The sequence below is a fragment of the Eumetopias jubatus genome, unplaced genomic scaffold (genome assembly GCF_037043125.1).
Source record: "Eumetopias jubatus isolate StellerSeaLion01/CBP00866 unplaced genomic scaffold, mEumJub1_p1.0 scaffold_2, whole genome shotgun sequence".
Classification (NCBI taxonomy): Eukaryota; Metazoa; Chordata; class Mammalia; order Carnivora; family Otariidae; genus Eumetopias; species Eumetopias jubatus.
Genome location: NW_028274808.1, coordinates 199,279,261 through 199,348,513, shown reverse-complemented (window position 1 = coordinate 199,348,513; position 69,253 = coordinate 199,279,261). Strand labels below are relative to the sequence as shown.

Genomic DNA, 69,253 nt, shown 5'->3' with positions numbered 1-69,253 from the left:
TGGGGAAAAATAACTATTACTTTTAGGTAGCCCGTTATCATGATCATTGTTGATTGCATCTAATAATAAAAGCTACCCATTCTCGTTGTGGATAATTCAGAAAGTAGCAAAGAGCACGCAGAAATTTTTTAACGTCATCCCCTCAATGTAGGTTGAGTGGTTTGTGCATTTGTGCACCTCCTAACTACCAGAACTTGTGAACGTGAATGTATTTATAAAATATTTCTTTGCAGATGTGATTAAGTGAAGGACCTCAATGTGTGCTCATCCTGGATTCCCCGGGTGGGCCCTAAATCCAACGACAATTGTCCTTATCAAAGACACACAGAGAAGGAGGTGGAGGCCACGTGACCACAGAGGCCAGATGGAGGGGTGCAGCCAGGAGCCTGGGAGCGCCTGGAGCCCCAGGAGCTGGAAGAGGTGGGAAGGAGCCCCCCTGCAGCTCCGGAGGGAGCACCACCCACACCTTGATTTGGATATCCCGACATTCAGACATTCGTAGTGACATTCGCAGACATTCGCAGCCCCCTGGAACCGAATACGGACCTTGACCCCAGCAGTCAGGGGCGCCCCACGGACGACCCAGTTACTGTCCTCCAGTCGTGAGTCCTGGGGTATGTGGGTATGCGTGCGTGCTCACGCATGTGCCTGAGGATGTGTGTGTTCACGGTACATACCGAAGATTGTGCCGATACACCCTATAGTACCTTCACTTTAAAAAGCATGATTTCGGGGGCACCTGGGTGGCTCAGTCAGTTAGGCATCCGACTCTTGGTTTCGGCTCAGGTTATGATCTCAGGGTCAGGGGATCGAGCCCCGTGTCAGGCTCCACGCTCAGCACAGAGTCTGCTGGAGATTCTCTCTCTCCCTCCGCCTCTCCTCCTGCTCACATGCCCGTGCCCTTCTCTCTAAATGAATAAAGTCTTTTTAAAAGAATTTAAAAAATAAAAACATGATTTCATGAGAATTTTCTCATTTTATCAAATAATCCTTGCAGAACTTACTTTTTCTCTGATCACAAACTATGTCTTACAAAGTTCCGTAAAGTCAGGAAGATACGGACATGTGCCTGGAAGGAAGAGCAATCACGGTTGACCCTGCTGACCCAGGCTAGCGATCACCTGTGTCCGTCTTCTAGACATGTCTGTCCGTCAGGACGCTGTCAGGACACAATTTGGCACAACCGTAAGCACGGCACCCAACTGTGGAGGTCCTGGGCATGCCTCCCAGGGCAGCGAAGACTCATGTCCGCACAACAGCCTGTACGTTAATTGTTCCTAGCAGCTTTTTCCCTAACAGCCCCGGCCTGGGAGCAACCAAGTGCACGAGGCAAGTGGTTAGAACCACCGCCATGCACCTGTGTCGCCCAGTCCAAAGCGAGGAGAAACCAGTGATAACGCACAGTGGCCTGGATCCCAGGGCAGGCGGTGGAGGGAGGAAGCTCGGCCTCGGCACGTCCTGCACGATGCCATTTATGGAACCTTCCGGGGGTGGCGGCATCGTGGGGACCGAGCACCGGTTCGTGGCTGTGGTGGTCGGGGCGGCGAGTGGGTGTGACTCACGTCAGGGAGCTGTCTTCACTGAGGCCATGCCTCCGTGAATCCACACACGGTTGAAAGGATGGGACCGTGCACACTCGCTGAGCTGGGGGCAGATGCCCGCTGCAGCGTCGGGCTGCCATTAGACGAGACACAGTCCCTGGGGGAACCCGGGGAAGGGTTCACAGGACCTCCCTGCTGCCCCTGCTTCTTTCAAAATCAATGAAAACCAGTCCCGCTGAGAAACAGAAACTGCTCTAGGCGTTTCAGACCGGTCACCGAAGCCGGCACCTGTCCCACCGGTGGGTGAGGGAGACGCAGAAATGCCACAGCAGCGGGGAGCCACGGCCACCCCAGGGGCCGGGGGGTGGGATGTGGGGATTTCCGGGGCGCTGGGGTCCCCTGGCCAGAGCGGAGCTCGCCAGTGGAGAAACACTGGCGCCCTGCTGCCTCCCGCCTGCCGCTTGTCCCCCGGCTGAGCCCGGATGGAAGCCGGCTGCCCTGGGAGAGCTGCTCTCCCCGAGGCTCAAGGCACGGCAGAGCAGGGAAGCCACGGCACGGTTCGAGAACCTGGGCCAACGCCGCAGGGCATGCATCGCGGGGGCTCACATCAGCGTTGTGCCCTCAGCTTGTCTGACTCGGCCCCCAGAGTCACCGCCTGCATCCACCGTTTTCCAGAACCATGCTTTCAGGGCCGCGGAGCACCTGCTCAGCGCGGGCGCCGAAATCCTCGGTCAGTGCGTTTATTGGTCGTTGGGGGGCAAGGGGTTGTGGGCACCCGGGGCGGCTTCTTGGGGATGTAGTCCTACGGGAGTGGTCACGGGGTCAAAGGATACCCACCCACCTTGCTTTCTAGAAAGGTCCGTGGGGCTCCTTCCTCCCGCAGAAGGAGGGCCTGTCTTGGTGCGCCTCGCCATCATGGAGTATGAGCTTTGAAATACGGCTGGCCACCCATGCGGCCTGGCCCCTGCTGCTAGACAGGTGTCCTCTGAGGGGCACACACAGAGGCCACAGGGGGGACATCAGGACGGAAGGCCCCGTACGCCGTCTGGGCTCCGGGGGACGCCTGGGTCTGGCCTGCAGCTGCTCATGCTCCAACCACCCCACCCGGCAGCCCACTGGGGCCCACACCTGCCCGCTCCGGGCCTCACCTGCTAGCCACTCGGCCTGGAATCCCCGTCCCCCCCACTCCCCTGCCGCCTCCTTTGCCTCTCACCCAACCACACACGGCCCCGAGCTCCTGCGTCAAGCCCAGGTCCCGGGAAGCATGAACGACCCCCAGAGAGCGGAGTGTGGTTGGGGAGAGGGTGCTGACTGTCACAAGAGGTGGCCCCACGAACAGCCTCCCTTGGCCCCTGCCCTGCTTGGTCCCCGGGCGGCATTTCTGCCCCTTCTCTGTGTCTACTCTCTATCTTCTGTGTGCTCATGGGACGGCAGGAGGGCAGGGAGCCTCGGCCTCTGCTCCGCACCTCGGAGTGCGCCCAAGAACCGGGGTCTGGGTGAAGATCTCACGGGGGTGCTGTTTGGAGCCCCCTCGCTTCCCGTGTGCTCTGAAACATGATCCAACACCCCCTCCCAGACCTCGCAGGTGTCCCGTCAGCCCAGAGTTAGGCCAGAGTGCCCTCCCGCGTCCCGCCGCTGCAGGAGACTGTGACCCTGTGCGGGGCGCTGGGCTAGGTGCCCTTGGGAGTGGGCGAGGCTGGGCTTTGAGCCAGAGGGCGTCAGAATTTGGAGGGCAGGCAACAAGTATGCGCACCTCTGAGTTCCACCCATGACCAGACGCACCTCGACTCAGACTCTTGGCCTCCTCCAAACCGGAATGTGAGCGGCGGTTCAGAGCAGGGATTCGATGGCATGCATCTGTCGAACACACAGCTGACAAAAGCATCCGGGCAAAATTCTCTGCGGCAGAAATTCAACAGATGCTTGCTTGGCCTATCCTCAGTGGAAAAAGTATATGACAATAACTCATCGCAAATAATAGGGCCCTGGAAAGAGGCGCTAAGAGATTTTTGAGAAAAGGAAAGATCATTTGGTTCAGTGCAGAAATTCCCTTCTTCCTCCGCATGGTTTCAGAGCTCTTTCCCAATCTAGCAGGACACACCTGCCCCACCATGTCCCAGGGAGGCTGGGACCCTCCCCAATGCCAGCCCCTGGTGGGGGGGACTTCTGGCTGCATCTGCATCTCCAGGGAGGGCTCCCCACTCCTCCAGAGCCACCTTCGTTCACGACGTCTCACACGCACGCTCTCGCCTCAGGTGTTCATTCGCTCGACAGACAGCTGCTGAGCTTCCGAGCCCAGCGCTGATCGTGGCAAAATGGTGCATGAGACCCACCGCAGGCCTTTGGGGCTCACAGTGAGCGGGGGGCAGCAGGTGAACAGGCGGCAACAACCCAGTGTGATGCAAGATGCACAGGGAGGTACAGAGGGAAGGCTTTACAGAAGGGGCCTTTCACAATGGGTCCTGCCGGCTGAGTAGGAGCCCACCAGGCGGAGGAGGGAGCATGAGCAAGGGGGGGTGTGGTAGGTAGATTTTTGCCCAGGGCATGTGGTCATCCCTGTGAAGACCTTTCCCAGTAAAAAGAGAACAGTAATGGCACCATTTGCTGAGGGCATGTGCTTTAAACACACACTCTCACAAAGCAACATCATCATCCCCATTTTACAGAGGCGGAAACCAAGACTCCAAGGGGAAAGGACACCCAGGTCTCAGGATCCAGAGGCCCCAGACCCAGAACAAAGGCGCCGTAAAGGACAGAGGGAGTCACACACACCGTGGAGGCCCTGAGCCTCCAGCTTTCCCAGAGGAAACCGCCAGCTCCCGTCTGGGATCCTGCCTCCTGCAGGGCCCCGGAGCTCACACGGACCAGCCTTCCCAGGATCTAGGCCACCCCTTGTCCCTCTCTCCCGGAGACCCAGGCTGCTGATGGGGAGGGGACCGCCCCCTGCCCACCTCTGGTGGGGGAGGCACACAGGCACGGGTCCTCCTAAAATTGCATCTGCAGCCCCATCTCCCTCACGATGTTCTCTATAGGGCAATGGATGGGGTTTGATTTGCCCTTGACAGGGGTGAGCAGCAGGATGATGATCCCCCAAAGGTCCACACCCTAACCTTGGATCCTGTGAATGTGACCTTACATGGCAGAGAAAGGATTTTGGAGATGAGGTTGCATTAAGATACTGAGATGGAGGGTTATCCCGGGCTACCTGGGGGTGGGGGGGCGACCTGAGTTCACAAGTTCACAAGCGTCCACACAGGCAGGGGTGTGAGACGGGGAGGTTTCCAGGACTCCGCCTTGAAGGTCGCAGCCCCCGAAGCTGGAAAAGGCAGGAGGCCATTCTCCCCTGAGCCCCGGAGGGAGGAGAGCCCGCCGGCACCTTGACTTCAGACTGTGAGGGGATGATTTCTGTGCTTTTACGCCCCCGCCCCGCCCCCACCCCCACCCCCACTGCTGTGTGTGTTACATTTGTTGCAGCAGCTGCAGGACGGGAGTACAGTCTTGTACTTGAATAAACGAATAACAAGCCAAAAAATACCCTGAAATACTGACTTGCACACGGTCCGGACCCCCTGCATCCACCTGATGTGTTTCTCTGGCCCCTGCCCTTTTCCAGAAGGATCCACACAGAGCCTGGAGGCCTGCGGGGGAGGGGGCCATGCCGGGACCAAGCCCTGAGGAGCCCGCCAGCACTGGAAAAGCCGTGTGGCCGAAAGGGTCGGACAAGGGTCCTCCCGTTTCTGCGTCTCCACCATGTGGGGGGCATTGCCCCAGATGGTCCACGAGATTGGGGTTCTCGGTGGCTGCTCAGAGTCATCTCGATCCGCCTGGGACCACTTAACAAGACACTCGGGGTTCCGGTGATCAGAGAAACCTTGTGCTTCCCACTCATAGTGACTCGGTCACTTTGGTTTTAAACGTGGCCACCTGAGGATTTGAACTCGGCCAACGCGAGATGCTCCTCCCCCTTTTCTTCAGTTCTCAGGGGCTAACAATGGGTTCTGGTGTCCGGGGGGGGGGGTGCACTCAGCTGCCGAGGAGATACCCCCAGTCCTGGACGTCACTGAGTGAGGCACCCACGGCTGGTGGCCACGGGGCCTCGGGGTCACTGTGCCTCCGTGCTGGTGGCGGGGGTCTCCTACCATGATGGCCATCTGCTCGCACTGTCCTCAAGGGGACTCCATGCCTTGTGCCTCCCGGAGGCCTCCCAATACTTCCTTGGCCCCCAAACTGGGGGCGGGAGCTCTCTGGCCATCGCCCGCAGCCGCGGCGGCTCTAGCACTGGAACCGTGTCGGATGACATTCTTCTCTCCCCCTGACCCAATTCCCAGAGCAGAAGAGTCCCTTTTCTAGGCAAAGCCCTCCCTCTTCATGCAGAGCCTCCCCCATTACCAACATCCTGCACCAGAGGGTACATTCGATGAACTTGTGTGGCTAAATAGCAGCCCTTTGATGAAGCTTGCCAGTCCCTGGGCCAGTGTGGCCGGTGGCCACCGAGCTGTCTTGTGTGCGGGTGCCTGGCTGGTGCCCGAGTGACCACGTGACCCGGGATGGCTGCGCTCACGTGGCTAGCAGCCATCGGGGACACCTGGCTTCTCCTGCCGCGGCCTCATGTTCTCCAGGAGGTGGAGCTGGCTCTCGCAGAGGCTCAGGGCTCCCAGCACCCGGGAGGCAGCCGAGCCCCATGCGGCCACAGTTTCCAGGCTTCCGCCCATGTCCCCTGCATTAATGTTCATCAGCCAGAGCCACGCATGAGAGGAGGGGACGCCACCTCTCCAGGGAAGAACTGTGTCCATCAACCTTCTGCCACGCTTGCCATCCCAAAGGGGGCTTCCATGCCATCCCGCACATCTCTGGGGCTCGTGCGTGAGGCTCGCTGTGAACGGAGGTGTGCACATGCGGACGCCTGCGCACAGGAAGGGGAATTCACTTCTGGGTTTTCTAGGTGACACCAGATAATGCTGGGTGACTGCATAGGATCAGAGCCTGCTTTGTTTCCCTGGGAAACCCTCCTGTTCCTCCCAGAGGCTGGCAGAGACTGGGGTTTTCTGTGCAAGCAATCGCACCGTCTCTGGATAACGTCCACTCCTTTCTTCTTTATCAGCCCTTTGAACCTGTCTCTTTTTCTTTTCCTTGGTTTGCTGGTTTTCTGGGACCTTCAGTATCATGTGGACGGGAAGTGGGGGGCACCACCCGGCCCCCTCCTCAGACTCACTCAGAACCTGCTCCGGCTCCATGGTGGGCAGAAAGCCCTCGCCCACTGAGGCAGGTCTGTTCCTCACTTGCTGAGGGTATTTATCCCAGGTGGGGTCGGAGGGCGCGGAATTCCTCCCTGCATCTACTCAGTGGGCCCTGGGGCTCTCTTCGGTCTGCCCCACGGTGTTGGCTGAGATCGGTGTGCGGGTAGGTGAGCCACTGAGCTCACAGCAGTCTGGCCTCCCAACAGGTCCGTTCCTGCACAGGGAGGGCTGTGCCCCAGGACCAGGCAGAGGTGGGAGAGGACCCTCTGGGCCGTGTCCTGGAAAGCAGATGTCCCTTCGGTCAGGGCCCGTCCAACCTCGCACTCGGCTCCAAGATCCAGGCCGGGTCGGGAACGGGTGCGTCTGCCGTGCTGGACAGAGAAGCCTGGGGTACACCAGTCGTGATCATAGCCTGTGGGGCCCTCCGTGCTGGCCCGCGGGCCTCGAGCGCGGGTAGGAGCCGGCTCAGAGCAGATGCACACGGGAGCTGCCCCACGGGGCAGGGCAGGGCAGAATGTGAGGAGAGGGGCCTGCTCCCGGCCTGGCCCGTCCTGGTAAGGGATCTGCCGCCCCTGCCGTCCTCTGCCAGGGGTGGGGCCCGTTCCCGAGCCTGACACAGCTGCATGTCCCTCCCTTGGATTTCTCTGGAAACCCAGCCCTGCCCTCCCCTAGCCTCACCACCTTCCCAAATTGATAGGTCCCCAGAGAGGTTCCCCCCACCCTGCAGACAGGAAAGCCTGAGCCGTCACAGACGCGGAGCCCACCCTGCGAGTTCTGGAAGAGACGCCCCTGTTTCCCGGAGACACCCCTAGCCCCACGTTCCCTCTTCCCGGGATGCTGTGTGGACGCCACCCAAAGCCGAAGAGGTTGTGAAATGTTTTTGGTTCTGGCTGGCGGTGAGGGCCAGCCTGGTGAGCCCAGCAGTGGCCGGACGAGGGCCGTGCCTACAGTTAGAGACGGCTGCCCCGGGGAGGGAGCAAGGCTCTGCGGAGCTCCGTGCCCAGCGATGCGCGGGCCCGACCAGGAGACTGCCCTCTGCCGGGGGAAGGGAGACCCGCAGCTGTGCGGGGGGCTGGCTGAGAGCCTGGGCTCCGACGCCCCGGCCTTCCCTCTCTACCTCCTCCCTTACTTCCTGGTGCAAGGCCTCACAGGACTAGTGGAGCCTGGAGGGCGTGGCCAGGTGGGCAGGGGCACAGGTGTCCGTCTTCCTTCTCATTCTCACGTCAACCTGGTGACCTTCGTGAACCCCCGTTTGTTAAAATGCTAGTGTTTGATGTGCCGCGGTGAGTCTCCCTAACAGGCCAACACGGGACACCTCCTGACGGCCTCCACACACCAGGACACCGAGCACACGGGGGACAAGGCTCAGTGGCACGGGCAGGGGGTCTTTGCGGGGCGCTCCAAGTCACACAGGGACACAGAGAGGCAGAGCCTAGACTTGCACAGACCCCAGCCTGTGGCCAGCAGCCCCTTGCCCAGGCCAGGCCCTGGGGGCCCCAGGAAGCACAGGCCGACTCCCCCAAAACACAGGATGGATGAGGCAGACCAGAGTCCGAGGGGCACCTTCTTGGCCCTGACAGGCCTTTCCCTTCACGAGGGAGGCAGGCCCTCTGGCGACGGGCGTCTAGCTCTCGCTGAGGTGGGCCGAGAGGCCGGCCCGGGAGAGTCTAGCTTCGCGCCAGGCACACCCACCTCCTGCGGCCCCTGCCCGCCCCTTGTTCGGAGGCCATGGGGCTGCTGTCTGTCACTCCATGTGGTGATGAGGACGACAGATGCTGTGCGTCCTTGGGGTGGTCACCATCCCTCGCTCAGCACTTCCTCAACCAAAGCTGGAGGCCAACCTGGACTTGCGTGGACTTTGTCACTCGGATGAAGTGGTGCAGGGAAAGATGTGGTCTGCAAGGAGGCTGGAGACAAGCCATGCTGGGGAGGAACTCCAGCACCTTGCAGTCAGGAAGTGGGGCTGTGTGACCCTGGCAGGTCGCTTTCCTTCTCTGTTTGGGGAGGTGGGTGGGAGAGTCTCCAGGGACACCTGGCAAAGAGTGACCGTATCCCCAGCCCAGGGGCTCGTGCTGGAGGGGCCATTTCTACCCCCATCATGCCCACACGGCTCAGCCCTCAGCAGGGTCTACAGTAGTTAGCAGAGCCTGCGCACAGGAGGGACCCCGGGAACCTGCGTGGCCGGGTCACCCGACGGACCCAGTGGGGGACGCCTTCTGCTGTGGCGGGGGCAGTGGGGCTCTTGGGCTGGGCGCCCGTTCGGGGCATCGGTGCCGGGCACAGGCCCATCCTGCACTCGCTCTGCTGTCTGGGGCTCGGCCCACCCCCTCCTGGCCTCGGCCGAAACGGAGGGACCGGCTGCCCAATTCTGCGAGCCCCTCTGTGCCCGGCGTGTTTTCGCTCCTCCTCCTTGGGACCCTGAGGTAGGGTTTGTTTCTGGCTATGGATGAGGGAGAGGAGGGTCTGAGGAGCTGAGAGGCTTGACCGGATGACTCAGCCTTTGGTTCAGAGTTCCGTAGCCTGTGGTTGCTGGCGCTCTTCCTGCGGTGTTAAGTATCATCGAAAGCAAACAGGAGGCTCTCAGCCCTGGATCTGGCGCCGAACCCTCTGCTTCACGAATCCTCACTCGACTCCCCACACCGGGGTCATCAGCCTCATTTTAGCTTTGACCAAACTGGGGCTCAGAGAAATGAACTCACCCCAAATCCCCAGCCTCTCAGTGGGAGGCTGGGATGGGAACCCAGGGGTTGGATGACCGAAGCTCCCCTTGGAACTGTCAGTCGGCTGCCCCGGGGACCCGGGGGCCCGACGGGTGGGGTGGGGGGCTGGGACCCTGGGTGGGAGGGGAGGGATGGGGGCGACAGGCGAGGAAGGTCAGGGAAGGCGCGGATTCCCAGGCAGATGGTGGGCCCCCGAGTGACCCAGTCTGCGGGTCCCAACCGTCACAGGGTGGCTGCAGGCCCAGGCCCAGGCGCTGCCCAGCGGTCAGTGACCTCAGAGATCCGGGCTGGGGTCACTGTGCCGGCCGTGGCCTGCCGCACCAGTGCGGGTCATCAGGTCGTCCTGTTTTCAATTTCGTTGCGGCCTCCTCCCACTCTCCACGCCCAGCCCGGAGAAGGCAGTTTGGGGTCAAGGTTGGAAAGTTCGGCAGTCTCTCTGCTGCCCCCTGGTGGGAGCGGCCAGGACGAGGCCTGCAGGCCACCTCTGAGCCGGGCAGGGGCTGGGGGCTCCCCCGGACCTCAGGGGCAGGAAGGACGGTGGAGCTCCCCTGCCTCCCTTCCTCGGGGCCTTCCGGGCTCTGCCGCCTCTGCTGGGCGCAGAGCCTCTGCCCCACCGGCCAGTCCCTCTGCCGGCCTCAGTTTCCCCTTCTGCTAAAGGAGGGTCTCAGAGGAGGGGGAACGAGAAGTGATGTTTTCGGGGCACAGGTGTCCACGAGGAGATGAAGATGTTCTCCGACTGGGTGGAGGTGGTGCTTGCACATCACCGTACATACACAAAATGCCACTGAATTGTCCACTTTAAATGGTTAATTTTATGTAAATTTCACCATATTTAACAAAATAAATTAAAGAAAAAGAGATTCAAATAACGCCGTATGGGTGAGAGCCAGCCAGGAGACCCACGGCCTTTCTGGACCTCAGTGTCCCTGCCTGTAAATCGAGGGTCCGGCACCTGGCGGCCCAGATGCGCCTTTAAACACGCTCAGCAGCAGGCTCCACACACACAGGCCCGGTGGGGCTGGACCAGAGGACACTCAGGTCGGGGAGCACTGGGGCCACCTTCCCCTTGCCCTGTCTCTGTTGCCTTCGGGACACTGACGTGCTAACACCCTCTTCTCGGACCCGCCCTTGGGTCCTACCGCACACGTGTCCCTTGGGCAGGCGGGCAGGTGGTGTACTCGGCCCCACCTACCTGCTGTGTGACGGTGGGCCGGGCACCTACCCTCTCCGTGCCTCCATCTCCTCCACTGGAAATGGAGACTGTAACAGCCCCAACCGTGCAGGCCCCGTGAGGGCAGTTTGAGGACTACAGTCAGAGCCAGAGCCGGACACACAGCAAGGGCACGGGCAAGGAAGAAAGATGCCCAGGGAACCCCACAGCCATCTTCACTTTGACATGGGGGAACTGGGTGTCGGGGGCCAGCCGGGGGGCCTGGCCTGGGTCAGTCCTTCCAGCTTATTGCCGCGGACGAGGTGCAGCCGCAGGGTGGTCCCTGGGGACGGGGCCTGGGCCCTGGACACTCCCCTGGAGGCAGAGCAGGGGACGGGGCCTTGCAGGCTCGAGCAGACTCCTGCAAAATCACATATTGCTATGTGACCCCCACCTCCGTGCCTCCGTTTCCCAGAAAATGAGCCTCGCAGAGACACTAGGAGAGGTGGGGACAGCAGTCCTCAGGGCAGGGCGCTGGGGGCCAGCCAGGGCGCCCGCCCCCAGCACCGCTCTGGGGCCAGGTTGACCCTGCGGATGTTGAGCTCGGTGGCAAAGGTCCTGGCTTTCTGGTAGAAGAAGAGGGACTTCTCACGGTCCAGGAGGAAGTTATGGTAGATGGTGGCCAGGCGCGTGTAGATCTTCATCTGGGCCTTCTTGTTGCCCAGGTCCACTGCCGCGGCCAGCGCCAGCTGGTAGTACCCGGCCGCGTCGAAGGGGTCCTGAAGGGGAGATGGCGTTTTGCCAGACTCGGCGCTAATGCGCCTGGGTGCAGGCAGGGGCTTGCCCGTGCCCGGCCTCCCCGAACTGCCCACCCCGGCCCCTCCTGAGGGAGCGCTAAACTCAGACCCCGCCCTTCCCTACACCGCTCAGAATGGGAGGGCTTCCTGGAGGAGGGGACATCCCAACTAAGGAACTGGCCACAGTGGGTGCTTGCTTGGGGGGTGGTGTGTATCTGTGTGTGTGCATGCCTGTCCTGTACGGGGGCCACAAGGAGCCTCTCTGCCTCCTGGGCATGTGCCGGAGGGGATGAAGTAGGCCCGCGGCCCCTGATGGAATTCCAAGATCTCCTCGTGGTGAAGACAGATGTGGTGCTGATGGCAGTCATGGCAGGGAGGCCCCTTGACCCCAGCCTCCCGGGCCCAGGGACCTTTCTTTCCAGCACCCTGAGACTGTGGAGAGATAAGGTCTTGTCCCCAGAGCCTGGGCATCAGGTCAGTTACCCTGGGCCTGCTCCCTGACTCCTGTCTTAGACCAGTGTGTTCGCCTCTCCAGCCTCAGTTTCCCCTTCTTGTGCAGAGCTGCTTAGTCATCAATCTCATAGAACCTGGGGTTCTAAGCTCTATGTGGCCCCATCCTCAGATGACCCAGGGATCAGGAGCATTATGTCACAGCCAACCGAGGGCTCTGGGTATAAGGAGCACAGCTGAGGTGGGCCACAGGCCTGCCCGACCCCAGCCCCCACGGCCCCTACATGGGGAGGGCCCAGTGCAGAGCCTAGCCTGGGACAGCAGGCACAGACATGGAACATGCAGGGTCACTGGGTCAAAGGGTGTGGGTTCCGAGGTCCCGGGCCCTGGATCCCCACCATGCGGCTCCCAATCCCTACTCTGATTAATGGACCATGCCCGGCCTCAGTCTCTGCCCTGTCCTGTGGGGGCACCTCTCCTCTAGAACTGTAAAGCATGTGAAGAGCCACCCACACAGAGCTGGGATCACACAGGAGCCTGGGTCACATACAGCCTGGATCACAGAGCCTGGATCACACAGAGCTTGGATCACACAGAACCTGGTTGTCACAGAGCCTGGATCACACAGAGCCTAGATCACACAGAGTCTGGATGGCACATGGCCTGGAAAACACACAGCCTGGGTCACACAGAGTCTCGAGGGCACAGAGCTAGGACCATAAGAGCCTGGATGGCACATGGCACATGATCTAGACAGAGTCTACATCACACAGAGCCCGGGTGGCACAGAGCCTGGATCATATAGAACCTAGGTCGTGCAGAGCTTGGATGACACAGAGCCTGGATCACAAGGAGATTGGATGGCACAGAGCCTAGATCACACAGAGCTTGGATCACACAGAGCTTGGATCACACAGAGCCTGGATATCACCGAGCCTGGGTATCACCGAGCCTGGGTCACATAGAGCCTAGATCACACACAGTCTGGAGGACACATGGCCTGGATCACACAGAGCCTAGATCACCCAGAGCCTGGCTGTCAAAGAGCCTGGACCACACAGACTGGAATGCAGTGAGGCTAAGCTGCAGTACCCACCCACCACTGCCCACAGGTTCCCCAAGAACTACGGGACTCTTGACATAGCAGGAGGCCGCAGTGACCACCTCTGACCACCAGGTGTCACTAGTGCACAGCCAAAGCTGTCCCAGGCAGGGAGTTGGGGGCCACCAACTGGGTGGGGGTCCTCCAGTGTCCTCCCCAGCTCCTAGGTGAAGGGGGAGAAGTCAGCCCTGGGCTGGGGCGCACCCCCTTCAGCCAACACGGCGCAGGGACGCGGTGCAGTGCAATGCTATCCCCAGGTTGGGGCGATGGGCATCGGGGGGGTGCAGGGGAGCGAGGGAGACCTCTCCAGGCTCCGGTCTGTGTCCACTGCGGGGCTGGGAGCAGATGGGAGAGAGGCCCCGGCTCCAGGGCCTGGGACGGTGTCTGCTGACCACGCCTGCTCCTCACGGCCTGGCCTGGAGCTCCACAGGGCAGACACCTGGGCCAATGCTGGAGGAGGGCAGGACCCCGACCTGGGGGTCTGCGTGCGATCCCACGCCAAGAGGGCCCCAAGTGCTCCGAGCCCTTGCCCCCCACCCCCACCCACCTTCAGATCGTAGAAGATGATGTCACCGAGCACCAGATACACTTTCACGTAGTACAGGGTCTCCTCATCAAACTGCAGGGGCGAGCTGCAGAGCGACAGAGCCTTGAGGTAGAAGTGCTCCGCCAGCTCACCGTGGCCCAGCCGCTGGTGCAGGGCCGCCAGCCGGTGGTAGGCCACTCGCTCGTTCAGTCGGTCCCCTAGGGATGGAGGGGAGGGGGCGCACGTGAGGTTACAGGGGTGGGGGGCACAGACCAGTTCCAGCCCCCACGCCCACACTGTCTCAAAGCTCCAGCCAGTCACTTCCCGTCCCAAGACTCAGTTTTCCCATCTGCACAGTGGGCCTAATATTGCCTGTGCCCTGTCCACGTCAGGAAGGTGGACGTCCCAGCTCTGTGTCTGCACACGGCTGCCTGGAGGGGGTGACAGCAGGCCCCAGAGTCAGGCAGTCTGTGCATCACCAAGCACCGGGACTCTGGCCAACCTGCAGACACGACAGGCCCCCTTCCTGCTGTATTAGCAGGAGCCCCCTCCCCCCACCCTTGGGGCGTGGCCAGACCCGGCTGTCTCCAGATCCCTCCCCGTTCCCCGTGGGGCCTGCACACCCACCCTGCTGCACACCCACTGCGTGTCTCTCTCTGGGGTGCTGGGACAGAGGGTGCCCGGCATTGAGGGGACCAGGGTGTGGCCAGCCAGGGAACAGTGGGGCCGGCAGAGTGTGGTGTCGGACACCAGTAAGGCATGTGTGCAGGGACGGGAGAGAAGCCTGGGGTGACCACAATGCAGGGCCACCAGCCGGCCTCCTGGTCAGCCGGGAGAGAGGCGGAGGAAGCCACAGAGCGGACAGGCAGAGGGACCCCGACCCATCCCCCGGGCAGATTTGGGGCCGCTCAGCCCAGCCCCCCCGCGGAGAGAGGGCAGCTGTAGCCCCGAGCAGCCCCACAGGCGTCCTGGGCTTTGGCCTTCTGTGCCCACCCAGCAGGTGCCGGAGGCGGAGGCCCCGAGGGCTCACCCCGGGTGATGCTCAGCGCCAGGGCCACGTGGGCGAACTCCAGGCCCTCGTGTGGCGACTCCAGCTCGGCCAGCAGCGCCACCAGCTTGTTGCACAACCGCAGCTCCACCTCCTGGTTCCCTGTGGTCACGGCCAGTGGCAGTGCCTGATCCTGCCACACAGGCAGCGGTCAGGCTTCACCCGCGGCCGGCCCGGCCCAGGACCGCCCCAGGGCCCTGAACACATGCAGGGAGCTTCCATCCCACCATCCCTGTGTCTGTATTCAGCTCCGGCCCCCGAGGGCAAGGTCAGCCTGGAGAGGCCCTGACAGTCCCAGGGCCACTGGGCCATGAGCAAGCTGGGGTGTGACCTGCAGCCCATCTCAATAACCTCAGACCGCCCCCCACCCCCCGGGTGATGAGAGCCTGACCAGGAGTGTCCAACACCCCTCCGCACTCTAAAAATGCATGTCTCTCTGTACCCCAGGGCGGAGCTGCACCCCGTGAGCTGGGCGGGCAGGGAGAAGCCCGCCTCCTTGGGAGGCTCCTACAGCCCTGGGCCCCGGTGCTGGTCCCCCCACTGACATGCTGTCCTCTGTCTCTCTGAGCCTCAGCTTCCTCATCTGCGAGATGGAGCAGGACTTGCCTCCCAGCTGTTTGAGGACCTGTAAGCCTGAAGCTGCCTCTGTCCCTCAAACAGTGCCTGCTTTCTCCTTCTCTCCCAGGTTGGGGGTGGAGGTCCAGATCACCCCAGGTGATACCACCCAGAAACGAAGCAAGTGCATGGGGCAGCCCTCCAGTCCAGGTGGGAGGCCTCTGCCAGCCCACTCCTGTGCCTCGGCCCGTGGATGGCCACCCTCATCGCCCAGCTCACCCGGTAGAAGGACACTGCTTTCTCTCGCTCCCAGGTCCCGTTGAAGAAGATGTCCCCAGCCGCCTCAAACAGCTCCAGCCCCAGGTTGGGGTCCCCCGTGTACAGGGCCGCATTCTGTGCCACCTGTGGGCATGAAGGAACTCTCATGAGACCCACGGTGCTCTGGAGGGAGCTCACAGCTTCCCCAGCCGCCCCCAGGCCCTTGAGGCGGCCCTGAGGACACACGACACTTGCGCTGGGTGTCTCTTTCCTCTCCCACACCTCTGTCCCTCAGCAGGGACTGGCCTGGTTCCAGTCCCTGTGCAGCTGGGGACATCAGCTCCCACTACATCACAGGGGGACCACCATCCAGCTGGGGCCTCGGGAGTTGGCAGGTGTGGGCTGCTGAGGACTCTGGGACGGAGCTCAGAGAGGCCTCTGAGTCCCGCTGGCCGCTCCCGGACCCTGGCGTTCTCTCCTCCAGCTTCCCCTCTACTATTTATTTTCCTCCGCGGCCCTTGGCAACACCTGCTCGTCTCTCCCACCGATGCTAAGGCTGTTGGTTCTCCCATGCATCCGGGGCCCAGCAAGGTGCCTGGCGCGTTAACAGGTGCTCAACAAGCACCACGAGTGGGCAGGAGTGGTCTAGCCCCGCGGGCAATCCAGAACCCACCGCACTCCCATGCACCTCTGGCCTTCGCCCCTGTGCATCCTCCTGGTGGCTCCTGCGTGCACCACCACACCCCTACCCACAGCCCCGAGGTGGCCCCGAGTCAGAGCTGTCAGAACTGCCCCCCCCCCCCCCGCCACCCAGCCATCAGCTCCCGCTCTGGGATCCTCAGCCCCTGGACCAGGGAAGTACACAGCAGGTGCTCAAAAATGAAAATACTCATGAGTCTCACGAGCCTCTCAATTTACTCAAAATCATGTCACGTTTGGGAACTCAACTGGAAATGGAGCTCCTGTGATGAATGCGTTTTTTAAGGAGACAGGCCATATGCTGCCGAAGCAAGTTCTTCTGTGTGTCAGTTGAATGAACACATCATCTGCATGTTTATTGAGCACTTGCTCTGTACCAACACAGTGGTGGGCGTGGTGAGGGGCACAGGCATCTGGGTCCCGGGGGCTGGGATTGTTGTGGGAGATGCTGGGCGGCGGGGGGTCCAGGGTGGGGGTGGCAGGGGCGGCTGGCAAGCAGCAGGTGCCCGCAGCGGGTTGGGGATGAAAGAGAGAGCGAGCCGGGGAGCGGAGTGTGCACGCATGCACCCCACACCCTTGCACCTGGATGTACAGATCCACCAGTTCGTTCTGCTGGAGGATGTAGTAGATCTTCCCTGCCTGCAGCCAGGCATGTGCCTCCTTCTCCTTCTTCTGGAGGTCGATGAAGATCCCCAGACTGCGCTTGGTGTAGTCCAGCGCGGACTTGTAGGCCCTGGAATTAGAGCCGGCTGGTCAGAGCGGGCGCTCCCAGGCCGGTGGCCTGCAAGCGAGCACACCAGGCTCTTCCCAGTGCCTGTCGGGTGACTTCTGCACATCTGGCAACAGTAAAGGAGGCTCTCTGGAGGGAATGGGGAGGAGGGGCAGGCCACCCTGTCTCTGCACCCCACCCCGACTCCCCAGACACAGGCCCACGACCCCTCCAGCCACAGCCTGGAACATCAGCGCTGGGCAGAGATTTACAGATAATGTAGGCCAGTGGTTCCCAAACTTGGGTATGATTGTAGGGCCCTGCTCCCAGAGCTTTGGACTCAGCGGGTCTGGGGTGGGGTCTGACTGTGCATTCCCAGGAGGCTCCCAGGTGACGTGGAAGCTGCTGATCCAGGGACCCTGCTTTGAAAAGCATCGATCAAGGTCACTGTCCATTAGTCCTGCTGTGAAACTGAGGCCCAAGGGTGTGGGGTGGAGGCGGAGAGGGGCCCGTGGCGCCTTCCCTGCCTCTCAGTGAGTCCCCAGCTGGATGGGGAGGTGATCAGTGATCTTCCCGGGCCGTCCGTTACCCCATCTGATCAGGATACTCAGTGTGGGCATCACCCTGGACATGTGACCCTGAAACTCTGCCCACAAGAAGCAGGTGGGACAGCCAGCTACCTCTCCGTGGATGAGAATCCTTCAGGTCCGTGTGGCCACTGTGTGTGTCATCCGAGGGGACAGTTGGGGACAGGCTGCCCGGCCCAGGGCTGGACTGGCCGGAGGAGACTCAGAGCAGGCAGAGGTCAGCTTACTAAAGCCACCAGGACAGGAAGAATGGCCCAGAAACGCACACGCTGCCTCCACCGGGAGGTCGGGAGGTGTGTGGGCAGAGGACAGCTGTCCTGGGACCCACGAGCCCTGGTCGGGACGACCCCCAGGCCCGCCAGCTCAGAGCCTGGCACTAGGAATGAAACGGTCCTCGAGGAGAGGTTGCCCCAGGATCGGGGCCGGTGTCCTTACCGCTCGGTGCCCAGCGACAGGTAGAGCTGGCTGATGGTCTCCAGGAGCTGGCCCTCCAGCACCTTGTCGGCCACCCTGCGGGCCAGCGAGAGCTGAAACTCGTGGTAGACGACGCACTGGGCCTCGCTGGGCATGACTCTGCTATAGAAGTGACAGAGCCGCTGGACGGCTCGCAGCTGGCCTGGGCGGGGAGACAGGAGGAGCACGTCACCATCGTGCATTGCAGTGACATGGGACATCTGCAGGGCTCAAAGGCCCCTGCTGTGTGCCTGCATCTTCCGTGCCTCCAGCTAGGGTCGTGGCAGATGGGGAAACTGAGCTCAGACAGGCTAGGCCACCTACTCAAGGTTGCACAGCCAATGCACACACTGTGGTGAGCCCAGACAGAGCAAGTCACAGACACGCTGCTGACCACTTCCACGATTCCCAGGCCTGGGGGTCCTGGCCAGTCCCTCCCAGCACGCTGGGCAGCCTGCCTCTGCTTCCCAAGACCCCTCTCGGCCAGACAGGGGCTGCCTTCACACCACACCGACCGGCAGACAGCGCCAGCCTCCCCACGCTGCAGGCGGGCACGCTGAGTCCGAAGCAGAGTACCGGGTCTGGAGCGCACAGCGCACGGTGGGGCTGGGATTCAGACCCAGCTTCCAGCTCCTTTATGGAGCCAGGCTCCGAGCCCACAGCCTTACTTGCCTTGCCTGAACCAGGGGGCTGAGGGTGGTCGAGCGCTTTCCCCACCAAACCGATCCAGACATCAAGGAGGACACAGATGATGAGAACAAGCCCGTGACGCATGCGACCTCACACGTCCCGTTCTCCGGGACAGATCATGTGCCGAGTCCCAGAGCAATTCTCAGTACGTGTGAGGGGATGGGTGTCTTACAAAGCATGGAGCGAGACCAGAAATCAGCAGGAAGTAAGTTTGGGAAATTCACGGACATGTGGGCGCAAAGAATGCGCTCCTCAACAGCCCGCGGCTCGTGGAAGACATCACAACGGGACCTCGACGGTATTTGCAGATGAGTGGAGATAAAGGCACAACGTACCCAAACCCACAGGATGCAGGACTGCAGCGTTTAGAGGGACTTTCTAGCTCTAAATGCCTACATTAAGAAAGAAAAATTTCAGATAAAAAATTTAAACTTCCACCAAAAAGAGGAGGTAACTAGACCCAGAGCAAGCAAAAGGAAGAACAACAAAGGTTCAAGAACAAAGGTAAAATGGTAACATTGAGAAGAGAAAAACCGAGAATATGAATGAAACTGAGTGATGGGTCTTTGGGAAGATGACCAAATGGACCAAGAAAAGCTGTAGAATTGTTAGAATCTGACAGAAACAAAAGGCACAAAAGAGGAAGAACGATTTATGCCGACAAAGGTCCACCTCGATAAAACGGACAAACCTAGGGAGACACAAGCTACCAAAACCAGCTCAGAGAGGATAGAGTGGCCCTCAGTGTCCTTGAGGTTTAGCACGGGGGGAGGGGGACAGCGGGCCTTGTGAGCGCAGCCAGGACGTGCCCAAGGCTGCAGGGCACGTCTAGGGACCTGGCTCTTGGTTCCTCCTAGGGGTCCAGAGGGTCCCCTTCCGGGCTCAGTGAGTGTCCTATATCCCTCAGTGGCTCCCCAGTGCTCTCGGGGAAAATGCCAGGCCACCGTCTGGATTCCCCGGCCCCTGCTTGGGTTCTCACCACCCACCGCCCAACACAAACTATCCCAAACTCTGCATCTCCCTGCATGGCCCAGCCTACTCACCCCAGAGGCTTTGCAAGGGCTGCATCTTCTGCCTGCCCTCCATCCCATGCTTGGCTAAACCCTCCTCAACCCTCAGGTCCCATGAGTCGGGGCCAGGAGCCTCCCATCATCACGAGGAGTACCCCCTTTTGTGCCTCCTGTGACCTGGGCATCAGTTTCCCACACTTGGCCACCAGTGGAGCCCGCACAGAGCCTGGCGTGCTCCAAGAGCCGCCACCCAGCCAGCCTCAAAGGCACCTGCAGGTATCTGCAGGTTTCCACCACTCAACACTCTGGATGCCGGGAAAACCACCGCTTGCCTCCAGGTCGCAAACCCCGGGCGTGCTCTGGGCAGAAATGGAAAGAAAACACGTTGTCTCCCAGGAAGCCAGCGCGCGGACCCCCACCCGGAGAAGAGTGGGGCCGGGAACCGGGCGCTGCTGATGCTTACCCTCCAAGTGGTCCGTCTCCACAGCAACCAGAAAGGCCCATTCATAGTAGCACTTGCCCTGTCGGGCAAGGGCCCTGCGGGTGTACAGGCGGCCCAGCCGCAGGAGCACCCAGGTGAAGTCCTGGCCGCACTCTCTGCCAGGCAGCCGCGAGAAGAGCTTCACGGCCTCCAGGTGGTAGTGCTGGGCCAGGCCCCCCGCTCCGGCCTGCAGGCACAGGGCCCCGAAATTGGCCAGGACCACCGCTTGGTTCCGCAGCTGGCCCCGGGTCCTGGCCACTCGCAGGGCGCGGTAGTAGCCCTCGGCCGCCTGCCGGGTCCTGCCCGTCCTCCTCAGGGCCACGGCTGCCATGTTGGCGATCACGCCCTCCTGGTCCACACTGGCCACCGCCATGTCCAGGACGGACTCGAGGATGTCCAGGGCCACCGCGCTCTGGCCGCAAAGCACGTACAACCAGGCCAGCGCCACCACGTAGTCCACGGCCAGGCGGCCGCCGGTGCCCGCGGCCGCTTCCATGGCCTGCATCATGAAGGAGATGGCCCTGGCCTGCTGCCCGTGGCGGCTATGCAGCTGGGCCAGGCTGGCACAGAGGGGGCCGCGCAGGGGGCCCGAGGCCACGGAGGCCAGCGCCTGCCTGAGGTAGTACGCCGTCTGGGAGGGCGGCCGGTGGAGCCGGGGTGAGTTCCGGAGGACCAGGTCCGCGCTCCGGAGTGAGCTGCCCGGCGAGCCGCGGGCCCGCAGCGAGGCCACCCTGACGCAGCTGAGCACCAGGTGCGGCAGGCACTGGCGGCTGTAGATGTCCGCCAGGAGCAGGTAGCCGTCCGCGGGCCACGAGGCCTCCGGGGAGCCCAAGGCCCCGTGCAGAAGCAGCATCCTCTCCAGGAAGGGCAGCGCCTCCTCGGGCTGCTTGAGGCGAGCGTGGTGCTTGGCCAGCAGGAAGCAGGCCCGGGCCTCGGCCTGGGGGCTCCGGCAGAGGATGGCCCGGCGCAGGGCGTGCCTCAGGAGCTCCGACTCGGCCTCGGTGCTGCAGATGTGGCTGGGCGTCCCCAGGAGCAGGGCCAAGGCCTTGGGCACCACCTGCGCACACTTGTCCCTGTTCTTCTGCTTCAGGTGAACGGTGGCCAGGTTGGCGTACACAGCTACCACCAGGAAGAGGTCGCCAAAGAGGCCCCCCAGCGCCCCCAGAGCCTCCTCGAAGTACACGCGGGCCTGGGACAGCTTGAGCCTGCGCACACACAGCCTCCCCAGGAGGAAGCAGAGCCTGGCGAGCGCCATGGGGAAGCCGGCCTTCTTGGCTGCCCCCCGGGCCTGTGCCAGGTGCCCGGCCAGCTCCTTCTCATTGCTGAAGCCACAGAACAGGGTGCTCAGCCCCGGCAGGGAGAGGTCATACAGGCCACGGAAGCAGGCCTTGTACCCAGGCGCATCCAGGAACAGCAGCAGCGAGCCCAGGGCCTCCGGGTGGGCCCAGTCAGCCCCCGCGTCCAAGCTGAAGGAGGGCTCCTCGCTGTCCCGTGAGCTTGCACCACTGGACGTCGTGCACAGACCCCAGGACACTGGCTCCTCGGGGCAGCCCTGGCTGGACTTGCATTGTTCTAGAACGTTCTTCACCTTCTGGAGGGTCTCACGTGGCTCTGGGTGCAGGCAAGGCTGAGGCACTTCTGCAAAGCACCAAACCCCCCGGATGGATTAGAGTCTGATCTGGGTCCAGACTGGGGTAGGGACATCCCTCTGAGCCTCAGTGTCCCTGTCAGGTACTGCCTGAGCCTCCCCTACCTGAGCATCAAAATTTACGTGAAACGCCGAGCCCAGAGCCCAGCACCCGGCACTCAGGGAGATCTCAAACATGGTTACAAGAATAGGGATTGGTTTGGCCAAGCTTTTCACCCAGTAACCCCTTCCTATGCTTCCCGTTTGAAAGCACCACTCTGCAATCACTCAGAGTCCTTTCCCCTCCAGAAACAATTAAAGCCACTTAACGGACAGACATGTCCACGTTCCTGGCTACACCCGCCTCCGTGGGATTTCCCAGTGCTTGGGGGTCTCATGTCAGATGCAGGACCCCCGAGAAAAATCATTATGAGCCAAGCAGAGCTATGGGTCAGCAGGTGCTCACAAGCCACCCACAGAATGGACGAAACCAGCACCGCTGGAGGACAGCGATGTCTGTGTACCTCTGTCCAGCTCCGACCTGGGAGCATGTCTGGTAGGAAAGATGAGGAATGGCTCCCAGACCCCCAAGTCTCCACCTTCCCCCCGGCTGGTTTGAGAATCCGAGGTCCACAGCTACTGAAGGGACAAGGTGCTGGAGAATCTGGGGGCGCCCACTGCCCAAAGCCGCCCGCCCACCGGACTGTTGGCTTTGGACGGAGCCAGTGCCTGAAGGCACATCCAGGGCTGAGCTTCCTGTTGGGAAAACATGAGCTTAACGGGGAATGTGTTTGGAAGGAAAGAACCAGCATCTAAAGACTCTTGTGTTTCGAGTTCACGTGCAAAAAATATGTTCAGAACTAACTCTCTTTATTAAAGGCTAGGAATAAAAAAGAATTCAGTGTGGTTCAGGGGCAAATGTCTGACCTGACTACCTAATGTGTGGGTGTGAATGCACCCCCTCCAATGCTGGCAGGTCCTGCCTCCCCTCACTCAGCAAGCCCCGGGCTGCAGGGAGGGCCTGGGAGCAGCCCTGGTATATCCAGAACTTTCCTTGTCCAATACCCAAAGTGTCCCTTCCCTGTTTGTGTCTAGGTGGACCCCATTCCCAGGGAATCCCAACGGGACCTCAGGCATTCAAGTCCCCAGGATCTCCCCGACGCAGACCCTCTGTGGGGGGGATGAGATGGTGGTGTGGGAGGAGGAGGGGGTCTCCCTTAACCAGCTCCGTGGGGAAGAAGAGGCAGATCCCAGAGGATTTCTGCAGCACGAAGCTCCACATACAGGCCCTACACCTGCTTCACCCTCTCAAAGCAGAGAAAGTCAGCTGGTCTTGGTTTCAAGAAAGGAGCCCCTGGTCAGGCATGGGCTCAGGTCAGGCAATGGAGAGGGTGCCCCCACCTTAGCTGGAGGGCTGGCGTGTTCACAGGGGACCGACTACCACAGCAGGGGGGGCTTCACCTTTACCTCATCCACCTCCCCTGCAGGGCCGGACGCCCCACCTGCCCGCCCTCCCCATGAAGGTGTGAGGCCCCGCCCAGCACCCCATCTGTACTCAGCTCTGCAGCCTCCACCTGGCATCATCCCCCGAGGCCCCACCCGTCCCCATAGGAACTCTGCCCTGTGGAAAGAACCTACCTTGCTCTTCCAGCTGGCCAAACTCGGCTTCTTCTAATCTGTCTGAAATGGGAGAGAAGCAAAGCATCACCCTCGGCCAGCACCTCTGGGAGGGGCCATGTCAGGAAGGGGTGGTGACACCAGGACAAGAACACTCGGGCAGCCTGAGGGGCTGTGGAGCTGGGGGATCCCCCGGTCGGTCGAGGGGCTGAGAACCCCCATCTTGCAGGCTCTGCCCCACCCCACCCTCTCCAGAGGCCGCGTGCTTCTGCGGCCACCGCTCTGGGAACGGGGGTGCGCTGCCCACCATGGGCAGCCCTCGGCCTCACCGGCTCTCCCCGGGAACAGAGGGGAGCTCCACTGCGCCCCCACCCTTCTCTCACCAGGGCCAGCCCTCCCTAAGCCTCGCTTTCCATCTCCTGAAAATAGGCCGACGCTAGCAGCTGGCTGCGAAGTCGTATGAGGTGTGAAGTCACCTACGACAAACGTGCAGGCTCGTGGGAAGCTCTGCGGCCCCCGGAGGAAGAGGACCCCCAGAACACACCCCCTGCACTGAGGGGTGCCGACAGCCTTCCTAAAACAGACGACATCGCATGCCAGGCTGGCTTAAGCCTTATACGCTCAGCTGAAATCTAAGTTTGCCTGTTTAGAGAAACCAATCTGTGGGAACCTAGAAAGTTTAACTCTGCTGTTGGTGGAGAAGCTCCCGCAGTGTGCGTCAGCATGTAGACCGCGAGCAATGTGTGTATGTGTGTGTGCGCGCACGTGTGATTGTCAGTGTGTGCATGCATGACGTGTAGGCATGTGCACGTGTGATGTGTAGGTGTGTGCATGTGTGGTATATAGGTGTGTGCATGTGTGATGTGTAAGTATGTGAATGCATGATGTGTTGGTGTGTGCACATGATGTGTGTGCGTTATGTGTGGTATGTGTGTGCATGCATGACGTGTAGGTGTGTGCATGTGTGATATGTAGGTGTGTGCACGTTTTATGTGTAGGTGTGTGCACGTGTGATGTGTAGGCGTGTGCATGTGTGATGTGTAGGTGTGCACGTGTAATGTGTAGGTGTGTGCATGTGTGATGTACAGCTGTGTACATGTAATGTGTCAGTGTGTGCATGTGTGTGCATGTGTGATGTGTAGGTGTGTGCACATGTGATGTGTCGGCATGTGCACGTGTGATGTGTAGGTGTGTGCATGTGTGTGCATGCATGTGTAGGTGTGTGCACGTGATGTATAGGTGTGTGCCTGTGTGTGCATGCATGATGTGTAGGCGTGTGCACGTGTGATGTGTAGGCATGTGCACGTGTGATGTGTGTGCATGCGTGATGTGTCGGTGTGTGCACGTGTGATGTGTAGGCGTGTGTACGTGTGATGTGTAGGCGTGTGCATGCGTGACGTGTAGGTGTGTGCATGCGTGACGTGTAGGTGTGTGCACGTGTGATGTGTAGGTGTGTGCACGTGTGATGTGTAGGTATGTGCATGCATGATGTGTAAGTATGTGCATGCATGATGTGTCAGTGTATGCACATGACGTGTGTGTGTGGTGTGTGTGCATGTGTGTGCACGTATGTACGTGTGTGTGTGTGTGCATACACTTGTATTCCCCCCCACCCGCGGGTTGAAGGAACCGGCTATCACGTTGCACCCACAGCCGTTGACCAGCAAGTTTGCTCGGTGCCATTCCCTCTGTTGCTGCTCACACACTCCCCACCTCAGCTGTGGCCCTGCCTTCCGAGGACAGGGCGGTGGGGCGAAAGCAGCATTGTCTTTAGAGGGTGGCAGCCCCAGGGTCCAGCCCTGGCCCTCCAGTGGTCAGGCAACCCGGCCAGACCACAGTCGCACGAGCCCAGGCCCCTCACGTAGTGACGGGAGAGCAGTCACTCCCACACACACTGTGGGAGAGGCGGCACGTGGGCAGAGCCAACCCCAGGTCTGTGTGCCACCCTGCCCCCCTCCCCAGGGACTGTGACTCTTAGGCCAGCGCTCCCCGGGCAGCAGGGAGCCTCGGGGCCACTCGGAGGCATCTCCCTGCCCCTTTCTCTGTGCCCCCCTCTGCATCTGGCCCGCTGCCCCTAGACGTCCCAGAGGAGTAGCACCATCTGCTGGTCACTTTTAAGTGCCCGGGGGTTGGCGCATGAAGCTGGGCCTCCTGGAAGGGGGATTGGGGGCAGGGGTTGCTGTGAACAGTGCACGGAAGCCGAACAGTCATGCTCCACCAAGGGGACAGTAGCACGTCCTGGCCCGGGGCTGGCGGCCAGCAGCTGGTGCGGCCCTGTGGGAAAGCGGTCTGCCTCCAAACCCTCCCGTCCCTCTGCGAATCTGCCTGCAGAAACCGTCCTGAGCACCCGGCGGGAGGGGGCGGCCGGCTGTAGGTCCTGTGACGCCCCTGCAGCCAGGGGGAGGCGCGGGAGGAGGAGTGCCCCACCACCCACACCCCACACCTACCCAAGCTGTACACCGTGCAGACGTCTGTGCCGGATGCCCTCCCCAGTAGCTGCCTGGCGTCCTCCTCCGAAAAGCGTCCTTCATTGCTGAAGAATGACCTTTCTTCCTCATTGAGAAAAATCACGTTTTCCAGCCTGGAAGCAAAAAAAAAGGTGCTTTATTTAAGACAGCACGTTTCCTAAGTAAGACCCATTTCCACTCTCTCATTTGAGCAACAGGACCCTCACCCCTGCTCTGTGCCCAATGATGAAGACAGAAACAAAACAGATCTGTCCTCAAGGCTGCCTCATCCCTCTGGAGGCAGACGTCCAGGAGCAGAACAGGTGGCTATGGACCCAGTAGGTCGTGGCAGCCAGGGAAGGTGAGCTCCTAGGCAGCCTGCAAAGCCCCACTTCAAATGCCCCTTCCCCTGCAAAGCAGGTGGTGACAACTGCAGGCAGACATTAGTCCCTTCGGTCCTGAGCTCCCATGGCTCCACATACGGCCTCTGTGGGTGCTCCCTGCAGCGCCCCACACAAACACCGAGCATGAGTCTGTGCCAGGTCAGGGAGATGGAAAACAGGAAGCAGAGCAGGGAGAGAAAGAACAGGCGAGTTGCGCCTGTAGGACTAAATTAGCAGCATTAATAGGAAACTTTGAAAAGCACTTGGAAACTGGAAGGAGCTATTTGGAGACGTTGAAGAAAATCTCAGAGCGACGTCTGGAACATCCGACAAAACAACAGGCCTGTGTTCCTCAGGGACGCAGCATCCCGAAGGTCAAGGAGTTGAAGGAACTGTCTGGGACTCAGGTGGCGAGGCTGGTGCCACGGCGTCTGGAACTTTCTCTGGGTTTGGAAGGCATGCCTGGGACACTGGCAAGATCTCCTCCAACAGCCGTCCCAGCTCAGGCAAGCCACGCAAACCCAGCCGTCTGCGCGGAGATGCGGCCTCCCCTGGACGAGACAGGAATTGTCTAGACCGACGGTCCCCAGACAGTGTTCCACGGAACACCAGCCGCTGGGGCTGTGAGAGAGGGTCCTGAAGGTGAAGTCAGTGCAGAAACACATTCCAACAGGGAAAGGTCAGATTTCGCAGTGCCTTCCTAGTGCGGACCGTCAGGCGGGCACGCGGGGGCGTCCCCACCTCGCGGGAGCTCTGCCGAGTTGGCGACGGAATGCTGGGAGGAATGCACTTCGGGAAACGTCAGTCTAGCCGCAGCTCTCGGCTCCAGGCCAGCAAGCTTTGAGCCGCTCCTGACGAGCAGGTGCAACACTTTTAAGTTCACCAAGCCAAAGCGGCCTTCGAGATTTTGTCTGGGAGGCGCTGGTCTGTGAATGACCCCGGATGTCGAGGCCAGAGGATCCCCTGCAGACGTGTGCGGGAGGCCAGGCCCAGGGCCGGGGACAGACCCAGTGAAGGCCTTTCCATACACCCACCTTCTCTGGGCTCCCCAACTGAGGTCTTCATGACGGAAGCTCAGGGCCAGGGGAACAGAAAGGCCCCAAATGATGGGCAGAGCTTGTGGACCGCTCTCCCACGACGCCCGTGCTGCTGCCCGGGGCCACACAGTGGGGATGCTCAGAATTCCCCAGATGGGGCGGGCAGGTCATCAGCAGGTGTGTGGGGGGGTCCATAGGGAGAGGAGCACATCCCCAGGGAAGAGCCGCTGGAGAGGGGACTTGGAAAATGGGAGGGCCGGGTTGGAGGGGATGTCTCACTCAGGGGCGCACATGTTCAACGGTCGATCTTGAAGGCGGACAGACCCGCACAGCTGGACTCAAAGTGCTCTGATGGCAAGTGTCAGCCTTTGACACGGGTGGTCACCAGGGTCTGGGTCACGGGGGGCCTTGAAGAACAGGCCCAGGGTCCGTGAAGGGCTTTGTGAAAGGGAGTGGCGTGGTGTGCAAGGGTGAATAGTGTCCCTCAAAATTCATTCATGTCCACCTAGAACCTCAGAAGGTGACCTTATTCAATAAAGGGTCTTTGCAGGTGTAATTAGTTAAGACGAGCTCACACTGGAGTAGGTGGGCGCTGATCCAAAAGCGGGTGTCCTTCTAGTAAGAGGGATGCACAGACCCATGGGGGCGGAGGGGGGGCACGTGAGGACAGAGCAGAGATTGGGGTGATGCGGCCCCAAGCCCAGGAACGCTGCAGCCGCCAGGAGCTGGACGAAACTAGGAATAATCCTCCCCTGGCACCTCCAGGGTAAGCGTGGCTCCATGAACCCTGATTTGGGACTTGTGGCCTCGAGAACTGGCACAGAGTTGCCCTCTGCCGTTCTCAGCCCCTGGCAGGTGGTGCTTTGTCACGGCAGCCCCCGGACCACGCTGGAGTTCAGGGAACAGCTCCTGCCCAGCTGCACATGGTGAAGGACACGGGGGTCTGGACAGGAAGCTGAGCCAGACCCAGGGACAAGGGAACCGGGCCTGGACAGTGGCCAGGGGGAGGGACAGGGAAGGGAGCGCCGTCCAAGACCATGTCCAAGTTTGTCACCTGGGCGTCAGCCAAGGGCGAGGGCGGCAGGCTCCCCACAGGGCTGGAAGGGCGGGCTCGGGAGGGGGCAGGGCCCCGGCCACTCACTCAGACACTTGGCCCTGCACACTGACGAGACTCGTCCGCACAAACCCGACCTGGCCCGAGGCCGTGTGCCGGCCCAGGCACCAGGGCAGGCCAGGCACCTGGGCGCCCAGGACCTCGATGACGTCGCCGCCTCGGAAGGTCATCTCTTCAGGCCCGGAGCCCTGGTAGTCTGCCACCGCCGTGGCCAGGCCCGTGGCTGCAGGACGGGGGGTCACAGAGTCAGCGCTAGGGGCAGACTCAGGGTGGCCCTCTGCCGGGAACTGGTGGTCGGGGTTGCAATGAGGCATGGCCACTTCACCCAAGGGGCTGGGCCTCTAGTGGTGCCTGGAGGGGGCACTTGATCCCCACACTGAGGAGGAAAAACTGAGTCCCAGGCCCGTCCACCTCCGAGGCCAGGGACTTCTCCTCTGTCCCACCCCGGCAAGGCCAGGCTGGGGCCCATCCGGGGCAGATGCAGCTGTAAACATAGGTTCCTCTCCCGTGGGGCCTTATATTCACTGAGCAGGTACACAAGGCCTTCCCTGCACCAGCGGCTTGGAGCCAGGAGCCCAAGCCGAAGGCCCATGCTGTCTTTTCAAGAGAAGCCCGAAGAGCTAAGCTTCAAGAGCCTCCATTAGTGCAAATTCAGCCGGAGCCTAGCCCACCCGTGCAAGGGCCCTCCGGCACGTTGATTGTGCAAGCCAGAGAGAAAGCCATGCTTGACGGCTGGCCTGTTGAGGGCGACACTCGGGCTTCCTGGAGGCAGTGACAGGGACCCGACCCAGCCTCGCCGTACCGTGTAAAATGAAATCTGGATCAGCCTGTGGGACCTCTCTGAGCCTGAGTTGTCGCAACATGAACTGGAGAGGATTCTAGCTACCACCTCCGGCTTGGGGAGGATTCAGGGTGAGCACAGAAGCTTCCAGAATGCTGGTGCCCGCCCCACTTTGCCAACCCCTTTCCCAGGGGAGGAAGGCCAGTGGAAGCATTTACCCATCAGTGGGATGTCCGATGTCACAGGTCCATTTACGGAGTCATCGATGGGGTCCCAGGGGACCCTAAGAGCCCATCTGGAGTGGGACGAGAGAGGATTTCAGGTGTGTGGCAAGTTCAAGCTGAGTCAACTGGACAGGTCAGCAGCCCCCAGGGACCCAAGAGAATTCCACCACCTGCCTGACTACACACACACACACACACACACACACACACACACACACGTGTGTGTGTGTGGCCTTCAGGCCCAGGTGTATGGCACAGCCTGCAGGGAGCCCCGTGCTGCCCAGCCCAGGTGCCTCCTGCCCTGCCTCAGGCTGGCATTCTGGGGGACCTCCCTCCATTCGTCCAGGACAGAAGCTGAGCCACTGCCTGTTAGTTCACAGCTTCTGAACATCAGGTCATTGAGTTTCTCTCTTTGCTTTGGCTGCCAGGAAGCTCCAAGCCCAGTTAATGCCCCACATCCAGCACGTGAGCAGCAACTTAACGTGCGACCCATCCTCGTCTACCCCAGCCTTTTTCTGCCTCGTGCCTCCTTACTATGGCTACACATTTGGCAGCTCGTTCCCTCAAAAGCTTTCCAGAACAAGCCAGAGTAGGGGCGCCTGGGGGGGCTCAGAAGGGTTAAGCGGTGGACTCTTGATCTCAGCTCAGGGCTTGATCTCAGGGTTGGGAGTTCAAGCCGCGTGTGTGGCTCCACGCTGGGCATGGAGCCGACTACTTAAAACGAGCCAGAACATGAAGCAGGAGCTCTGGCTGCACCCATGGCCACACACTGGAAGCCGCAGAAGAGGGACCCGCGCGGATCTGTCGGGGGCCCCTGTCCACCTCCTCTGCCCTGCGGATGGGCCACGGCCTGGGGGCGGGGGTCTCCGTGAGGCCCGACAACGCGCGGGACGGGCAGGAAGCACAGGAACAAGGTTCGGTACCTACTGATGAAATGGAATCAAAGTTTCTGGAGTGGCCGCCGCCGCCACCTCCTCAGAGAACGTGCCGGGGCTGGGAGCGGAGGAGTCCACTGCCGAGGCTGCCTCTCCCTGGGGAACCCCCGAGGCTCGCCTGCGGGCCCAGGGGCCGCTCCCTGCACCCCGGGGGCTGGTCTTCACTCGCACATGGTGGTCAGGACACAGGACGAAGACAGGACCTTCAAAGTGACAGACGGTAACCTTCAGGGTGGCTGGGCGCTCTGCCAGGTGGGACCCACCTGTCCGGCCAGGTGACACGTGTGAAGGCAGCCCTGCAGGGTCTCCCCAGCCCCAGGCTCTGCTCAGACCTCACCCAGCCTCAGACCCTCAGGGCCTCAGTATCCCTGAGGGGCCTGACCCATGATGCCAGGGTTCCTGTCTGCTGGGACCACCCCTGGGAGCCCGGCCCCCTCTCTTCTTCTCTGAGGCTAGGGTAAGACAGGCAGCTTTGGGTTACGTTTGCTGCTGACTTGAACCCCATGATGAGGCCACCACGGCACACAAAGCAATATCGGGTCAGGACCTTGGGGTGGGGGTGCCGCTTGCTTTGAAACACTTTCACTATTATTTCTTGGGGGCCTGACCAGGTCTTTACAGCAAAGTGACAGGGCCCGGGCATTTCACGGCCAGGGTCCCCCCATGTACCCCTGCGTGAGGCCCCGTCAGTGTCCCCGCACACGCCAGAGCCTCCAGGCCCTCGTCCCCTGGGCATCCCGAGCACAGCGTGGGGCCGGCCCACGTCACCGTCACCATGCGGTGCACACCTTCCTGGGCGAGGAGGCTCTCGTGCGTCAGCCTCAAGGCCTCCTGGTCCACGTGGACTTGGACGGCTGTCTCCTCGTCCTCGTTGGGTGAGAGCAGCCAGAAGGCCTGGTCCACGAGTAGATTTTCCAGGCAGTGATGAGTGAAGCCTGGGGGCCAGACAGGCTGGGTCACCAGCAGGCTCCAAAGGGAGGCAGGGAAGCTTTCAGGGCCCCGGTGCTGGGGGATCCCTGTCCTGCTTCAGGGACTCGCAGCACCATCTACGACTCAGGCCCCAGGTCTGAATGTCTGGGGTGTGAGTGGACTGACCGTGACCGTGGGCGACACCCTGGACTTCCCTGTGCCCTGGCGAGTTTGGACAAGGACAAGTCGCTTGAATGACCCTAAGTCTCCTCATCCATGAGATGGGACAAGAGCATTCAAGGAGAGCCAAGTGCACTCGGGAGTTGGCACAGGCCCCGCGCAAGATGCTCAAGACACTGTCACTCTTATTTTCCACTCTCTCAGGCTCAGACCGAGGTGGCGGAGCACGGTTCCCCAGAGGATGCAGCCGGACCCCACAGACGCCTCCCAACGGGTGAGAGTGCTGTAGAAAGCAAGCTCTTTGTCCGGGCTGGAAATAACCCAGTCTGTCCTCAGCGGGTCTGAGCTCAGCCTCCCTCGGGGTCGGGCTGCGCAAAATTCCGCACACAGCGCAGCGCGGGAAGGGACGCGGAAGGCGGCCCGGGTCTCCGCACAGACCCTGTGCCTCTGCGCCCCTCCTGTCAGGCCATCTCTCCCCGAGAGCGGGTGAGCACTAACTCCCGCGGCCCACTGCCCCGGCCCTTGTGAGCGGCGCTGTGCTGAAGCCTGATTTATGACATCAAGTGCTCGTCCGTGTGTGACAAGTGTCCTCTAAGGGGAGTCCCCACAACCAGCTCTGGGAAGGACCCCACTTTACCAAGAGCATGGTAGGTGGAGAACTTCCAGATTTCCTCGAAAGTCTTAAAGGTCACCACAATCCGATCCTGGTCACTGTGGATAGACAGCAGCCTGGCCGACAGCTCCTATGGGGAAGAACAACAGTCCCGGGCGGGGGGCTTTCAGGCATCTGGCTGCCGGGAGGACAGAGCCGCACAACAGAGGTGTTTTGCACAAGTGACCCAGGCAGGCGAGGAAGCACAGAGCCGGTTCTTTTACGGCCCGAGGCTGGGGCTCTCAAGCCAGCCGTGGCTCCCCAGTACCTGTGCCAAGCCCTGCTCCTTCCCAGAGCCCCTGCGGGCTCCATGCTCCAGCCCCTGCCCTCCGCGACAGCAGGTTCTCCCCGAAGGCTGGCCTCTCAGCCCTGTGCAACCCAGCCTTGCCTCCCAGCCCTTCCCGCAGCACCGACGCAGGGATCCGTCCTAATGCCGGCACCCCCTCTCCTCTGACTCCCATCCCATGAACGCTCCGGGTGGCGACTGGGCAGGAGCGTCACTCCAGCACTTGTAAGGCACAGAGTGTGTGCTGGGGAAGGGGTGCTACTCTGCACTCCGCTTGACAGCCTGAAAACTGAGGCCGCGTTTCTTATCCAAGGTCTGACCCTCAGCGCGTGGCATGGCCGGGGTTCAGCCCCTTGCCTGACGCCACACAGGGCTGGTACTCCGGTACTCTGCTCCTTGGCTCTGTGGGGTAACAAGTAAGCATCCCTGACAGGTGGCTGAGGGAGCTGGGTTCACAGAGGCCAAGGTCAGGCGGGCTGGCTGCAAGGTCACCTGGTGGCTGCCTAGCCCTAAGCCCCAGGACCTCTGTCATGGAGAGGTCGCCCTGCCCAGCCCACTCCTCGGCCACCATCCTGCCAGAGTGTCCACTGTGCAGAGGCCAACAGGCGCCTGGCTCCATCATCAGAGTAAGATCAGCACACACCAGTCCTTCTTGCTCCCCATAACAGGGACTTTAAGAGTTTCAGCGGAGGGCGGGGGGCACAGAGAGAGGGAGGGGACCTGGGAGCACCGTGGACCACGTGTGGCCAGAACTGCAGGTGTGATCGGTGGCCCCCTGACACAGATATCCAGGAGAACAGCCAGGGACAAGTCACGGTGCCACCATCTGTGGCCTTGGCCCCTCAGGGACAGAGGCCTGGGCATCAAAGGCCCTCCTCCTGGGTCTACCCCTGTCCCCTGTCCGTTCTCAGGCTTGGAGACCCTGCACCTCCCCGGGCCCCCCAAGAAGCCAGGCTCACCACCCCCAGTGCACGGGCCACCTCCCCGGGCCCCCCAAGAAGCCAGGCTCACCACCCCCAGTGCACGGGCCACCTCCCCGGGCCCCCCGAGAAGCCAGGCTCACCCCCAGCGCACGGGCCACCTCCCTGGGCCCCCCGAGAAGCCAGGCTCACCCCCAGCGCACGGGCCACCTCCTGGCTGTCATTTTCCAACAGGCGGAGCCGGCTCCTCACGGTCTGCTGCAGGCTGGGGTCTGGCAGCCCCGTCTTCCTCCGCACGGCCAGCAGCTGCAAGGTCAGGTCTGGGAGAGGCAGCAGGGAGCCCGCACTCAGCAAAGTCACCAGTCACCGCGACCTCCGGCCCCGACCTCTCCCACCGCGCCACACAGGGGCATTCAAGCTACAGCACGTCACCCACAGGTGTCCCAAGGCTTACCATCCTCTCCCCTAAACTGACCCCTCCCCCTCCCCCTCGTTCCCATTTCCAAAAGGGTCCCAGCCCCCACCCAGCTTAGACCGAGGACACCTCCCTGCACCACACAGCACCCGGGTCCACCGGTGAACTGCAAAACCAGGCCGAACCCTCCGTGGCACCCCTCCCCGTGGCCCGGGTCCCCTAGGTCTGCCCTGGGCAGTTGTCCGGGCCGCACCCCCCAACTCCACGCAGCCCTCCTGTCTGCGGAGAGCCGGAGGGTCTCATTAATGAGCTGCACGGCCCCGCTCTCAACCCTCCCAGGTCGCCTCCAGCCACGTGGAGCCTTTGAGTTCTGGAAATACGGCCAGTGCAACTGTGGCGACCAGATTTTCCATTTTAATTCAGTTAAATGGAAACATAAATCGTGTGGCTCCTGTACTGGATAGCATGGCTGCAGGCTTTTCCTTCTCAGGGAGACTAAGATACAAGCCCTTTCCACCTTCCCACCAGCACAGCCTCGAACCTCTGGCTCTGCTCCCCCATTGCCTCTTCTCTCCCTCCCCTCTAGCCTGGGGCCTCTCTGCTGCCCTAGGACATCAAAGCACCCCCACACACCCTGCCCCAGGGCCTTTGCACTCACTACATCCTCCACCCGCAGCAGTCTCTCCCAGACCAGATCCTGGCCTGACAGGCTGCCCTACAATCCACACCTCTGCTCAGATGCCCCCGCCTGCCCCCACCCCTGCCCCTAAGAGGCCTCCCAACTGTGCTGAGAGCCCCAGAGCATGAGCTGCTCCGAAGGGGTGGAGGGGGCATGGGAGAAGGGGGGAGGAAGCAGGAGGAGAGAGAGGGAGTAAGGGAGAGAGAAGGGGTGGGGGGGAGAGAAGGGGGGAGGGGAGCACAGGGGAGGGGAGGGCAGAGGAGGGCAGTATGGAGACCGCTGGGGTCTGGAATCAGGCTCGCTGCCCCCGCAGGCAGCATGCCCAACATGTCACAGCTGGTCCTGAGATGTGACACCTCCTACTCCCGTAAGAGGGCGGGTGGCGTTTTCAGACCCAAAATAATCTGCCCCTTGCTCAACAGCCCCTGGTCATCGTGAGTGACCACAGGCTGCGCCGGCCCCCCGGAAGGAACGTCGGAGGACCGGCGGGTGTCACGGCAAGGGTGAACCACCGACAGCGCTGGGGTTTCTGTGCCACCACCGCTGGGGGCCGGGAGCGGGGTCTCAAGGGTCGGGGGCTTCTTACTGCGCCGTCCCCCTCCGCCACCCGGGGCTGCCTCCCCTCATCTGCGCCCTGCAGAAATCCTGCTGATCCTCGGAGCCCCCTCCCCAGATGCCGTCCCGGGCCAGGCCTTGCCCCTCCCTCTGAACCCCCACAACACAGTGGGCTGGTTGGTCTGGTTTTACCACATCCCACCTGTGACCCCTCCCCAAGAGTCTCACTTCCCCCACATGTGGCCCAGCCTCTGGGGCAGTCAACTTCGGCCCTCAGGCCCCAAGCGGAAATGCAGATTCCTGGGCCCTGCACCCCAGCAGGGCCGAGTCAGAGCCTGGGCGCGGGACCTGGCCGTCTGCACTTTACCAGCCTCCCCTCCCCCACAGCGATCCCCGGAGGGAAGTCCGGGGACCAGACATTCCCGAACCTGCAGGCCACGGGACAGTCGAGGCTGGAGGGAAGGGGGCACGCCCAGGGCCCCCACATTCACAGCCCTTCCCAGACTGAACCCTGCTGCACCTGGGGGTACCCGTGGACGTCTACCTGTGGGGTACGTGCCCATCTGGCCAGGAGGGGTCCCAGCAGCCGGCCCGGAGCCCCCAGGGGGAAGACTGGCATCTGTTAATAGAGCAGGGTTGTGGGATCAAGGTCAGAACAGGCACCTCTCAGCTGTGCGGGCACAAAGCCCCCGCTATTTCTGGAACAAAAGAGGTGTGTCCACACCCGTACAAACCACTGACCCCTCGAGTTCCCTGCGTCCGGGTCACAAAAGCCCAAGGAGGAGGGAGGGGGTGTGAGGTTCTCCCTGTGCTCCAACAGACTACCCCAAGCTTAGAGGCATCTGAAGACACCACCAGTGTCTTGTGTTGCTGGGCTGGAGTCCGGAAAGGTCTCACTGGCTAAAACCAAGGGTCAGCAGAGTTGGTGCCTCCAGGAGGCTCGCGGGGAGAGTCTGTCTCCAGCTCTCAGAGGCGTCCACCCGCGCCCTTGGCCTGCGGGTCTTCCTCCATCTTCCAAGCCGGAAGCCAGGCACCGTCAACGTCTCCGATTCTGACCCCGGGCTTATCTTCCCATCGTAGGATTCTTAACCCCATCCGCAAAATCACTTTTGCTACACGTCTGGGGACTAGGGTGTGGACTTGCTCGGGGGCCACTGTCCTACTGGCCCAGAGGAACGGGGGCAGCCCAGAAGGAGCCCTGGGTCTGGGGCACACAGGGCTGCGTCCCGGTCCATCTGCACGTCACTCACCGAGGGGGACACGGGCCCTCTCGGCCTTGAGAGGTGGTTCGGGTGCGGCTCACAGCCTGGCAGGATTAGCGAGGCACTCCAGAGTGCAGGGGGCCAGAGGAGGGGCGCCCCCGGGGGCCGGAGCGGAGGACAGGCTCTGGAACTGGGTGGCAGCTCAGGCCTCTGCTGCCCAGGCAGGCGTCTGACTGCAGGCCTGCACCCCGTCGTGAGTCGGCACCCACGGGGGCCACCCCGGCCCCTCCTGTCTCCCTCACGCCCAGAAGGCCTGAGGCAACAGGAACGAAGGTGCCTCTAGCTCGCACTGTGCACCTTGTGAAGCTTTGTTTCCATCCTCCTAGTGCATCCGTCGTTCACTGGTCATTCAAGCATCTACGGAGCATGTCCTGTGCGCCAAGCCCCAGACCCCACAGGCAGCTAGGCAGGTGGCCCGAAGGAGGGTGCACGTGAGGACAGGGGGGTCCGGCGGGGAGGCTGGAGCCACGGGCTGTCCCGGGCTCAGGGAGGGTCTTCGCCCCTCCTTCCCTCGCCTCCAGGGCCCAAGGCGGTAGGGGGAGGGGACCATGAGAGCGCCCAGCCCACCCCTCAGGTTTCCAAGTGGGGAAACTGAGGCCCCAGTCAAGCATTGACCAGTGAAGATCAGGAATCCCAGCCTTGCTTCCGGGCTCGGCCTCATGTGCCCATGGCTCTGGGCTCATCCTCCTTCCACCAGGAAGCGGCCTGGCCTGGTCCTGGCTGGCCACTGGGGCCCTCCCCGGGGAGCGAGGGATGCCCCCTTCTGAGCAGTCCCAGGGCTTTCCGTCCTGAGGACAAGGCAGGACTGTGGGTGCGCGAGGGTTTGTAACGGAGTGGTAAACTCATCGGGGGCCAGCCATGGGCGGCCGGGCAGTGGGGTGGGCGGCACATGCTGTACTCACCACCTCCGACCAGCGCCTCGGCCTCCTCGGGCCCTGCTCGCTCCCAGACGACCGATGGGCTCATGGCCACTCTCTGGGCCTTGTGGCCGCCACCACCGCCGCCTCCCGAGGGCGCCGCCGCGGGCCCTCTCCCCTTCGGGGCCGGCTCCTCCGCGGGGCCCTCCATGCCCGGTGGCGGCCTCAGCGCCGGGGGCTCCGCATACCCGCAGGCCGCTGGGGGAATAGGGTGTGGGTCAGCAGGGAGGCCTCCCCAGGAGCACAGGCGCCCCGAGGACGCTGCCGCAGGGTTGGGGTCAGGAGGAGAGACGGCCTCCCGTTTGCCGGGCGGGCCTCTGCACATCCTTCAGAGCTTTGCTCGTGAATCAGTCTGTCGCTGCTTCTCCCACTACGACGAGCCCCCGCCGCAGGCTCTTTCCGAGACATGGGCCAGCACCGACCCGGTGGAGTGGGCTGGAAGCCGTGCAGGCAGGTGGGGACCCCGCTCCAGCTCACGACCCCCAGGAAGCTGCTCAGAGCCTGACGTGTCATGGCTGCTCGAATGTTCCTGCCAACGCCAGACAGACGTGGGGAACAGAGCAGAAGTCCTCGGGGGACGCCCTGGCGCCTTGGACGTGAGCAAGCCCACCGCGCGTCCCGTCCAGCTAGGGCCGCAACAGAGCCCCCCGGAGACACCCATCTAGTTCCGTTTCCCACAAGCACCAGCTCCACTGTGATCTGGTCTTGGGTTCCCAGGAGAGCTGCTGCTCCCTCTGGAAGAGGCCTGGGCTCCAGCAGGGCCCCCGGAACGCCGTCCTACCCCACGGGTCAGGAAGTGGGCCAGGGTCCAGGCCTCCCAGGGAGGGAAGGTGGCAGACGGCGGGGAAGGAGGAAGCGGCCGAGGCAGACGAGGCAGAACAGGCGATGGCTGCCCACCCCGGGGTGCCCTCGGGCCTCCCCCCAAGAGCGGTCATTATGCCTCACTCCTTCCTGGGCTCAGAGACGAGAGGCCGTTACAGATGGACAGACCGTGCTCTTGGGGTTGGGGCTTTGTCACCAATCAGGACACAGAAGAACACAGAGTCCCTTTTCAGACGGGAACGTGGGGTGACAGGGGTAGGCCGAGAGGGGGGCCGGGGCTGGGGAAGGCGGGGCCAGAACCCCCGCTGCGGCCACAGGGACGGGAGCAGCCTTCGGGACAGAGGAGATGAGGAACGGCCCTGCTCACTCGCCCGGAAGGTTGCCAAGAGCGCGGCTAGGTCGCACCAACAAGGGAACCCCCTCATTTCGGGCCTCCCTGAGCCCTGAACCTGAGCTCCGAGATTTCAAACCAAACCCAGGACAGGCCGGTGGGAATTCCCTCTGCACGGAGCATGCAGGGACAGGCAGGCACCCCCCTCACCCGCTCTCCGGGGCCAACAATGCCAACTGAGAAGCAAGTCAGGCTTCCTCCTGGCCTACAACCTTTCCTGGCGGATGTTGGGGAGCAGGGCCCCTGAGACGGACAGAGTTCAGGGGCAGCCATGTGGAGCTCAGAGCCTGGACGGCCCCACCAGTCCCTGGTTCCACCTCCCTCCAGGACCCCGGGGGACTGGAGATGGACCCAGGTCCCCAGAACCTCAGACACAGGTGTTTGTCACCACCTGCACGTGCCACTGCTAGTCTGGGGGCGGGTTCTGTGACGGGCAGCACAGGACGACAGGGAAAGGGGGCTGGGCAATCAGCAAGGCCCCTGGGGGTGGTGGGAACCACTTGCAGAGGGGCCGACAGGGGGCCATCCACACTGCCAACAGCACGGGGCGTGGGGGCAGAACCCGAGACAGCCGGACACCACCTGTGTCCTCCTCTCCCCAAAGCCTCCATGCACCGGACCCCAGTGGGGGTCCCAGGGGCACCGCTCAGCTTGTGGCCCGGGCAGCCAGCTGGACGGGGACTTGGGGGAGCCTTGGCCCACAGGGGCTTCGCCCGGCCCGCTGCCCCTCGGACCCTCCCTTAAATGTCCAGAGTCATCACTGCTGGGGATTGGCAAGGCCGGCTTTTCAGCCCATTAGAAGCCAGGACTGCCCCTACAATCCAAATGAAAAAGACGAGAGAGAAAGAGAGAGAGAGAGAGAGCTAGGAGTGGCCCTGGGGGTCACAGAAGCAGGGCACCCCGTGTTCCTGACAGGAATTACTCTGGTGCCCCTCCCGTGGCCTTGGGGCCAAACAGCCCCTCGCTGCAGAGAAACAGGGGCGAAGCAGGCTGTCTGCCCCTCCAGAGGGACCCACAGGCCCCCAGCAGCCCGAGGCCCGCAAGGCTTGCAGAAGCGATGCCTCCAGGAGCCCCTCCCCCCCCACCCCCAACTGGGACCTGAGTCCCATCCTGACTACCTCTGAGGGGCAGGGGCACAGCCTGGGAGGCGGGGGCAAGGAGCATGCAGGGGACCCCCCGCTCGGCCAGGCGGCCCCTCTCCTCTCCGGCAGAACTGCTCTGCCCAGGGAGGGGCTGCTCCCTGTTCCAGGGAAGAAGCCACGGCTGAAGTGCAGATGCCCAGAACCTTCTCCACGCAGCCTTGTCGAACGGCTCACATGTCATTCAGGCCGGGCGCCCTGCACTCCCTGCTGCCGGGTCCCCGTGCCGTCTCCATCCTTGCAAAGCACGAAGACCCTCGCCATTTTTCTGGACACAGCTCCGTGTGCGGGCCGCCCTGGCCAGCCCCACACCGAGCCCAAGCCTACGTTGCTTTCCCTCCTGGCTTCACCCCCCTGGGATCTCCATCCTCGCAGCTCCTGCACCACTGGTGGCCACAGCTGGGTGTCAGGACCCGGATGCACAAGGGCTGCTGGACCAGCCTGCCATCTCTCTTCTCTTCCCTTCTGACACGCAGGGGTGTTAGCCTCCCTCCCCGCCGGGCCATGTCCTCCCCAGCCCCGGGTGCAGCAGGGGCCCGGCAGCTGAGCATCTCTCAGGACCTCGCCGGGTCTGGTGGCAGCCTCTCGTCCTGCCGGCCTCCGCCCCCGGGTCGGGACTGGCCCGTCCCTGTCTGCGTCCAGGGCCTCCGCGGGCCGGCTCCCCACAGCCTCAAGGACAGCTTCCTGAGGAAAGGGAAGGCTTCCTGGGCTCAAAGACCCTCCCACCTGCCCAGTGACGGATGTGCCCGAGCAGGCGGGGCCGGCCAGGGACAATCTCAGTGCGGGGTTTCCTAGTCCCAGGCGGAGATGAGGAAGTGGGCCCAAACTGTGCAGGAGAGTGCCCCGCCCCCCGCGGGTTCCTGTAACTGCCTCACTTGGCCTCACAGGCCCGGGGTCCTGCTGTAGACCCCGGCAGCTGAGCCGAGCTCCCAGGGGGCTGGGAGAGCTCTCCACGCCTCACTCTGCCCACCTGGAGGTTGAGAGCAAAACACCCCTGCCCCATGAGGAGGTCCACGGAGTAGACCAATGGTGTTCCACAATCACAGTTGGCACTTAATAAATGTGGGTTCCACAGAGGGAGAGGCAGTACCGTCCCAACCCTGAACAGGTTTGGGGGGTCTGGTCGGAGCACTCACGGGGCTTGTACAGAACCAGTACCTTGTGGGCCCACGGAGACCTTGTCCCCTTCAGCAAGAAGCACCTCTAGAGAGTTGTCTGGTCACCCCTGGACGGAGGTGAATGGTGTCCCCGCAGATCCTGGCACCGCAGAAGGTGGCCTTATTTGGAAATGGGGTCTTTGCAGATCTGACTCCTCAGGATGAGGTCATGCTGCATGGGGGGCCTTAATCCAGTGACGGGGTCTTAAGAAGGGACACAGACGAACACGGGGCAGGGGCCACGAGACCACAGAGGCCAGAGGAAGGGATGCGGCCAGGAGCCTGGAGCCCCAGGATCTGGAAGAGGCAGGAAGGAGCTTCCCTTGCAGCCAGTTCCCATCGTTGTGAGCCCCCCAGTGTGCCGAGCCCCGGGACACTGGTTCACCTGTAACCCCCGTAACCTTGTCTTTCTCTGCTAGGAGGCAGGGTCCACCTCACCTCCATCACGGCCTTTTGTGAGTTAGGTGCACAACGCCCCATACAGGATGTGTCATTGTCACCAACAGCCACCACCCTGAGGTTCTAACCAAGCACGCCCATCGAATCTTCCTGATGACCTGGGGGAGGGGGCGCCACTGTGCCCATTTCACAGGCTCGGCGAGCTGCCGCCAGGGACTCGGCCCGGCCAGGGGCCACAGACGGGATTGGAGCCCACAGGGGCCGAGTCCAGTACTGGAGCCCCTGCCCGTAACCGGCATGCACCCTGCCTCCCACCAGGAGTCTGGCCACGGCTCCCAGCACCAGTCAGCTCCACTAACTGCCACCAACGTTGCTTTGACACAGACAGAGCTGGCGGGGGGCGGCTGGCGCTCCTGGAGGGGTCACTGGAAGCCGGGAGAGGGTCTCAGTGGTGTGCTGGGAGCACAGACCCAGCACTGGACCTGGCAATACACATCCTGGGTCCGCGTCCCCCCTACAACTGTCTGGTTGGTGCCCCTAGTCACAGCACTCATCCCCAGCCAGTGGACAGAAAAAAGCCCAGAGATGGTGACCTCAGAGTGGCCAGGTCGGAGCTGCAGAGCCACCCTGGGCTGTCTTGTGGTGTCTGCCCCATGTCGCACCCCCCCAGGGTGGGGGCCCACTCGAGACCCTGACACCCGGACTTGGACTCGGCTCCGCGCCGCATCCAGACCCTCGCACGCGCTCCGAGTGCCCACGGGAAGGGGGTGGGGGTCAAGCAAGATCACAGAAGCATGGGGCTTCATCGGCTGGCTGCGGTCTCCTCACGGGCCCCCACAGCCTTCCGGACTCCCCCGACTTCAGCTCTGCTCCCCACCGTCCCAAGATGCCAGAGGAGTCTTCAAGAAAGTGAAAGTTGACAGACTAGTCTTAGATCCCACCGTGGGCGGCAGGCCCCGGCTCCGTGGACCATGCCCGCTGTGGCCCAGCGCTCCCCCCGCCCCCCGCACCCCGTACCTGCGTCCCGCTCCTAAGAGGCAGCTCCCAGCCCGGGGGGGCGGTGGGGGGGCGCACGGCAGGACGGCAGGCCCCAGGTGGCTGCTCCCGGCTCCTCGCTGGCTGGCCCTGCAGGCCGTCTCAGCCGGCCAGGACGGGCGGCAGCCGCCCACGGCCCGGCTGACTGCACGGCGGCCGCCACCACCCCCTGCTTCCTGCCACACTTCCTCCCTGCGCCGTGAGCCCTGCCCTCACGTTGGTCATTAGCTCCTCCCTGGACCGGCTCCAGGCCTGGTCCCGCCTGCCCACCGCCCAGCACCCCCCACAGATGGAGACACCCAGGCTCCCGCCCAGGCCCCCCGGATTGGGGAAGTGCCCCAGCTGCCAGCCCTACGGCTCCACCACCCTCCGCTCTGCTCTGTTCCTCTTCCACTTGGTGCACGCACACGCACACGCACACACCACACACGCGGACACACGCACACAACTTTCACACATCACACATGTACTCACACACACAACACTCACACATGACACACACGTGCACACATACACATGTGCAGCACATTCATACATGACACACACATCACTCGCACACACCGGATACACACATCACGTATACTTGCACATGCAATACACACGATACGCACATGCACTCGCACACAACACACACGCGTGCACACATGTACAGACATGTGCGCACCCCCTTCCCTTTGCCGGGTGCTGCCCCCGCCTGCTGGCCCACCAGGGACAGATGGGGCTCGGGCCACAGGTCCCCACCCCCCGCTGACTTCCCACAGGCTCTGGGACCCACCCGGGGCCCCAGAACCCCCTGGGCAGCCGGGACAAGCAGGAAATGAACTGGGGTCAGCCCCCTGCCCCCGCCCCCGTGTGCTCCCACGCCCTCCTGGAGCAGGCGCACGGCCCCGGCCCCGGCCCCAGCCCAGCCCCAGGGATCAGGAGCAGGACAGCGACCCTCTCCTCTGTCCTGTGTGGGACAGGCCAGGCGAGGCACAGGCCTGGATTACCACCATGAAGAGTCTCTAATTCGGCGGTCATGGGACTGTTTTGCAGACAGTGAAACTGAGGTCAGAGAGGTCGTGGGATATGCCCAACGTCAGTGAGGACTAGAAGAGCCCAGAACCGGGTCTGACCGACACTGAGGCCCCCAGGCCAGGGCAGCACCACTGACACGTGGGCGACGGCTCTTTGTCACGGGGGAGGGGCTGCTGTGCGCAGCCGGGATTCCAGCTGCATCCTGGCCTCGGCCCGCTAGATGCCAGTACCCCCGGCCGCCCCCTGGACCCCAGCCATGACCACCAAACACCCCTCCAGACTTGAGTCACCTGGGGGTGACGTCGGGCTGAACTGCTGCTCCAGGCCGAGCTGCCTCCGACCTTGGAAGGTCGGGGGGGGGGCCCAGCGGGGTCACCAGCAGAGCCAGGCCCGACACTCGGGCCCCTACCACGCCCGGCCCGGCCAGGTCCCACTGCACGGAGACCGCACAGACGGAGCCAGGGGTCAGGGAGGACGTTTTCACCGTCCCCATGACTGTAGGCCGACTAACAGGGTCAACTGGAAGAGACTCGGTGGGTCCCAGGGGACCAGGGGGCAAGGGGGAGGACACAGGGGCCACAGAGCAAGAGGGGAGGTGGCTTCCACAGCAGCTCCTGCTTCCCACTGGGAGACAGCCTGGCTGTCCCCTCCGTGGGGTAGGAGTATAGCTGTCCCTCTGGAAGGACAGCTGTGATGGTCACTGTGCCAATGTCCTGGGGCTTCGGGGACAAAGCTCAGCCACCCCATTCTCCTAGACGCCCGGGGGAGGGGGAAGCAGGCTGAGGACAGGGCAGTTAGTGAATGCAGGTGCCCACCTGCCTGCCCGCCGTGCCTCCCCACCGCGGCTCCCCACCGCGGCTCCCCTCGGCCTCAGCGACCTGCAGGTCTTCAAGGCCCCATCCTCCTGCCCACCTCTGGGGCAGGGGGGGGCCCCAAACGAGGTCCAGGTGCCCTGTCCTGAAGCTCCTCCCGGGTGCGAGTCCTCAGCACCCCTTCCTCGCAAACACCTGCCCCTCCATCTCTCCACCCTCCTCTGTCCGCCCCAGTTCTGCCTCCAACCTTGCCCAGTTCCCTGCGCCTATCTTCACAGCCCTGGAAATGGTGATGCCCTACCCCTCGCAAGGACCCGCTGAACCTCATCAGTTGAATTCCTTGCACCTTCTCTGTAGGATGGGTGCTCCCCTGCCGCGGGCCACTCTCCTGGGCGAGCCTGCCTCTCCCATCCAGACATAGGCACCCCAGCCCCCCTTTGCACTGGCACCTGGGACCTGTGGATGCCCGCAGATGGGCCCACAGCCTCCTCCGGCCCCCACTGTCTTCCTCTGGCCTGCTCACCAGAGAGCAGAGCTCAGGCTGCCCCATGGGGTAGGAGGTGGGCACCTGCGTCCAAGGACAACACACCTTTGCAGGTCAGTTGTGCTGACCACACGACCTGGGTGTTTTGGTTTCTCAGAGAAGCCCTGGCGGAGGGGGGGCGGCTCAGATGCTCTTCCGTGGTTTTGCTCTGGGTCATCACAAGGATTAAACTAGATGCCGAAGTCTCTAGCGGGCCATGTGCAGCCCGTTACCACAGCTACACCTGAATGTTCGTTCATTTTACAAATGCTGAGTGTCTGGGCCTCTCCCGTGGCCGAGGCCCACGACTGCAGGGGTTGCAGCTACCAGGCACACAGAGAAAAAGGGACGCATCCGAAGGTCAGCACATCCACCGGCGCCCTCCCCGGCCCTGCCGCCCCCCCTGTAGCACGCCCCCATGCAGCCTGGGCCTGACTGTGCCAAAGCTCGGGGCGGGGGGGCCCGGGGTCCGCAGGCGGAAGCCAGGCATGGGCACCGAGCCCGCCCTCGCCAACCCACCGCAGGCCCCTGCTCCTCTCGGCCTCCGTCTCGTGTCTGTGAGCTGGGACCCCGAACTCTTCAACCCATGTTCCAGAGCCCCACAAAGTGCAGAACACAAGATGCTTGGCTTTGTTTTTCTGGAAATTGTACTGAAAGAGGCCCCAGATGGGCTCCACATCCATAAAAGGGCCTGGACACATTTCCTGTCATGGCCATTGTCCCCCGCTGGGGCCCGGGACCCTGTATCCTGTTTGTATCCGCGGGGTGCTCTTGGCCCAAGGCCGGGGGGGTTTCCAAGGGCTTCCCCAACTATGCCCAGCACTCTGACTCTGCATATCACACACTGACTCCACAAAATGCACCCCAATTCCACACAGCACACCCCAGTCCAGGGTCTCGACTCTGCACAGAGCACCCCGACTCTGCTCATTGCACCGACTCCACAGAATGTACCTCTATCCCAAGTGCCCAATTCTGCACAGTGCACCCCAACTCCAGAGTGTACCCCAATTCTGCAAGTGCACCCCCCAAGAGCCTTCCAGAGGAAGAACGTGAGCTTTCTAGGCCAGGGGACTTTCCAAATAAGGGTCCCTCCTGCAGGGAGGGCACAAGGCAGGCCCACACAGCCCAGTCCTGAGGCCCTCTGGGAGAGCCTGTCACTCCCTGGGCCTCGCTCTGCCCCATGCAAATGGCAGAGTCGGATTTGGGGGACTCTAAGAGCCCCCCACACCCCTGGTGCCTGACATGGTTGTTGTAATAAATCCCAATTGCCACTTGCCAAGAAGATGCTAGATCCAGGGGATACAGCCCTCCTGGCGTGAGTATTAGGCCATCTGCTGGACCGAGAGGCAGATGGGCGTGGAGGTGGCACCTGTCCAAGGTCACCCAGCCCAAGGGCAGCACCACCAGCTGGGGTCTCAGGTCTGCCCTCCCATGGCACCTACAGACAGGCGACACCTGCACACAGCTGGGGTCTCAGGTCTGCCCTCCCATGGCACCTACAGACAGGCGACACCTGCACACAGCTGGGGTCTCAGGTGTCCCCAGCGCCAAAGCAGATGCCCCGACTTTCTTAAGGCGTGAGACAAGCAGCCAGAGAAACCACAGCCCGACTCGCAGGGGCTCTGGAGGGCGCGTCCGGTCCTATTCTGGGGTTTTCTCAGGAATCAGATCCTTGCCTCTTCCAGCACCAAACCCTGATTTTAATTCTTTTCAGGTGGCAATTCAGAGAGCAAGCGCTCACCTCTGTCCCTTTTCCCGTCACGGGGACCAGCGGATGTTTCACTGAACTGTAAGCATCCTCAGCGCTCTCCCCTCGCGCCTTCCTCTTTGCCAGCCTTTCTCCCCACCCCACCCCACCCCCGCAGGGCGCTGCATAGGAAGCCGACCAAACCACCCCGGGGAGGCGCTTTCCCTAGTGGCAGGCACATTTGGGGAAGACGGATGGCTTCTCAGGACAAATGCAAGAGACACATTTTCTAGCCAGTGTGGATGCCGTGGGCGTGGCTACCGTCACCCGGGAAGGCACGTGCGTCTGCAGAGGGCCAGGGGCTGACCGCCGCGTACCGGTTGCTGGAGCCCACACTCGGGGGGAAGCTGGCCCGGCCCGTGTCCTCCCTGCGGCCTCAGGGAGTCATGCAAGGAAACGGAGGTTTGGAGAGCGAGAGGGACAAGGACCCCTGGCAGGGCCTCCTCAAGGCGGGGGGGGGGGGGCTGACACTCCACACACTCTTAAACACGCACTGCCGCTCCCCGTCTCCCCAGCGTCCCTTGCGTGGAAGACTGTCAAAGGCTTCCTTCAAGATGAATGTGGCCCCAGGTAGCACTGGGAAGTCCCCAAACCGGTTCTGCGTCCTTCCCTTGGGAAAGTCTGCACCTCTGGAGGGGGCCCAGCGGCAGCCCTAAAGCCCCCAGCCAAGCCTTCCGCTGTTAACTTCTAGGGCATTCTCAGATGGTTCATGTGGGCCCCCTCTTCCTCCCTAAATCCAGTCCCTGACAGGCAGAGATTCCCGTCCCCGGAGCCCTAAGAGGCAGCTCCTGCCAGACCCTAGGACGACAGACCCGGACCCTAACCCCAGCTCAGACCTGGACCCGGGCTTGGACCCAGAGCCCAGCTTGGACCTGGACCCCGGCTTAGACCTGGACCCTGGACCCCAGCTCAGACCCGGACCCTAGCTCGGACCCTGACCCTGACTCAGTGGGGACGGAGCCCCAGGCTGCGATCCAGAGGTGGGAGGCAGGGGCTGAGGGTTGCCCTCCACCCTCTGCTTCTTTTTTATTGTTTAGCTCAGGGGGCAGATGGCAACCACTGGAGTCAAATGAAGACAAAAGGCGATTTTGAATTTGTTGTGTGGTCTTAAAGCATCCCCGAGCTTCTGGGACTGCAATGACCCAGGCCTCCCCCACACCCAGCCTCCCTAGCACATGGCTCAGCCTCTTGGTGGAACCCATACTCCACCTTGAGATAGCTCTGTTTCCTGGGGTTTGGAGCTCCCCCTGCCACCCACGATCTCGGCCCCACTGTCTCAGCTCTGCATTCCAGGTCCCCACCAGTGCAGGGCTCACAGACAAGTTGGGGAGACAGACTTAGAAACGGACTGGGATAAGGTAGCATGATCCTTGCAGTGGCAAAGGAAGCCTAGGATGGAAAGGGGAGGAGGGTGAAATCAAGGAAGGCTTCCTGGAGGTGGAGGCCCTTGGGCTGAGTCTCAGAGGAAGAGGGCCTAGACAAAGGGGGTTTAGAGGTCTTCCCAGGGCCAGGGCCAGACAGAAGGGGACTTAAACCCAGCCTCCACCTAGAAAACCCTAGGCATGCAGCTTTACGGAAGCTGGAGAGGCTGGGTCACACTCTTGCCCTGAGGGTTAATCCACAACAGGCCACAACGCTGAATCTTAGGAATGTGCAGGCCCCCGGGGTGGGTGGCGTAGGGTATGTGACTACTCCCCACTCACCGGGCGCCCTGGGCAGTAGAAACAAGACAGGGCCACACAGGCAATTCTAGAGCTGGGGTAGCAGTGCTTTCTGCAAAGGCCATCAGGTGGGTCCGGGCTGGGAGATGGTGAACAGATGATACCAAGTAGGCGGCGGTCACACAAATGGGCAACAAGTAGGTGCTCGGTGTGCTGGTAAAATCTTATTTACAAAACAGGGACTGGATTTGGCCCTTGAGTGGGTCCTGCTCTAGAGGATGGGTGGGGTGGGGATTCGTGGAAAAGCATCTCAGGACTCCCCCACCCAAGCAGGAAGGAGTCCGCCCGAAGGCGTTCCCTGTCGCACTGGATTGGGATATACAAAGATTCAGGCGGAGGAGGGTGGAGGCCGGCCCTGGAGCTGGGGACGGGAACAGGTTTGAAGCTCGTACAGGATCGAATCCATGGAGTGTGTCCTGCCTCCCTCCAACCCCCGATTACAACAGTCACTGCACACACAGTTAACTTGTCACGGATTCGCAAGACCCAGCGCTTAGAGCTCGGGAGATGAGCGCCACATAAAGACAGGTGATTGGGTAACAGGCCTACGGATGGGGAACCAAAACGCGGGAAGGGAGGGACCCTCCCCCAGGGTCGCAGGAAAGAGGGTCCCCCGTGTTCACATGGTCCATGCTAAGCAACACCCCATTGTCTGTCCTGGTCTCTGGTTCCACAGCCGTAAGATGCACATGTGACCCGGCCTAGTGCCATTTCCCAGACAGGCAAACGGACCACTGCAGACCTTCCAAGGTGCACGTGAACTTTCCTGAGCCCCGCCTGGGTCCGCGGAACCGGGAAGGTGGGGCTGGAGATGCCCGTCCTCGGCATGCCCGGGTCTGAGATGCTACCAGCCTGGAACCTGGCACCCAGCTGCCCCGGGACACACATAAGGCCTAGAACTGGGCCGCGCTCAGCACGGCTCGGCCTGTGTTTGTTATTTTTGGCCTTAGCGGCTGAAACCACCCCATTCAAAGATGAGCAAAGCTCTAGTCCCCGAGATTTCAGGAACTGCTCTTTGCAAAACAAGGATATTGGGACCAAACAGGCTTGTGATGATGGATGGCCACCCCGGGCCGGGTCACATTGTTGCAGGAAGCTGTCAGCATTTCCCAAGCTCGGCCGGGACTGAAGACGCCCACACCCGCTCTGTGGCCTGGGTCATGGTCATCCGGCCCTGTCAGGACAGGCGGCGCCTTCAAGCCGGGGACCCGCTGACTCGGCGGTCCAGCAGCTCCTCCTTGGCCGGGCAGCCCGGCCCGAGAGCTGGCCAGGGCGTATCTGCCGGGCAGTCCTCCAAACTGCGCTCCTTCATCTGACCTGGCCAGAAACAGAGCTTTCAGAAGAGGGATGCCCCTTCTCAGCATCCCAAATAAGGCACCTTGGGTCCCCAGAGGAAGCTGGTCAGAAACTCATAAAGGCTGTTTTCACGGCCCCCTCGGGGAGCAAGGCCCTGTGGGCATGTCCTCCTGTCACATTGCAGGGGGGCCCTGCAGGGCCTGCCAGCTCTGAGTAGCCCCCTCCTCTGCTAAAGGACAGATGGGGTCCTCAGGGGACATCCAGCCAGGAGTGCCCCAGTCTCAGGAGCACAGTGGTTTCTCCCTTTGTGGGACAGTCACGTCCAACCAACCTGGATCGTTTGGCTGTGAGCCATGGGGTGACCCAGAGGGGGCAGCACAGAGATGGCAGGGGTAGAGGTCTCGGTCACCCCCGCTTACAGAGGAGGCCCCAGGGACGCCCTGATCCCACTGAAGCTCACTCCCCAGAGCACCAACATTCCTGACTCTGGGTGGGCCCCCGGCTGGAATTCTGGACATTCTCTGCAGCCCAGTCACTGGGGGTGGATCTGGAGCCAGGCTCATGCAAACATTAACCGAACCCCTGCCTTCCGGGGCGGGGCAGTCCTCCCAGCCAAGACCATCTCCCTGGAAACCAGGCCCAGGTCAGGGCAGGCGGTGGGCAGAGGGCTAAGGTGGGAATTTGCTCGGGACCCCAGAAGTCCCCCTCGGGCTGTGCTGGGATCGGCGAGGGGGACGCTGTCAGTCCCCAGGTCACTGAGGGGGTTCAGGGCATATGTTCGGGGCACCGCTCTCTTGGCTCCCTTCCCGGCAACACCTCATTCCCTCCTCAGCCTGGCCTCACCCACCCAGCACCCCTCAGAACCGGCCTTGTCCACACCAGCTCCCTCATGTTGTGCCTCCAGCGGCCCTTCTCCTTACGCCTCCGCCCAGCTGACCCCGGGCCCCTTCTGAACACCTCCTCCCTCCTGGTGTCCCTCTTCCCGCAGTGTCCGTCTACACCGGCCCTGTGAGCGCCTGCAGGTCAGGACTTCTAGAACCTCTGTCTGCACGCATCAGCCCAGGGTACCTTCTATCTGAGACCTGGGGGCGGAGCTGGAGCTGCAGGGCCTTCCCCTTGGCGGGGAACTGGACACCTGCCCCCCGCTGCCCACTCCTCCCCCACCTTCCCCCCGAGCCACAGTCCCCGGCACCACCAGCCCCTCTCTTCCTGTTGACAACGGAGCCTCCAGCCTCGGCCACACTTGCACGTCCCTCTTCCTGGTCACCTGCTCCGCCGGGCTCTGACCCCCGCTCCGCACAGTCTCCCTCAGGCACTGCCTCCTTCCAGCCTCTCCCCCGCCGCCACCGAGCTGCACAGCCGGCCCTGCCCCAGCCCCAGAGCGCCCTGAGCCTGTGGGCACTGGAACTGGGGTCTCTGAATACACCGTCTCTTGGTTAGCACACAAGGACCCACGACGGGAGCGCCTCCGGGCACAGATGGGCCTATGTGCATATTAAATCACAGACACGGTACCAGCAAAGGGGGCAGGGGGAGCCCAGGCCCCTCAGGACACGGGACACCTGCCACCTGATGCGGTACGTCGGACGGACACTGACCTTTTCCAGCCACCCACCCTCCAGAGGCTGGCCTTCTTCCCGGCTCTCCGGGGAGGCCGCTGGGCCGGAGGGAAGCACACGGGCCTGGAGCCGGGCATGGGTGCCAGTGAGCTCCCTGGCCTCGGCTGGTGAGACCCGATGCGCGTGTGAAGGTGCCTGGCAGGGCCGGGACGCGGCACTCCTGCCCTCTGACCCATGTCAGAGAGGCAGGGTCAGGGTCGCAGCCTCCCCTCCATGGCCCCCCAATGCCCCCGAGCTGCGGCTCCTCACCGGCCACACCTGCGCCCTTCCCAGGCCAGCAGTGAGGACTCACAGGTTGCGACACTGCTCTGGCAGCAGCGCGGGTGCCCCCCTGACTTGCCTCAGGATGGGCACGGCCTCCACCTCGCTCTCCCTGGCAGGGCCTTCCTGCATTCACAGAGGGTGGCCCTGGGGCCCAGCCACCCCGCACGCCCATCCCGTGGGCTCCCATGCTGGCCACGTACTATGGTGCAGGGGTGCTGAAGAGCAAAATGCGGGTGCTCTAGCCTCCCATGGCGTGCAGAGAGGCTCGCACAAAGGAGAGCACCTACTGTCATTGCTGTTCAATGCGGGCAGGGGTGGGGGGCCGGCAGCATTGCCCAGCCCAAACTTGCCAGCCCCGCTCTGCGCCCAGCCCAGTCCGGGGCACCGGGGCACCGGGGCGTGGATGCGTCAGATGGCCTGCCCTCCGGAGTAAGCACAGCCCGGGAAACGGATGGAAACGAGATAGCACAGCTGGGGCCTGTGTGACAGGGGACACGCAGAGAGCCCGGGGCCTCCAGACAGCGGGGATCCTGCCTGCGGACAGCTGGGGAGGCTGCCTGGAGGAGGGGCTCCGAGCCAGGCCCCGGCACGTGAGATACACTCCCCTCTGGGATAAACACCAAGCCCAGCATCTTGTAGCGCCATCTTGTAGGCGGTGGGGAGGGAGGGAGGGATGGACAAGGGACAGATAGATGGATAGATACCCACGATGGCGGGACACACGAGCCAGTGAAGAGCTCCCAATGGCCGAAGGTAGACCCTCGGAGCACCAAAATAAAGTAGTATTGGGTTATAACCTGAAATACAGAAGAAATACCCAGAAGCCCACACTAACGTGAATAAGTGAGTGAAGACCTGAGTAAATGGAGAAGACACAGATATTCCCGGCAGTAGAATTCCAGCTAATGCGTGTAGCCTCTCCGTCCCCCCGCGGGGGGCACAATCCCCACCCCCGGAAGCACCGTGTGGAAATGCAGGAAAGCATCGCTCTCCAGGGGGCCCCACAAACACCACCTCAGCCCTGCGATCAAGGCCGACGCCAGCAGGGACAGGCCCTCTCCTTGCTGGGATGTGATGAGGACAACACGTCACCCCTGTGCTCTTCCTTCCCAAAATAAAACCCGGTGTCCACATGAGAAAGGCACCAGACAAACACAGACTGAGTGTGTAATGGGTCGGGGAGGGCGGCCCGGGTGGCAGGTGAGGAGATGAACGTGTCACACTCTGTGCGCCAACACGGACCTGTCCTTAATCAGCAAGGTCCACGCTTCGTGCAAGTGCATCCGTGTTTCCCTGAGATCCTGTCTGTCCCCAGAGCCACAGAGGGCACCACCCCATTTCAATGTCCTTGGTTTTCGGGACCTTACTTTTGAGGAGCACCGGCAGGTCTGCGTTTGGAGAACGTTCTTCAGTCGGGATTTGTCTGGTGTTTCCCTAGCCCCTTTCCCTTCGAATTTTCAACAAACAAAATGTATTGCTGGTTTTGGCTCAGAGCTGGGCTGGGCCTGGGTCCCCTCCCCGTGGCTGTTTTTAGTGGAACGGCCCCTGAGAAGCTGGCCCCAGTCAACGCTGGCCCTACTCCATGCCAGAGAGGGCCCAGCACTCTACTGAGAAGGAGTGAGGACCCAGAGCAGACAGCTCCTGCCTTCCTGATGTCTTAAAAAGAGGTGAAATCATGCTCAAACTGCCCCCAGCGGGAAGTGCAGAATGATCCCCAGGGCCTCTGTCACCTCCCGGGTCAGCAGCACCCAGCATCGAGCACACTCAAGAGTATAGACAGATCTTGCTTTCTAAGACCATTCTCCCACTAAAGGAATCAGGACCCTTGGAGAAATGGCTGATTCCAAGACCAGGCCAGCAAAGGTACAGGACGGGCCGGGCTTGTGGCGCCAGCAAGGAAGGAAGTGAATGATGAATCAATGAGTGAATGAATGAATGAAATCCCACACAATGGGGTGAGTCAAAGGACAGAGCAGCCAAGTGAAAGAGCTCCCAATGGCCAAAGCTAGAAAAATTTGAGCAACTAAATTAATTAGTATTAGATTATAACCCAAAGTATAAAATTAGAGTGAGTCTATCCAATGTAAATAAATGAGTGAATGAATGAATGAGGGAAAAGGGACAGATCTCCCAAGCAGGAGAGCTCCCAGTGACTTATGTGGACGTGCCACCCTCGAGCATGCACCCCTCGCCCCAATCCCCAGGCATGCACGGGGCATGGCCTGCTCAGGGCACAGCCTGGGAGGGCCAGGAGGGGGGCTGTGTGCTCGGGAAACCTGGCAAACCCCACCTCGGCCAGGGGGTCAAGGTCACCATCCCAGTGCCCGGTCCTGTCGATGGCAGGTGCCCTTGACCTGATGGGATGGGTGGGCACTGCGCCCCCAGGGTCTTCCTCCCGAGAACCCGCGACCCCGTCTGATCACGAGAAATAATCAGACCAGTCCTCATGGAGGGACGCCGCGCAGAACACCTGCCCAGGACTTCTCACGAAAATCATCGCAAACCAGGGAAGTCTGAGAAGCCCTCGCAGCCCAGAGCCGCCTGGGGAGACGGGAAGACGTGTCACGTGACATCCCAGCCGGGCTCCTGGGACGGGGGAGGGACATCGGTGAAGACTAAAGGAATCTGAACCAAGTCTGGGCTCTACTTAAGAATAATGGATCAATATTGGTTCCTCAGTTGTGAAGAATGCACCCATCTAATGTAAGAGAGGTCAGTAGTCAGGGCGACCGGGTGGGAGGGCTTATGAGAACTCTGTGCTATCTTGGCAATTGTTTTGTAAATCTAAACCTGTCCTAAAAAATCAAAAAGTCCCAGCAAGCCGGAACACACACAAGGTGTGTGGACAGAGAACCATTGCGGCTGAAGACTTGGCAGGCGCGGCCAGGCCTGGAGCCGCCTGCCGGGGGCAAAGTCCCAGGTCGGCTGGCTGTGGCCAGCCCGGGAGCCTCGCTCAGTGGGGCTAGGAGCACGCGAGGGGCAGAGCCAAAGCACCAGGGCCACCCAGGCAGGCCTGGGGAAGACCATTCTAGTCCGGCGCTACCCTCGGGCAGGTTGTGCCACCCACAGCCTCGGTCTTCTGTAAGTCAAGGACGGGGACCCCTCCACGGGCCCCATGAGAGTCCTGCAACCACTGCGGAGGGGGGCGGTCACGAGGCTCCTTGTGCACATGCAGAAACTGAGGTGCGGACAGGAGCCAGCCCCTGGCCCGGGCTCACAGAGGCCCCTCACCCGGTTATGGCCTGTGCAAATTCCCCCGCAGGGCTGCGGGACGGTGAGGGCAGAGCCTCTCCTCTGTCCCTTCGGCATCCGGCCCCGTCCCCCTCTCCTGCTGCCCCTTCCCTGTTCCCTGAAGGAAGGGGCAGCCGTCCCTGGGGCTGCAGGGACTTTGGCCCCTGGGGGCTGGGATGGGGGCTGGAGGAAGAGGGGAGCAGAGAGCCCGGTGTGGAAGTCCACAGAGGGGCAGGGCAGCACTGAGGCGAGGGAAAGCCAGGACCTTGGCCCCTGCCGCCAGCCCAGGGCTCCTGCTCTGCTCCACGGTCGTCAGCACCGGAGAGCGGCCGATGAACAAATGTGGACCCGCGCCGGGCCCCTGGGACGCTCTCACCCTGCAGACAGGGAAACTGAGGTGCAGAGGGGCAGAATCACTTGCTCCCAGGGGCTCAGCCAGGATCAGAAACCCTGGGGCCAGTGCGTCCTGAGCGCTGCAGAGGCCCCCACCTGTGGGTCAGCATATCCCCACCTCACGGTGGCCACCGTGAGGACATCCAGCTTCACCCGCCTGGCTCTCCGCCCCTCTCTCGGATGTGGGGACACCACGCTCGCCCTTCCTTGGCCACCTGAATCCCAGGCTGACCAGGCTGCTCTCGGGGTGCACCCCCCCATGCACACCCTCCCTGGCCCCACCTGTGGGTGACCCTGAGCTCCGGACTGGTGGCTGCAGCGTAGGGGCGGCTCCTCCTGGTGCGGATCCAGACCAGGGGCCTAGAACTTACCCTGCCAGGGAGCAGACCAGTCGAAGAAGGGAGGGAGGCTCCCTGGGGCCCCTCACCTGTGGCTGACACCAACACCGCGGGGGCCCAGCCCTCTCAGGAAGGTCTGCCACTTGGCGCTGGCCGGGACAGGAAGGCGCACGTTCTCAGCCAGCCAGGGCCCTCCAGGCTCCAGTCAGGTGGCCTGAGCAGTCGCCCAGGTCATTGGTCGCGCCCACAGCAGCGGCCCGCCCTGCCTGGAAGGGGCCCAGTCTCCTTCCTGACCTTCCTCCTCATCTGTATCGGAAGTCCCGGGTCAGCATTCTCGAGCTGGGGGGGGGGGTGCGGGGGGGAGCAGCCTGCGGGGAATTGCAGGATCCCGGAGGCTCTCAGACCCCCGCTGGGGTGCAGGCGCTTTGGGGTGCCCCAGGGAGGTGGGAGGCTGGGAGGGCCATTCCTTCACTGGGCCTAGGAGAGATCCCCACTCATGGGGGCCTGGTTTCTGTAGCTGGGCCTGGGGGCAACTGGCTGGGGAACTCAGCACTTACTGAGCACCTACTGTGTGCTGGGCCCAGTGGGTAAGTGAAGGCGGGCAGGGTCTCCCGTGACCCATATTTGCTCGTGATAAGTCACCTGGGCTGTCCTTAAAATTAGATTCTAGACTCCAAACCTGCCATGTCAGGATCTCCCAGGTCAGGCCCAGAAATCTAGATTTTTTTTAACAAGTTCCCAAGCAACCCTGGTCCTCAGGCAAGTCTGAGCAGCACCCCGGCCCCAAAGGGCATGTATTCCTTCAGATAATCAGGCAGGTGTGCAGAGTCACCTCCCAGCCCCCCCACCAGGGCCACTGCCTCCTCAAGTGGCAACTTTCTTAACCTTTCTGTGCTTCCTGTCCTGTCCTTGAGACGGAAGGAGGCAGACACTCGCCCTAGCTCGTCAGTGTTCGTGAGGATGAGCAGGTTAGCGAGTGTGGGGGGCCCAAGCCAGTGCCCCCGAGCCCCCCGATGTGTATTTTTACCAGGCATCCTGTGACTGACTCTCAGCCACAGGGGTGATTTGTGCTGGGGGGGGGTGCGTTGCATTGCTGGCTCAGTCGGGCGGCAGGGAATGCCGGGCCTCGGGGCTGGGCGCCCAGCTCCCGTTCCCTGGGCGGATGGGCTTCTTCAGGTGGAGCAGCCCCAACACCATCCCTCCATCTAGAGACGTGGGCTGGCTTTCCCCAGAGCCTCACGCGCTTGCCGTGTGTCCCGCATGCTCCCAGGACGTGGCTTCTCCCAGGGAGAGGGGGCGCTTCAGAGCTCCCACTCCCCTGCGCTGAGCATCACCCACCGCCAGCTGCCCTCAGCACGCACAGCCTACAGACTCTTCTGAATCCCTTTCCACAATTCAAGGGGTAGAGATTCCACAGGCAAGCCAGACATCCAGCTCTTCTGGAAAATCCAGGAGCCTATCTACATGGGGCAGCATCCCCACCTGGCCCACTTGTGGGTGGGGGGAGCGCTCCGATGCCCACGGCCACACCAGCGGCTCCACGGGCTCACTAGTGGGTGCCCTGCAGGGACTGAGCTGTGACCCCGCTTCCCCGGGCCCAGTTCCCCTGCGTCCTGGGGCTCTCCCCGGGACTCTCCAAGCTCTTGGACAGTGCCGCAGGCCTGGGCTGACCTCCAGGGCCCCGCCCAGTGCCCAGGGCCGTGTGCTGGTCGCTATCTGGGCGCTTCAAGGTGGTTAGGTTGAGGGCCTTGCAGGGGGCCACACACACTCAGGCTCCCCCCCACCCCTGCACCGTTGATTTCAAAGGCTTTGACCAGCCGGCCAGGTCTGTAGTGGCCCTGCTCCCAGGTGGGACAACAAAGGCCCCAGGCCCCACAGCCCTGGGGACACAGTCTGATCCTGACGGTCCCAGGTTGGGGCTCTACTGTGGGATTTCCCACCGCTGGAGACTTGGGGTCTAGAAGCTCTGCCCCACCGCCCCCCAACCCTGAGCCTGGCAGGTTCTCTCATGGGATCGAGCTGGGTGAGGGCCCCTGTGTTTTTAATCCCAGCTCCATTGCAGACCATACGCACCTGTCTCTGGGCCTCGGTTTCTCAGTTTCCCTGTGTGCGAGCTAGAAGTGGCTGTGCTGGGGGCTCTGTGGGTCACGGTTACGGAGCCGTGGCTCCCTCAGCTGCCAGACCGCAGGGATCACGGCTCCCCCGCATCCCTGCGCGCGTGGCCTGGAGAATTCTCTCAGTGATACAGCCCTACCACCCTGCCGTCTCTAACCTAATGTCGACGGGCTAAGAATCAGTACAGGAAGCACCAGGGTTTCCTTGACGTGGGTGAGCGGGAGGTGGTCTCGCCACGGAGCCCAGAATTCACTTAAAAACAAGGCACCTAAGTCCTAAATGTATTGTCTTCATCTTTTAGAGACCCTATTAGAAATCTGGCTTAAAAAGCAAATTAAATAAATAAATAAATAAAATAAAATAAAGCCAAGTGCACCTTCCTTTCAGCAGCGTGACCCAAAAGGGCTGGCCTGGCCACCCGTCACCCAAGGGGACACGACTGGACCGGGCCGCTTCCCAGACAAGGTTCGTGCCGCATGGGGGAGCCTTGAGGGCCCACGCGGCCATGTCCGAGTGAAGAGGACCCGCGGAGGCTAGGAGATCCCAGAACATAAGCACGTGTGTGGAGAAAGGACCGTTGGGTCTGTTTCCTTCTGGGATACACGGTGCTGCCTGCGACCGGAGCGCAACATGAACAGGCCGGGGACCGGGGATGACACGGGTGCCCCCAGCAACCGCCATCCCAGCTCTGCACTTGAAGGGCAGTCACGCACGCCCAGTGGCCAAGGACTCGAGCTTGCTTCTTTGACTGGGCCACGGGGCTGTCCTCATTCCACCCCCGCGAGGTGGCCAGGACTCCCTCTGGGGCTGGTGGCCCCAGAGTGGGGGCGGAGGGAGGTGTTGGGTGGTGGCAGGACCGTGACTGAGCACATGGGGATGTTCTCAACGTAGCCTCCAGGGTGGGGTGGGGATTCGACACACCACATACCGGGAGCCGTGCCTGCTTTTGAACATGTTCTTTAGAGAAGCAAAAATCAAAAGGGGGAAAGGAACGTTCACTGTGGCCATCAGTGACGGCGTCGGCGACAAACCGTTCATGACGCTCCATGGGTTCTGTGGATCGCTTTCACAACCTGCCGGTGATATTTCTGTAATCAGAAAAAATGCCATCAGTGTGGTAATAAAAACCATCTTTTGGATGCAAGTGTATGAACGAAGGCTTTTCTGAGCAAGTCTATGAGCCCGAGGATGGGCAGCAGACCCTTGAAATTCGGGCTTCTGGAGCTGGTGGTGCCAGTGGTCCCAGGTTCGAGACCCCCTGACACCCCCTCCCTCCAGATGTTGGTTCCTTCACGTGTCACCAGCCTGTGATGTGTCTGCCCACAAGCCCCCATTATTAACAAGCCCAAGGATGAGCCCAGGGAGCTTGGGGGGGTGGTTCCCTCACTGCATGGCTTTCAGCAAGTCCCCCCCAGAACTGGGTCTCAGTTTCCCCCATCCAGACGGAGGCATCTGGCCAGCTCCCTGCAAGGGCAGACCTGGAGGGGAGGCTCCTGCCCACCACTGCCCTCTAGTGGAAAAGCAGAAGCCAGAGCCCAAAAGCCACCTTGATCCCTGGCTCTGGGTCCCCGGTGGGCCTCCCCCGGGAGCTCTTCCGTAGACGAGAGCCATGGCTGGCCCAGCAAGCGGTGAGCTGGGGTCCGCCTGGCTCTCTCCCCACGCTGGGTCCCCACCTCAGTCACGCAACAACACGGCTAACTTAATGATGGAGGAGGAGGATCTGGCTCGCTGGCAGCGACCCGGGGTTGTCCTCCGCCTGCGCCCGCTGTGGCTCACCTCACCTGACCACACAGTCTCCCTGGAGGTGGGCTTCTGGCCTCACCCTCCTAAGAGTGAGGAGCAGAGAGGGGGCGCAACGAGCCGAAGCTCACAGCTGGCGAGAGGGGCCGGCACCCAGACGGCCAGGGCCTCCAGCCCCACCGGCAGGACGTGGGGCCAGCCACCTTTAAAGGGGCTTGTGCCCATGGTGTGCTTTTCAGGATGACAGGGTCATCGGCTGACTGCATCAAGGTGAGGGCCCTGCACTAGCTCTCAGGGGCTGGAGACAGGCGAGGGAGTGATGGAGAAGAGAGAGGAGGGGCTTTCAGCTGGCAGATCTGACTCGAGTCCCGCCGGCATCAGGTGCCAGGCTGATGTCCCCTCCCGGCCTAAGGGACACGTGTGAAGTCAGGGCAGGAACCGGCCACGCCAGGTTCCTCAGCAGAGCAACATCTATGGAGTGGTGGCACCTGCCATCAGAGACAGAGCAGGTGTCCTTCCCACCTGGATAGCATGAGCTGCCCCTTGGCTGCACCCGCCTTGCAGAGGAGGTGGGGTGGGGGTGGAAATAGGTGAATGTACCTGCCTCTGACCCTTTAGGCTGTATCTTCTTGAGTCAGATCCTTAACCCCATTAAGCTTCTGTTTTTTATCTAAAAAAATGGGGCTCATGCATGAGCCAGCTCAGAAGCGATCTCCCCTGGCGAACCTCGGAGGGGGGCCACAGTCCCGGCGACGGCCTGACTGCAGCCCCACAGGAGCGCTCGAGCCACAGAAACTGTGGTAAATGTGTGTTTCATAAGCCACAAAAAAATCACAGCCCCCCACCCCCATACCCTGGAAGGGTGCTTAAATGCGGGAAGGCACAGCGGTGGCGCCAGGCACACTTGGGCTCTGTGCATCTATTGACTCTGCCACGTGCCGGCTTCCACTTGACCCCGGGGGAGGGCACAGGTTCCCCGTGCCTCGGTTTTCTCATCTGTGAAATGGAGCCAGCAACTCAGGCTGCCCACAGGGTGAACGGAGCAGGGCACAGGCAGTGCCTACGGCGGTGGTGGTGGGGGCGCACATTGCTCTGGGGCTTCATCACCATCCGCTTCCTCCCCGCCCCCCCCAGCCCTGGAAAGTCAACCCCTCCTTTGAAGAAAGAAACACAGGACAGCCACAGGTCTGTTTGCCCCTGGGTAAAGCAAATGAGAAATGGGACCTGATTTTCTGGAAGGACGAGAAAGAGAGTGACCTCATAAATGCTCTGGCAGGCCCCCTCGGTCCTTACAGTCCACTAAAAAAACACCTGGGAGTAGAAATCCCTTGATCTTGGTGGTGTTCCCGGCTCTGCTGATGGCTGGCTGTGTGACCTCGGGCAGGGTGCTCACCCTCTCTGAGCCTGGGTGTCCCCAGCTCCGTCCTCGTTCTCCTTCCGCACCCCCGCCCGCCCCTGCGAGTCTACCTGGGAGCCCTTGGGCCCCTCATCTGCCTGCTCACCTGAGTCCCAGACTTTTTAAATCAATCAAGCCATCAATTATATAAAATCAATTATATAAAACTTGTAGGTCCTGCTCATCAGGGCAGGTCCTGCCTGATTCCTCCTGCAGCTTTCCCTTCTTCTATCTTATTCCCCCTCAACCGTACTGTTACAATCCCCGTTTTATGGATGAGTAAACTGAGGCTCTGGAGGATCAGGAGGCTCATCTGGGTCACGCAGCACAGCCGGGGCCCTGGGGGGGCTGAGCCCGGGTCTCTGGTGCTCCCAAGTGTTGCCTCTTCCAGGGACTCAGGAAACCCAGCAAGGCCACAGGTGAGGCAGGGGCCCAGGAGACCCCGAGAAAGGCAGGGGGGAGAAGAGTCCCTGGGGCATGCTGGCCGCTCTCCCTCGCTCTGGTCCGAATGCCTGCGCCACCTTCGCCAGGTCCCCTGGGACCTCTACTCTCCGCCTTAAGCTCCGCCCTCGGCTCTGGGCAGCTGTGGGCGGCTCTGGTCCCAGCCGGTAAGCTCTGCGGCAGAAGCCCCTGGTCAACGAGCCACCAGGTCGGACTTCTCAGGAGGGACAGACACAAGCAGGGAGGCGCTTCCGCTCCCTGCCGACCGTCACACGGTGGCTGGGCAGGACCACAGACGCCATGTGCGCCTCGTCTGTGCCAGGCCCTGTGGGGCACCAGGGTGGGCCTGGGTCTCTGGCGCCGGCGCTGTCACCTTCAGAGATCCGACCCCGGGAAGGCCCCTGCCTCCACCAGCCTCAGTTCGCTCGCCTGTGCACCAGGCGCATCACACATAGGGCAGGAATATAAATCAAGTATGTGTGCCCAGCACAGGGAGCATGCCTGTTTGCTGTCGTTTTCATTACTTTTACAAATTTTACATACAAAAAACAATTCCTTTGCTTTGGTGTACAGTTCCATGAATTTTCACTCGCCCGTGACCACCCCACAAAATCCAAAGCGACTCCATCATGTCTCCAAACCAGATTCTTCAACCATGGGCTCAGTGTCTGTGCCAGGAGGCGGGCAGCCGTGGCCGGGCCCACACCGCCGGGCAGGTCCGTGCGGCCTGCAGGCCACAGCCCACGCTGATAGGATCCGACTCCGGGCTGCGCGATGAGGACCCTCCTTCACCAAACCACAGCTGGTCTCCTCCATGTCCTAGGGCCGTGTCTTCAAGAGCGAGAGCCCTGCTAAGTCAGTCAAATTCCTCGTCCTCCCAGCCCCCAGGTGATGTCTGCCCGGGGCCTGCCTCCAGCAAGGGGCCTATCAGGTCCCTCCACCCACAACCCCCACCCCACGTGTCTGCTCTCAGCACTGCCCACTGCAGAAGCCCCCTCGGACCTGAGCCCGGTGCTGACCTCTCTGTCTCTCTGCCCCTTTGTCTCTCTGGCTCTCTCACTGTCTCTCTGTCTCTGTCTCTGCCTCTCTCTGGCCGGTCTCTCTCTCTCCGTGTCTCTCACTGTCTCTGTCTCTCTCTGCATCTGTCTCTCACGCTGTCTCTCTGTCTCTGTGTCTCTCTGTCCCTCTCTGTCCCCCTCTGTCTGTCTCTCACTGTCTCTGTCTCTCTCACTCTGTGTCTCTCATTGTCTCTGTCTCTCTCTGTGTCTGTCTCTCTGTCTCTCTTCATATCTCTCCCACTAACTGAGTGCAAGAAGCAGAGGGCTGGCTGTTTAGAGGGGAGGTCGGGTCACGCAGCCTCCCCCATTCCTCCCATCCCTCCCTCCCAACAGCCTGCCGTGGGCCCGGGAACAAGCAGCAGCGATGACCCAGATGCAGAATTCAAACATCCCCAGAGCAGCGACTCGGGAGGTTCCGCACAGCCGCCGCCGCCTGCCACCACTGCAGCTGCCCGAGGCCGCGGTGGACGCCCTCCTCCCTAACCCCCCCCCCCCCCCGGGCCGCCGCGGGCTCCACGCCCTCTCGGCCCGACTCCCCTGCAGCCCTACTGCCCGCCCCGACTCACCGTCGTCCCCGGACACGGGAGAACCGCGAGATGCCCCAGTGATGCCATCCTTACCCTCCGGCCCCGACCGCGTGGGGCATCCCTGGCTCCTCAGGACGAGGCGCTCCCACCCCGATGAGAGGAACTGCCTGCCATCTGTCCGTTGGTGGGAGGTGCTCACTAGCGGTCCGTGTCAACCTCAACAGGCCTTTGGCTCTGATCCCCAGTGGAAGCGTCACCATCCCCTCTGCCCACCCTGGACCAGGACGGCCGGTCCAGCCAAGACCGCAGAGCCGGCAGCACACACTCTACGCGCAGGTCCCCGAGAATGAGGGGCAGGGGCCGGTCACGCTTTCACCCTCGGTCTCTGGCCCCGTGCGCTGCCTGTCGGTTCAGGGCACACTGCATCCTGGGAAAAGGGGAACACAGCGGACGGTCCCACACCGAGGCTTGGAGGGGTCATTCTATCAGCTGCAGCCTCCCGGAGATGTAGTTAGTGGCAGAAAAAGCAGATCCTACGGCCTAGGGTTCAGTGTCACACCTTCCTTACTGCAAAATGGGTCTCTTGCTCTGAGCTCTTCCTCAGGAGCCTATATGGACAATGTGGTCGATTATTCATAAATGGAACGGTGACTCTGGTCTGTATGATTTTCTATCCACCCCCTTGGGCGGAGAACTGGGGACCCAGGGAGCACCCATGTAGCACAAATCTCCTTTCTTTTCTCAGTGGGTTCAATTCTAAGGGGTTTCCCTGACATATGGGGGGATAGCCTTTTCTCCCTGAGTCTTGTCTGGAGTAGAGTCGAGGGGTATCACTTTTCTTTCCAGCTCTGACAAGGGGTCAGGTAAGCCAGAGGTTCTCCGGAATTCCCGAAGCATGGCAGCCAGACCAGAGGGCAGGTGAGCAGTGAGGGCCTCCCAGACGATTCTGCCGCTTAAGTCAGAAGCAATCCAAACACTGTGCCATCTGGAGGGAGATCCTGTCACCATTCTAAACCTGTTTATTTCAGGGATGTCACAAACACTGATGATTTAGGGCTTTGGAGATATTATAAACAACAACAACAACAACAAACTCAAATCCAAGGGGCTCAGACGAAAAGGTCTTCCTTGGCTCTCGGACCTGGATTCCAGAGGTAGGTGGGATTGGCTTGATCCAGGAACTCTGGTCCCGCTTCTCCACAGTTGCCTCTGGCTGACTTCCGTTGTGGGGACAAAACTGCCAACAGCTGTCACTGGGGTACATCTACCACCACAATATCCAGACCAGGAGAGAGGGGGTCTTCGGGAGCTCTGTCCTTAAGGTCAGGAACATCTTTTCCTCCGTTCGTCAACAAGGCACTGCTCACCCACCAGGGATCTGATATGGGTCATGTGCCATTCCTACAGCAAGTCCAGTGTCCAGGGAGTGCTGGGTGCTGGTTGGTGTAGCTGATCTTCGTCAGTCTTAGACCCTTCAGAACCTTCCGAGCAGGGGCCGGCTGCTGGGAAGTCCAGGGGCTGAGTGGGGGAGGAATGGCGTCCTCTGAACAGAAATTCGGGCACTGTGAGAGAGCAGGAGCAAGGGAAAGAGTAGTTAGATAAACCGCAGTCAGGAAACAGAGACGAAGGAGCTCCGGGCGGACGGCTGCTCTCTCTGCACGCGCACAGGCTTCATTAGATCACGACCACAAACTGACCTCAGCCATCGGTAAGGGGTGGGGTATGGTTAAAGACCTTTTGTGAAATTGTCCTTTCCTTTCTGTCCCTTCGTGTTGACTGGAGGCTGAAGGTGCCTGGGTACTCTTTGCTGGGGCATTGTCTGTCCCCCTCTGTGGGCTGGAGGAAAAGCTGGGAGGGTAGGAATTCAGGGTTCCCTGCTGGTGTGCCTGCAATTTGAGGACTCCCCACGGGGGTGGCGGGAGTGGGCAAACAGACTGATGGGCCTCGAAATAGTAAGCCTTCCACCAGAAGAGTATCCTGGGAAGCAGATGCTAGGGTGAAAATTATTAAAAGGAAACCTCCTTCATAATGGGTTTGGGAGCCCTGAACGGGGAGCTCCCAGCCCTGTCACTCCTGCTCAATTGCAGACCCAACAGGAAGAGATGCACCTTGTTACCAGGAAGGTTTCCTCCTTCCCCAACAACAGTCCAGCCGATGAGAGACGGCCACAGCCCAACCAAGGAGACACTGTCGCAGCCCGGCCAATGAGAGACTGTCGCAGCCCGGCCAATGAGAGACTGTCGCAGCCCGGCCAATGAGAGACTGTCGCAGCCCGGCCAATGAGAGACTGTCGCAGCCCGGCCAATGAGAGACTGCTATAGGCCAGCCAATAAGACACTGTCATAGCCCAACCAATGAGAGATAGCCACAGTCCGGACACGGCCTCTGCCCAACAAATGAGACATCACAGCCCAGCCAATGAGAGACTGCCACACCCCAGCCAGTCAGAAGCCACTCTGCTTTCAACTCCTAGTTTCATCCAAGGACTTTCTGTTTACAAAAGCCCTCCCTCCGCCCTTTCCTACATAAAAGAGCTTCCCCTGCTTTATTCCCTAGACTCACATACGGTTTTGTCCCGCCTTGTTTCTCGGTTGTGATTCTCTGCTATTCCCAAATAAACCCATTTTTGCTGCTAAAATAACTGGTAGTTTCACTTTTTAAGGTTATCAGGAGCAATTTTTTTCCATGAAATTATGCGTCACTTTTCTGTTACAAAATATGCCTCTTCCTGAACACAGCTACGTTCCTTCTAGGAAACACTTGCTCATCACCCACCATGTGCCAGGCCCTCTGTGCGCCGGCCCCACGGTCCGGCCCAAGCCTCTGTGGCCAGCCCCACAAGGGGACAGGAAGGAAGGGATGGTGCGGTTTGCTGTGGGGTGCAGGTAAACCAGGCTCCCCACCCCACGGGATCTGGAAGGGCAGGAGAGCCACACCTCTTCTCAGAAACTGTTTTGAATCCTGTGGTCAGGGAGCGTGATGGAACCAACAGGTTCCTCTCTCCACTGGGGCTCCCGTGGGGCTGCCCTCAGCTGGTGTCCCCACCCAGGACAGGGGTCAGGGGCGGGAACTCAGCTCTAAGTTCCTTCTATTCTTCTCTACCTAGTTTCCCTTAACCCCACTTTCTTACTCACTGTTTTCAAATCTTTCTCTATTAAGGTTTGCCCTGAAAGACACCCCAAGTACTATCCAGAACAAGTTAGGGTTCCAGGAACTGGAGTTAAATCAAACACGGTCCCCTAACTGGAATGTCTGGCCCCATCCTTTACCTGTCCTTTTTGGTCCTTGAGGCAATGGGATGGGAACAGGGCTGGCCGGTGAAGGGGGTAAGCCGTGGAGCACTTGGAGAGCCATGACTCCCTGAGGCCCGAGGCAAAGGGGTTGCCCCCTAGGGGGATTAGGTATGCTGCTCCTCAGGAATACAGCCAAGCCCTTTCCCCTCCTGCCCTCCATGATGGTGACAAGATGTCCTTTCCCTGTCACCAGGCGGCCCTGGTGAGGTGACATCCTGAGCTGTCACAACTCTTCCACCCACACCCTCGCTGCTTTTATAAGCTTTGGCTCCTTGATCACTCAGAAAGTATTTAACTGAGCACCAGCTATGTGCCAAACATTGTGTTTGGGGCTATAAATGCCACAAAGAGGATACACAGTCCCTGTCCTCACAGAGCTTGCCATCTGGTGGAGGAGCGGAGGATATGCCAGGGCAGCCATGGAGGATGTATTGAGAATGCTACAATAAGACCAATAGGAAGCCACTAGCGGAGGCATCCCCAGATGCCTTGGCTGCAGGGGAAGGAATTGAGGGCTGGGGTGGGAGTGTGGAAAGACTGGGGGGGAACCGCTGCAACTGCTCAGGTGAGGGAGGGCTTAAGCCAGGGCCCCACAAGGAGCTGGGTGTAAGGGGAAGGATTTGGAGGCAGGACAGATATGTGAAGGACCAGGGAAGGAGGCCCTCAGAAGGATGTGTGGGTGTCAGAGAGACAGCAATGGCATAGTTGGAGGTGCTATTTCTGGAGCTGGGAGGAGGTGGGAGATACTGAGGACCAAGCTCACCTTGGGGCCTGCAGTTGAGGTACCTGGGGCCCCAGAGCTATCACAGAGTCAGAGGCTGTATCAGAGAGTTCTCCAGAGAGACAGAACAAATAGACGGATGGATGGAGGGATGGATGGATGGATGGATGGATGGATGGATGGATGGATGGATGATGGTTGGATGGATGGGTGGATGGATGGATGGATGGATGATGGATGGATGGATGGATGATGGATGGATGGATGGGTGGATGGATGGATGGATGGATGATGGATGGATGGATGGGTGGGTGGATGGGGGATGGATGGATGGATGGATGGGTGGATGGATGGATGGGGGATGGATGGATGGATGGATGATGGATGGATGGATGGATGGGGGATGGATGGATGGATGATGGATGGATGGATGGATGAATGGATGGATGGATGGATGGGTGGATGGATGGGGGATGGATGGATGGATGGATGGGTGGATGGATGGATGGGGGATGGATGGATGGATGGATGGATGATGGATGGATGGATGGATGGGGGATGGATGGATGGATGGATGGATGATGGATGGATGGATGGGTGGATGGATGGATGGATGGATGATGGATGGATGGATGGATGGATGGATGGGGGATGGATGGATGGATGGATGGGTGGATGGATGGATGGTTGGATAGATGGTTGGTTGGTTGGATGGATGGATGGATGGGGGATGGATGGATGGATGATGGATGGATGGATGGATGATGGATGGATGGATGGGTGGGTGGATGGATGGATGGATGGATGATGGATGGATGGATGGGTGGATGGATGGATGGATGGATGATGGATGGATGGATGGATGGATGGATGGATGGGTGGATGGATGGATGGATGGATGATGGATGGATGGATGGATGGATGGGGGATGGATGGATGGATGGATGGGGGATGGATGGATGGATGGATGGATGGATGATGGATGGATGGATGGGTGGATGGATGGATGGATGATGGATGGATGGATGGGGGATGGATGGATGGATGGATGGGTGGATGGATGGATGGATGGATGGATGATGGATGGATGGATGGGTAGATGGATGGATGGATGGATGATGGATGGATGGATGGGTGGATGGATGGATGGATGGATGATGGATTGATGGATGGATGGATGGATGATGGATGGATGGATGGGTGGATGGATGGATGGATGGATGATGGATGGATGGATGGATGGATGATGGATGGATGGATGGATGGGTGGATGGATGGGTGGGTGGGTGATGATGGATGGGTTGGTGGATGGATGGGCAGATGGATACTAGGGACCATGGCCGGGCTGAGTTGACCCATGAAACTGACCACCCACAGAAGTGGGTGGGTGTGATTTTGCCTGGGGAGGGAGGAAAGGTACAGTGAGGAGGGGGTGTCCTGAGGCTCTCCAGGAGGGGGTCAGGGAGCGATAAGCCAGTGATGGGGACTGGGAGGAGTGAGAGCAGGAGACGATAGAGTGGTTCAGGAAAGGTGGCTGATGTGGGACCTGCAGAGATAGCAGATTGGCTATCAGCAGAGACAGAGCCTCAGTTGGGGGGTCCTCGGTGTGTGACTGTGCGTGGCTGGGTGGGGGTGGGAGGTGGTTTTTGAGTGAACGGGAGGTGAGCTGGTGCAGACAGCAAGTGTAGACGCTTCTTCCAAGAAGCATGACTAAGAAGATCATGCGGTGACAGGCAAGGTTCTTGTGAAGATACCAGAACATGCATGTTTCAGCATTCCCCCAGCCAGTGGTGTTTGGCATTGCCATCGAACCACGCGGTCCTGTGTCTGCTCACATCGGCTTCATCAGAGCCCTGAAAAAATCCTAGTGGTGCATGTCCTGTGCTGGTCATTGGAGGGACCCACGTCTGGCCTCAGCCAAGCCTGTCCTCGTTGGGTGACTTCCCCACATCACTCAGGCTTGGCCACCCAAGACGTCCCATGTGTAACACAGCGTGGTGCTCAGTGTCAGGACTGGAAAGGGGTGCTAGAACCAGAGGTGGTGAGAGCAAATGCTTGGTAAGCCTGCAGGAGGTGAGGCAATGACTAGTGTCCCTCAAGCCCGCGCACCTGGCGTTAAGAGGGGATGAGTGTCTGGCTTTGATGGGCCTGGGGTCAGTGGTGACATGGGACCGGAGGCTAGGAGGTGCTGCGTGAAGCTTCAGACGGGAGCTTTCCACTGCCTAGAACAAGAGCTGGTCTCCTGGTCTGGGATGGTTGCCCCTGCGTCCCCTGCACGCCTGGGTGCCCACCTTGTCATCAGCAAGCTGGGAATGGCAGTGGACTCCGGCCGGCTGGGACCTGGCTCCCAGGGCGACCTCATTCCTCTTGTTCCTCTGAGTGTTCTGGTTTCCTCCGCTCCCACTGGGAGGCCTTAGACCCGAAGCTCTCTTCCCAGGCCCTCCTGGGGCGTGACGCTGGGCTGTATGGGTCCCCCCAAAGAGATGCTCAAGTCCCAACCCTCGGGACCCGTGAGGTGAGCTTATTTGGGAGTAGGGTCTTCATGGGTGTGACTAGATGAAGCCAAGGTGGAGTTGGGCCCTAAACCCAAGGACTGGTGTCCTTACAGGAAGAGGAGAGACACACAGGGAGGCGAGATTGGAGTGGGGCCGCCATAGCCCAAGGGCGCCAGGGATTGATCACTGGGAGCCCCCAGCATCCGGGAGAAGTGCAAGGAAGGACCGTCCCTGATGGGACCCTCAAGGAAGGATGCTCCCTGAGGAGCATCTCAGACATCTGAGTGGGAGGACAAATCTCTGTTGTTTATTTATTTTTAAAGATTTATTTATTTATTTTGGGGAGGGTGGGAGAGGGCGCATACGCGTGAGTAGGGAGAGGGGTAGAGGGAGAGAATCTCAAGCAGATTCCCTCCCACTGAGCTCAGAGCCTGACCTGGGGCTCGATCTCAGGACCCCAAGATCACGCCCTGAGCTGAAATCAAGAGTCGGACACTTCACAGACTGAGCCGCCCAGTGCCCCGCAATTTCTGTTGTTGAAACGGCTACTTTGTGGTGCTTTGTTACAGTCACAGGACTGGGTGCTTTCCAGCCGCACACTCCCCTT

General features: G+C 61.2%; 1 protein-coding gene across 4 annotated transcripts; it reads right to left on the bottom strand.

Annotated features, from left to right (window-relative positions):
- Positions 1-10,287: 10,287 nt before the first annotated feature.
- Positions 10,288-42,063, bottom strand: SH3TC1 (SH3 domain and tetratricopeptide repeats 1). 4 transcript variants are annotated; one of them, XM_028087780.2, is made up of 18 exons: positions 41,879-42,061; positions 36,939-37,151; positions 35,319-35,393; positions 33,318-33,445; positions 31,905-32,010; positions 30,967-31,113; positions 30,171-30,381; positions 29,238-29,314; positions 28,266-28,461; positions 25,705-25,838; positions 23,279-23,320; positions 19,996-21,651; positions 17,815-17,995; positions 16,666-16,816; positions 15,406-15,528; positions 14,554-14,704; positions 13,545-13,741; positions 10,288-11,427 (listed from the first exon to the last, which is right to left on the bottom strand). In XM_028087780.2, the coding sequence occupies exons 2-18, from the start codon at positions 37,102-37,104 to the stop codon at positions 11,170-11,172; spliced, it is 3,999 nt and encodes a 1,332-aa protein (XP_027943581.1). In that variant the 5' UTR covers positions 37,105-37,151; positions 41,879-42,061; the 3' UTR covers positions 10,288-11,169. The 4 variants fall into 4 exon arrangements, with proteins under 4 accessions (XP_027943581.1, XP_027943588.1, XP_027943592.1 ...); XM_028087787.2 differs by having other exon boundaries at positions 14,554-14,698; XM_028087791.2 differs by lacking the exon at positions 35,319-35,393.
- Between the last annotated feature and the right edge of the window lie 27,190 nt (positions 42,064-69,253).

What these genes read in the sequence shown, in the direction of transcription:
- SH3TC1 (XM_028087780.2), bottom strand. Translation starts at nt 37,104, where the DNA reads ATGGAGGGCCCCGCGGAGGAGCCGGCCCCGAAGGGGAGAGGGCCCGCG. An exon ending in CTCCACCTACCATGCTCTTG is followed by an intron (nt 31,114 to 31,904) that starts GTAAAGTGGGGT and finishes TCTGGCCCCCAG; the next exon opens with GCTTCACTCATCACTGCCTG. An exon ending in TCATCTTCTACGATCTGAAG is followed by an intron (nt 11,428 to 13,544) that starts GTGGGTGGGGGT and finishes TCTCCCCTTCAG; the next exon opens with GACCCCTTCGACGCGGCCGG.